The sequence below is a fragment of the Octopus bimaculoides genome, chromosome 2 (assembly GCF_046866305.1).
Source record: "Octopus bimaculoides isolate indiv1 chromosome 2, ASM4686630v1, whole genome shotgun sequence".
Classification (NCBI taxonomy): domain Eukaryota; kingdom Metazoa; phylum Mollusca; class Cephalopoda; order Octopoda; family Octopodidae; genus Octopus; species Octopus bimaculoides.
In genome coordinates this window covers 116,526,258-116,584,657 of record NC_142929.1, presented here as the reverse complement: position 1 = coordinate 116,584,657, position 58,400 = coordinate 116,526,258, and the positions used below count along the sequence as shown (strand labels likewise).

Sequence of the window (58,400 nt, the reverse complement as noted above, 5' to 3'; positions counted from 1 at the left end):
CCACCTAACCACTTTCTCTCAATCTTTTTTCTGTTGAATGACCTACATTCTTCTTTCAGACATTGACTGACAGATGTTAAACCTGAACATCAACTGTACTGACCTCATCAGACTTGGAGGATTTTCAGAGGTCAAGGGCACTTGTTATCTTTGACTAAACCATTGGCAAAAAGGAAGGATTGTAGTAGTAAAGGAAAAATCTAAACAACTGGCAATGACCACCAGGAAACCAACAAGCCTTGTCAGGCTTAAACAGGCTTAGACATGTTCACCAAGGAATTCTCAGACACAATTTGTTCAAAGATCAAAGGTTGTCAACTGGAAATTTACTTGTTTATAGATATGTAGTGAAGCAAATGCACTTGTTTCACTCCAGCAGCTACCATAATCTCACATTCCCTCCCCATTAGTCAGTCAACAAAGCTGACAAAATATTTTGTAACTCAAGAATGCTAAAACATAAATTTAGTTCATTTTATTTTTATAAAATTTTTATTTAATAATTCTTCATTTGTTGATTCAATGTATTTCCTTTCTTTTCTTTTTGCTATTTATTACACTCTTCTGTATCTACCATACTGACTTAAACCTTTATCTTCTTGCTGACTTCAAACACTTGCAGACTCTTGAAATATAAATTTGATTCAAAGTTATGTGTTTTCTTTAGTCAGTGTTTGGTTGTGTTAGTGTTTGGCATAATATTAAGCATGCAATTAAAGTATGCTTTTTTGCATCAGCATTTGTTATGCTCCTTTAAGATATCAATCCTAATGTTATGCCCCATGTTGTATTCCTAGTAATTTTTACAGTTTACAAGCAGTTCACTCTATAAGATTTTGCCTATAGTGATGACATCTTTTTATGTTTCTTTATTTTCAAGGAAGTGAATCCTTCAGCTTCCATTCTGTCACTTATATATCTGAAAACCTTATTTGAATTTCAGGTTATTGGTGTTTTTCTTTGAATATGAGTTGTATACTGGTTTGTCATATTCAATGATGTGTCAACAAATAGTGTTATATTTCAAGGTCTAATTTTTAGTTGTTACTTTTATATTTATATATTTATTTATTGAGAAACCTTAAAAAAAAATCTTTCTCCACATTATTTTTATGTGTAAGCCAAAAGTTATGTTATAAATGTTAGTGACACCAGGATATGTAATCAGCTTAGCTGCACATTATTGAGCTGATATGTGTAGTTATATTTCAGGGGGCTATTTGTTGCTGCTACATGGTTGAAGGATTCACTTCCTTGAAAATAAGGAGACATGAAAAGACGTTATCTTATGAACAAAATATTACACCATGAAAATATTACATTATGAACAATATGTTACTGTTGCAAGCTGTGAAAACTATAGGGAACACAACATGGAGTATAATACCAGGAATAATACCTTAATGAGCACAATAAACACTAATATCAAAAATATACTTTAATTGATGATGATGATGGTGATGACAATGATGATGACGATGCTGCTGCTGCTGCTGATGATGATGATGATGATGGCAGGTTTTCATGTCAAAGATCATGTGGAAGAGTGACACACCTTCAATGGACTATGTAAATTGATCCTTAAACAACAGACTCTGGTGCACTAGGGACAAATGCATAGGTTTTGGTCAGACGGGGGTTGTGACAATGACTCTTTTCATCTTTGGAGCTTCTCATCTGCCTTAGTTGTTCTGGCCCTCTCAAAGTTGCTTGTGGTGGCCTGGATTCAATCTTGCCACCTCCCTCTGTGTTGTGACATCTTCCTACTCTGTAGGGCCTATCTCTTCCTGAATGAGCTGGTGTTTCAGCTGGATTTGAATTCAGGATGTAAAGAGTTGTGACTAAATGCCATAAGACATTTTGTCAGCCATCATTCTCCCACTACAGTTAATACACCACTACAACCACTATTTTGTCAGTCAACCATTCAACAAATTCTCTCAAACCACTACCTCTCAAAGCAATATCACTGATAGAATCAGTAGGCTGACCAGCAGAATGCTCACTCAGTGGATTTGCAAAATTGGGACAAATACTTTGTAGTATTTGTTCCAGCTCTTTACATTCCAAATTCAAATCCCACTGAGGTCAGTTTATCTTTCATTCTCCTAAAGTTGATCAAATAAAGAACCAGTCAAATACTGAGGTGGATTTAATCACCTATATCTCTTCCTTCCCAAATTTGTGGCCTTGTGGTTGTGTTAGAAACAGATTATTATTTTACACACAGCTTGCACTAACAGGACATTCTTTTCCCCAACTGTCGATTGGCGACCCCCACCCTTCCAAAAGTGCTGAGCAACACTGAGGCTAACAGGAAATTTCTAAGTTTTTTGGGTGGGTGGGTGGGGGTTGTCTTCACTATAGCTCGTTTTAAATATCTCTCACTTGTAAATACTACAAAGGGTAGATGCAACCACCCAACGATTATTTTGTCTTTTATTTGTTCTGCACGTTCTTCTTGGTCCATCCTCTTGTCTGTTTAATCGACGAAACTAACGCAAATAGAAAATAGAAGTGCGAGAGATTAATAGATACGAAACTAAGTTGCAAAGTAAGTGACTTGTTATAATGTTTGATGGTCTCCATGACAACATCTGTTGACATGCAACAATGGCGGTGAATAGTGGGATTGTAAACAGTAATTAAATTTGATCAGAGAGAGAGAGAGAGAGGGAGAGAGAGAGAGACAATGTTAAAGATGGACAGTCAAAAAAGGCCAGTAAGCAAGTTTATTCATTTTGTTCTTTTGTTAACTTCCATTTAGATTGTTTATTACAGCCCACCTCAATTTGACAGTTTTCGTCTAGAATATTCTACTAGATATCCGTTTTCTTTCGAACATATATGTGTATATATACTTCAGTTACCTCTTTTTGTTTTTCGTTCTCGTTTTTATTCATTTATATCTTCCTTTTTTTTGTTCTTTCTATTTTTCTCCCCCTTTTTTTTAATCCCTCACTTCTTTGTTTCTTTTCTTTTTTTTTTCTATATTTACGTACTTCATTCTTTTCTCCCTTTCAATTCAATCATTCCGCTTAGCATCTTCTCGTTCATTCACCTTCCTTTTTATATGAAATTAGAATTTTATAGTTTTTCTTTAATCAAGCGTTTTGATATATCTATGGAATTCAGAAATTTAATTAAGAGTATATAAAAATAGAAAATATAAATCCCCAGAAGACAAATCCATGACATGATTAAAAATTAAATCTATTAATGCATTAAAATATTATAATTAGTTAATAAGGAATAATAATAGTAATGGTGATCATTATGATAGTGGTGCTTTGATAAAAAGTAACCAAAAGTAATTATACAATACATATTAAAACTGGGGGTTTGACGCCTAAAGTCGTCCCTGAAACATTATGAATATCTATGTACACAAGCTGGACAAATATCTATGCTGCAAAATGTAATATGCAAGCTTATTGTTTAGCAGTCCTAACTGCAAGCAAACCTGAAAAGCATGCCAACTGTGAGCATTCTGTCTTTTTACTTTGATGGTACTCCACTATATTATCTAATATATTATTCCCTTTTTAAGAAAAGATTTTGAGAAAAGATTTGGCTGCTATTTCTAGCAGGTAGTGTTGTTATTAACCCATAGGAAGACATTCTATGTAGGTCTGCTCAGTTGAATGATAAAGTGAGATCCACAGGTTCAGTGCCCCAGATATACCATGCTTCCTTCTTGAGGATCATATTGCACATTGACATACTGTGATTTGTCATATGAAGTTCAGTCAGAGCATTGTTGTGGTTTCATTGCTGTCCAATCTGTTTCTGTATTCCTGTAAGTTCTGATAATGGCAACAGTGAAAATAGGCAAAACATAAGTATGACAGTTTAATGTCCTGGGTATGGCATTAAACTGCATCCAGTGGTGAAGCTGCAGTTCGGGAGTTGTGGAGAGTGTGGAGTTTCTTCTTAGTTACCGTCATTCCCAGCTCCATACTGATCCAGAATGGTAGTACCTGTGAGGGTACAGTGTATGGGTTTAATAGATTTTTGTAAGAGTAGATCAAACTCCTTAGCTGTGGTGAAAGCAATCAGTCTAAGAGAAGGAAAACTTCAAGATTAGTACCCTCTTCCAACATATCTTAAGCCAGTACGGAAGAGTATGGCTGATGAAACTAACATGAGGTATGTTTAATAACATAGATTCAAACTATGAAGGCAACAATCTCATGTTAGTGCACATTTTGTCACAGGCGGAAATAGTGAGAAATGATGATAGTTGCTAGTAATTTGCATTTACATTGCTATTTATCTCAACACAGTATTTGGGACTAATGAATCTATGAGTGCTGTTGATATTTATATATGGATATATCTTGGAGGAGTTGTGGCATTGTGTCATAGTGGAATTAAAAAGAGAAGATTGGTTTAAGTTCAAAAACAAAATGATTATGATATCACCATTATCATCCTGCCAATGCACTGTCATTGTAAAACTATTGTGCACAACTACTATCATTCTATTTTTATCCAGTTCTTGAGTGTCAGTCCAATGTCTCAGAAATTACTGAAGTTACCAGAGCACAATTACTTTTAGCAATGATTACTAACAAAAGAGTGTTTTTAAAATTCCAATACTTTTTTTTTTTTGCCAATTTTGTAAATACTAAATAGACAATCAAGTTCTATTCAACTTGACATGTTCTGAATGATCTTTGAGTTATATTGAAAAATGGAATGTTGCAAAAGAAATCCAAACATTGATCACATATCTAGAGATATATTGGACATAATTTCTTAATTAGGTTATGGTTATAACAGTAGTATGAAATACATTCAAATACTCACCACACACACACATACACATATATATACATAGCAACAAATGTTTCATGCATATATGTGTGTGCACACATGCATGCATGTGCACACACACAACAGTTTATAGTAACTCAGTTTCTCTCAGACATTTGTAGCTAAAATAATTTGAATTATAAAACGCACTGAAATATTAACCATAATTATAGAGAAATTTTGATAGTTACTAGAGCAGCATACATTGAAATACTGACCATATATTGAGAGAAATATGGTTACACACATAGGTACAAAGCAAAAGTGGGATGTATTAGAGTAAAATGAATTACTATAGTCTCAACCTAGACAAAATTAGGATTATCTCTTGAATATATCATAAATTATGATGTTTTATTATCAGCTTTGTTTATAACAATTATCCCACCCTCCATAATTCTGCACATTTATGAATTTACAAAATAATTGAACCAAATTAAATCCACTGCTTGAGGTGAGTTGGTGTCAAACAACTGGCAAAAATATCACTAGTTCAAATCTTGTCATCATCCCTATACTGTATATCTGGCAAAGATATTTACTGTTCATGTATGCTTCAATGGATGTGCAATGTCAATGTGCATGTATGACAAAGTACAAATGTGCATAGAGAAAGTTTGGGCATAAAAGGCATCAGATGTATTGTGTAAGAGAGAAGATTGCACTGCTATGGTCATGTGATGTGGGTGGATGAGGACAACTGTATAAAGAAGTGTGGATCACTAAACATAGAAAGAACATGTGGAAGAGGCAGCCCTAAGAAGATGTAGGACAAAGTGGTAAAGACTGACCTCAAGATATTGAACCTCTCAGAGGAGATGACAGGAGACTGAAATGAATGGCATTATGCTGTGCTTGAGAAGACCTGTCCATGTCAGAAGAATTGAGGCTCTGTCAAGCCTTCCTATGCACTTCATCTCTTATTTTCTTCACTCCCCACTACACTGGACTGATATCCTCTGCAACCAGATCATTCCCTATCTCTCATCATCTACCACAGTTTTCGTTCGGTGCACTTCTTACTTTGTCTTATTCATGTTGTACCTGGACTTCACATCTCTTTCTTCCTCTCCCTTTCACTTTCCAAGTGAACAAGCCACGTGTTCACTTTTTCGGCAAGACACCTGCTCCTGTCACGCTGCCATAGTTTCTTTCTCCAGTCTATACCCTACTCATTTGAGGGGTCTTATCTTGCAGCTCTTTGATGACTTCACCAGTGCTGGTGTCATGTAAAAAGCACCCAGTACACTCTGATAAGTGGTTGGCATTAGGAAGGACATCCAATTGTAGAAAGCCAACATAGAACCTGGTGGAGCTCTCTTGTCAAACTGTCCAACCCATGCCAGCATGGAAAAAGGGACAGTAAATGATGATGATGATGAAGATGATGACGACGACTCAATGTAGCACCTCAAGAAGAGAAGAGAACTTTAAAATTGATGAGTGTTTTGTTACATGCAATGTTGAGTTCAAATCTGTTCATCATAGAAAACCTGACCTCACTATACAGAAAGAAAGTCCCAGAGGAAGTGGAACGTAGTATATGTGATAGGAGGAAGAAAGATGCATGACCAGTAACATAGAATCGTTTAGGCTATTGTACAAGTGATAAGAAGAGTTTCCTCACAACAGACAGCTACTATACATACATCATACACAACCTTTAACGACTACCATACTGTACTTTATGCAATTTGGTGTGACTTTCACTCTCTTCCCTACATACAATAAGCTGTGAATGCCACACTGTACCTCACGCATAGCCTGACTGCTACACATGTCTTCATTGCCATACAGCATTCCACATAACTTGACCTCACTGTTTCTCTGTACCTCACACGACTCATTTCCACAAATATACAATATCTCACACAATATGACCTGACTACTACATTGTACCCTAGACACTATGGCATGATACCCATTCTATTTCACACAACATGAGCTGACTACTATGGTGTACTCCATATAATATGATGTAACTGTCATTCTATACACCATACAAGACCTGATTGTTGCTCTGTTCCCAACAAGCCACTCACTGAATAGTGAAGTGTGCAAAATGGTTTCAGAGTAGACTGAAGCATAAAATATCCAGATCGATAAACCTGTGATATGCTAAGTGTTCAATTTACTATTGTGTTATCATAAGTCTACCCAAATACAGCTGATTAGAAGTATCCAACAACAACCACTATAAAAATTACAATAATTTTTCCTTTTTGGCTTATGTGTATGTCATATGAACTGTAAAGCATTTATTTAGAAATAATGCTGATAATGTTTTAATTATATTCCAGTTCCATTAAGATCTATCATCAACTTAATTAGGTTGTCTGTTCTAAATTAGTCTCTTTATTCATTAATTCCAGCATACAATCTTTTGACAACAATCTTGTTAAAAAAATAACAAGTGGCCTGTCTTTGCTGTGGTGACCATCAAAATCTACAGGCATACAAAATTAAAATGGATGATGGAGAGGGTGCAACATGTCTAGACTGTCATACTGCACTCTGTACAATTAACTGCTGCATATCAGAATATGTAGTATGGTTCTCAGCTAAGTGAAGGTATGGTTTCTTTGGAATCATAGATCTGTAAGTCACACCCGACTGACATAGCTTTGCTCAATCATGGCTAACCTGGACTACATTGCAAAAAACTACAAGAACTACATGCTGTAAACTTAATACTTTATTATTATTATTTTAATTATTTCAAGACTTTTTGCATGCTAAATAGTTTGAATAGTTGTGTAAGTTTAAACATTTGTTTGACTAATTTAAGTACTTAATTTGGGATGTATATCCACAGATGAGAAATGATCAGAAAACATTTCCAAAATGGACACAGATATTAGAAATAATTTGACAAAAACAGTATAAAAGTTATCTTCAGTTGCAAGCCCAATATAGAAACCATAACACTATAAAGAAATCATTGTCAAGGAATTATTAGTAGTGCAGGTGAACTGGACACTAAATACATAACAACTGTCCAAACAGTGATGATCTATGAAGAGTATTATTATACATTACCAGCCTAACACCAAATAACAATAAACAAGCCAGGTACATTGAATTGATGGAAAACTCAAGAGAAACCATAGCCTTCCATTCACAACTTCCATTATCCATGTTAGGTGTGGAATTTAATAACTTTATGTAAATATATCTAATAACATAAAAGGAATGGCAACTGCAAATTAAAGATCAAATAATTATAGAGTCTGGACAAAAAACATTAATCATTGCCTGGCTCTTAGATATCTCCCTAACAGCCATATGAAACCATCAACAAATGACAATTTTTAGGGCCTACAAAAGTTATGATCACTGACGTTTCTTGTCCAGCTCCTTAGTAAAATCTGATCTCTTAATTTGGATTCAAATAATTTCTATCTGAAGAAACTGCAGCAACCATACTGATTAAAATCTAGTAATCACCCCCAACACACATACATCTGTGAAAAATTGAACACTAGTCAACATCAAGTATAAAAAGATCATGTGACCTGAGAAAGCTCATAAAAAAGAAAGCAGTCCAATCCAAACATTGTCCATACTGCCATAAAACTCAATAATGAAGCTGGTAAATTGAAACATTAGCATAATAAATATATTTACCCCACAACAATGTTTTGAGTTCTCTCTTTAAGATCTTATAACAGTGTTTTATGTTTATTCCTCTATGTGTGTTTGTGTGCATGGGTATGTGTGTATATCATCATCATTTTAATCCACTTCCCATGTTGGCATGCATTGGACCATTTAACTGGACCCAGCAAGCCAGAGGACTATGTTATGCTCCAATTCCCCTCTTTTGGTGTGGTTTCTATTGATGGATGCCCTTCCTGACACCAACCACATTATAAAGTGTACCAGATGCTTCTTTTTTTTTTTTGTAGCACCAGCACTAATGGGATGGCCTTGCAACTTGCAAGACTAAAGAGCCTCAAAGCCTCCCAAGACTTGAAGGAGAATAGAAGAGAGAATATGATGATTCTACATGAGATGATGAGAGAGGGTAAAGTATGAGAGGGACACTTTATAATTGTGAGAGGGTAGACAGAGTTGTAGAGTAGATATTATTGAAGGTAGGAGTTTGAAAGGAACAGGTAGAAATGCTATGTTTTAAAAAGAACCATCTAAAATAGCACTGTTACCACTATTAAGGGAAATTCTTGCTTCTCTCTAAGCACACATCCTGCCATGTTGAACAGGGTTCTCCAATGTCACTTAGCTCTCTTACATTGGAACAGTCATGTTCCATGTAAATTCTTAACAATAAATGTGAGTAATTATGCAGCTCCTCTACAAGAACCTGCTTTGCACCCTCTCTTCTCTCACTCCCTTGCATAAAACCAAACCTTTCCCTTGGGTTTGTAGTCTTGTAAATTGCATGACAACTTCAATAGCCAATGGCATAAAAAGAACACCCAGTATATATTGTAAAGCAGTGGTTCCCAAACTTTTTCAGGCTGCCACCCCATTGACACCCTGACCACATTCCTAGTGCCCCCACTCCAACTAACCCTCACGAACATAGACCTCTTTCTGAAGCAAATTCAAAGCAACTGTATTTCTCAAATAAAACTTAACCTAATGAACCCATTATTTCGTTGTTTTTACATGAATCACAACCCCATTACCACCCCACTTTTCTTCAATGCCACCTTGGAACTTCCACCTCCCCCAAGGGGGCAATACCACTCACTTTGGGAACCACTGGTGGAAAGAAAGAGCATCCAGCCACAGAAATCATGCCAAAGCAGACACTGGAACACAATGTGGTCCTGGGAAATGTAGGATCCTGTCAAACCATTCAGACGTTGCCATCATGAAACATAGACATGGAATGATGATGATAAAAACAAATGATGAATTGAAAACTTTTATGATTCAAACCTCAACAATTTTCAAGGGCTTGCAAAGATTACTGATCTCTTATCCCCAATGGAATAGGTAAAAAAAAATATATATTTTTAGTCCATTGCTTTGATCCTTTCGCTCCTTGGCTCCCATAGCTCATTGACTTATCAGCCAAAAAATAATGACCCTATATTTGTGTGTAAGAACTTAAGATTTTTGAAGTTCCCGTACTTACTTGAGTTCAGTTTAATCTCAAATGTAATGTGACACCTCATATTTTGTCATATATTTTATGACACCTCATTCCATTATCTTTTTTACATTCAAATATAATGCAATCTCCAAATTTAACACCTGTTGTTTTGTATTAAATTTGTCACTTTATGCTTTAACAATTATGGTAATTTGTGTTATACTTTTCTCAATGACCAAACATCATTGACAATATTCAAGGTATCTTAAAACCCTGACTACTTTTAGCTTCAGTAGGGTGTCCTAATATTGCACCAATCAGTGGCACATGTACCATCACACTCATCTACTCTTCATAAATGTTACATAGTGAATACAACTATAATCCAGAAGAATATGCTATATTATGTCGCTCATGTGTGGGCAACACATGATATCTTTCGAGCGAGATCGTTGCCGGTGCCCCTGGACTGACTCTTGTGCGGGTGACACATGAAATGTTTGAGCGGGTTCGTTGCCAGTGCCTCTGGACTGGCTCATGTGCGGGCGACGCCCCTGGGCTGGCTCTTGTGCGGGTGACACATGAGGTTTTTCGAGCAGGATCGTTGCCGGTGCCCCTGGACTGGCTCATGTGCGAGCAACACATGAAATCCTTCGAGCGAGATCGTTGCCAGTGACCCTGGACTGGCTCTTGTGCGGGTGACACATGAAATGTTTTGAGCGGGATCGTTGCCAGTGCCCCTGGACTGGCTCATGTGCAGGCGACACATGAAATCCTTTGAGCGAGATCGTTGCCGGTGCCCCTGGGCCGGCTCTTGTGTGGGTGACACAAGAGGTTTTTCGAGCGAGATCGTTGCCGGTGCCCCTGGGCTAGCTCTTGTGAGGGCGACACATGGAATCTTTCGGGCGGGATCATTGCCGGTGCCCCTGGGCTGGCTCTTGTGCGGGTGACACATGAAATGCCTTGAGCGAGACGGGATCGTTGCCAGTGCCCCTGGACTGGCTCATGTGCGGGCGACACATGAAGTCTTTCGAGCAGGATCGTTGCCAGTGCCCCTGGATTGGCTCATGTGCGGGCGACACATGAAATCTTCCGCGCGGGATCGTTGCCGGTGCCCCTGGGCTGGCTCTTGTGCGGGTGACACATGAGGTTTTTCGAGCAGGATCGTTGCCGGTGCCCCTGGACTGGCTCATGTGCGAGCAACACATGAAATCCTTCGAGCGAGATCGTTGCCAGTGACCCTGGACTGGCTCTTGTGCAGGTGACACATGAAATGTTTTGAGCGGGATCATTGCCAGTGCCCCTGGACTGGCTCATGTGCAGGCGACACATGAAATCTTTTGAGCGAGATCGTTGCCGGTGCCCCTGGGCCGGCTCTTGTGCGGGTGACACAAGAGGTTTTTCGAGCGAGATCGTTGCCGGTGCCCCTGGGCTGGCTCTTGTGAGGGCGACACATGGAATCTTCCGAGCGGGATCGTTGCCGGTGCCCCTGGGCTGGCTCTTGTGCGGGTGACACATGAGGTTTTTCGAGCGAGATCGTTGCCAGTGCCCCTGGACTGGCTCTTGTGCTGGTGACACATGAAATTTCTTCGAGCGAGATCGTTGCCGGTGCCCCTGAACTGGCTCTTGCGTGGGGTTCTGGGATTTTTCGAGCGGGATCGTTGCTGGTGCCCCTGGGCTGGCTCTTGTGCGGGTGACACATGAGGTTTCTCGAGCGAGATGAGCGTGGCCTTTGCCAGTACCGCCTGACTGGCCTTCGTGCGGGTGACACGTAAAAGCACCCACTACACTCTCTGACTGGTTGGCTTTAGGAAGGGCATCCAGCTGTAGAAACACTGCCAAATCAGATTGGAGCCTGGTGTAGCCATCTGGTTTCACCAGTCCTCAGTCAAATCGTCCAACCCATGCTAGCATGGAAAGCGGACGTTAAACGACGACGACAATACGTACAGACATATATATATATATATATATATATATATATATATACCGCCTGACTGACATTTGTAGGGTTTTCAAGCGAGATCGTTGCCAGTGCCCCTGGACTGGCTCTTGTGCGGGTGGCACATAAAAGACACCATTTCGAGCGTGGCCGTTTTCGTGCGGGTGACATGTAAAAGCACCCACTACACTCTCTGAGTGGTTGGCGTTAGGAAGGGCATCCAGCTGTAGAAACTCTGCCAAATTAGATTGGAGCCTGGTGTTGCCATCCGGTTTCACCAGTCCTCAATCAAATCGTCCAACCCATGCTAGCATGGAAGGCGGACGTTAAACGATGATGATGATGATGATGATGATGATGATGATGATCTCCAGTTGTTTTAGTGTAGTATGTCTCTGTTCCACAATTTCTATCCATGGGTCAAAAGACTTATTGACAGAAATAGTGGAATAGGACCCATTTAACTGTATTATTTTCTGTTCTACTGTTTCTGTTGATGAGTCAAGAAGATGTTAGAATAGAGTGAGTTGCTGTTCCACTACTTCCATCAATGAGTCAATAGGATATTTGACTGTTGTGTCTATCTCTGTTCCACTATTTCTATTGATGAATCATTAGGATATTTAACTATTGTGGGTCTCCCTGCTCTACTGTTACTATTGCTAAATCAACAGAACGTTTAACTATAGTGTCTGTCTCTAATCCATTGTCACTATTGATGAGTCAGTAGATGCTGCAGAATCAGTTTTTTCAATCACTGGTAGTATACTTAGTACACCCCTAGGTAAGACACTTAATTCTATCTAGCTATAAGTAGGTACTGCATACTGAAGTCCACACAGCTTCCAGCTAGTTGAAAGTAGGTCCCTCAATTAGAGTCTACCTTGTAAGTTGGTACGGTACTACAGCTGTAATTAAGTACCACAGAATGAAATATTTTGCCACTAGAAGCAACAACAGTGTTCTTTCTTACTCTCTGTACAAGGTTCAATTCCTTCTGTGTTTCAGCCAACTGGTCTTATCTACATATATGCAAGAGTATCAAAGCTAGTTCTTTTGATCTCTTGTCCTTAGAAGTGAACGTGAAAGATGTATATATACATACATGCATACACACATACATACACATATGCAAGAAATTCTCCTTTCCGATGTATCTGATATCACTGAAATGTTGATCTCACTTCTAACATCATGGACCTACCTTGACCAATAGCAGCCCATTTTGCAGTAGCCATCTTGGACTTTCTGTACGTCTCCCTTCAGTAATCTGAGTCTGAATGAACTAGGTTTCTGAAATTAACAGGGCTTGGCTTATTGAAACACATGTACAATGTATAAAGTATAAAATGCTGGTTAAGTTTTCTGTGCATGGACTCTGCACACTAGCCTGTCTGGAGTTATGATGTTTATTGTCAAACCACATTCCACATGAAGTGTAGAACTTATCTACCGTACTTAGACCTTTTGGTAACATGTTGTGCCTTCTGGCACACTTTTTAAAGTGAATATATATATATATATATATATATATATATATATATATATATATATATATATATATATATATATATATATATATATATATATATATATATATATATATATATATATATATATATATATATATATATATATATATATATATATACATATATATATACATATACATATACATATACATATACATATACATATATATATATATATATATATATATATATATATATATATATATATATATATATATATATATATATATATATATATATATATATATATATATATATATATATATACATACATATATATATATATATATATATATATATATATATATATGACCAAATTAGCTGTGATCAAAGTTGCTCTGAAAGTATAGTTGCTAGTATAAGAGCTAGCTGGACAAAGTTCAGAGAGCCATTACCTTTGTAACAAAGGGCCTCTCCCTCACAGTTAAAGACAGATTATATGATGCCTGTGTACAGACAGCTATGCTATATGGCAGTGAAACATGAGCTGTGACTGCAGAAGAAATATGATGGTTTGAAAGAAATGATGTGCACTGTCAGCATGCATGCATGACAAAGTATAAATGTTTTGAGAGAAAAATTGGGTATAAGAGGCATCAGTTGAAGTGTGCAAGAGAGAAGACTGCACTTGTATAGTCATGTAATACATATGGATGAGGACAGCTGCATAAGTGCTTATCTTTAAATATGGAGGGAATTTATGGAAGAGGAAGATGTGGAACAAAGTGGTGAGAAATGATTTTCAGATGTTAAGCCTCACAGAGGAAATGACAAACAACTGTGACAACTGGCAATATGCCGTGCTTGAGAAGACCTGTCATCAAAGTAAAACCCAAATGGAAGGTTGGAGATATTTGAGGGTTAGAAGGAAAAGAAGTAGTGTAAGAAATTGATATGCAGTGGTAGTGGGTTGGTAAATTAACATAAGCTGTCATTCAGATCATCAACACACCACCACTCTCTCTGTTCTCTCTCTCTCCTTTTTGTCACGATGAAAAACAGGTGCACTCACTCTACCAGTTAACTAATATCTAAATTTAAAAAATAACATTGTGTGTGTGTGTGTGTGTGTGTGTGTGTGTGTGTGTATGTGTGTGTGCATGCATGTGTGTGTGCATGCATGTATTTTTGTATGTGAGAATCTGTATAGTTGCCCAACCGGCTGGAAATAACACTCAAATCTCAATGTCATACGCTAACATTATATAAACGGGAGGACACATTAGATAAGACAGAACAAATATACAGACACAAAAGTACCCTAAGCTTAAATTTAGCAGGTGAGGTCCTTTCTAAGCTTATCTAGCATGTAGCCATTTGCTCCTCTTGATATTTACATCTCTATATCAAGGGAGCTCCTTTTTAAGGTACTGGACTTCACTAGGTCCTACACCAAATTTAGTGATAAGGATATATACATTGTCATGCATGTCAAAAAAACCCTATTCCTCAGTAAAGGGTTGGCCTGGGCCAAGCAAACTGACCCATAAGGCTCCTTTGACATGGTAATGGGTGCATTCGATAGCACTGACATGTGTGACCATGTTGGTTTCTTCATCCTAGATTTACTCAAAAAGAAGTTCCCTTACATTAGCTTTTTGCCTCTACAGGAGTGACACGCTGGCAATATCAAGAGAGGCAAATGGCCACATGCTAGATAAGCTTAGGAAGGACCTCAGCACCACCATGAATTCGCTTGGACTGAAGGTCACAATAAAAACCAACCTGAAATGGTGAATTTGCTTGATGTGACTCTGGACTTGGAGTCCAGTGCCTATAGACCCTTTAGGAAGCCAAATGAGAAGCTGTAATATATTAACACAGGTTCCTGCCATTCAGCCATAGTTTTCAAGAACCTGGTAAAGGATGTCAGCAGACAAATCTCCAACCTATCTTCAAGCAAAGAGATTTTTGATGCTGCTGCCCAGTACTATAATGAAGCTCTGGTCACCATTGGTTTGAAGGATAGAATTAGTTACACACCAGACCCTAGCCCCTTCAAGAGAAAGCACCATTAGAAAGTGTTGTGGTTCACACCACCTTTCTCTTTAAGTGTTAAAACCCGAGTAGGTAAGATTTTCCTTAGCACGTCCTCTGTACGAACAGGTTCAGTAAAATATTTAATAGGCACACCCTGAGAATTTTTTTTAGCTTTGCATCCACTGTAAAAAGGATTTTAGTAGGTAGGCCCACACCTGAGACAGAGTCAGGATGTTCAACATATGGGTAACACAACATGTCCACTGTAATATGGAAACTGTCGTATATCAGGCAGATGTAACAGCAGTAGGACCAAATGGGCAACCAAACATGCAAAAGTTTGTGGGAGCAAATGAAGGTCCCTTCAGAACCTGCTATAACAACCACAAGTCCTCCAACATCCTGGAGAGACATAATGCCATAACCTTGACCAAGCACATATGGTCATTGAAAGAAAGCACCACTGAGTACAGCATAAAGTGAAGGTTTCTAGAGATATGTAAAGCATATGTCAATAGCAGCAGGGAGTGCAGATTTATGCCTGGCTGTGGAAAGAGCAATTCTAAAGAGCTCTCAGCATCCAGGCATCTACCTGAACAGCAAAAGTGAAATTTTTAATCCTTGCCCACATGAAAGGAAGTACATTTTATCATACCTGCATGACCCATCATGTCCATAATTACCAGTCCCCCAACTTCAGCCCTCCACCTATACTTGAGAGCCCAGCAAAAAGTTTGACCAGAACATACACAAATGCACCCACAAACACACATGCCCTAGCATGGTGGACATCCACCCAATAGACTTTATTTTTCACCTTCCCCAATATAAACCCCGACATATGTTGTACCCCTACACACACCATATGCATGCATAAATGCCCCAGAATTTAACCTAAACAATAGAAAACACACTAACGAACACAGATGTGTATGTCCCCCACAAAGGCTATACATATAGTAGCACTACACACATTCCATTTCCACAGGAACACCAACCCTGAAGATACACACATTTCTCATAAACTCTTTTCTAGAAAACTCGCAGACTTGCAACAAAACCACTCCCAGAGATGATGTTTTTGATATCAAGGGATATAACTCTTAACTAAACCCCTGCTCATTTCATTTCATCATTTTCTTCACAGCAACCACAAACTGGATGTGCCTAGTCACCTCCAATAATAGAGGGCAGTTGCCATATTTCATTCCCTAATGGCTACCTCTGAAGAATGCAGGCTTACATAATCTGACTGTTACCTAACACTCTGTTGAAAACCTAGTGCAAAACCGATTGGTAAGATTGGCCATAATGGATACATAATACTGTACACTTCAGTTAATATACCCACTCTACTGACAGATATATGAGTGCATTTTTCATCAACTCTTAGATGGTTTACATATACACAGACATGCACATGCCTCCTCCACACACACACATACATATATAAAACGCTTAGGATGCATTTGACATGAATCACTTATGTAGTACAACTATTAAATAATATATACATGTATGTATGTCTGTATATATGTATGCATGCTGTGCTTTTAGGTTCTGGGTTATATATTTCTACTATTTGTACTTTCTCTCTCTCTCACTCTCTCTCACTCTCTCTCTCTCTCTCACTCTCTGTCTGTCTCTCTCACTCTCTGTCTCTGTCTCTGTCTCTCTCTCTCTCTCTCTCTCTCTCTCTCTCTCTCTCTCTCTCTCTCTCACTTTCTCTTAGCCTCTACACACATGTGTTTTGTACATATACATTTACTACCTGAAATACTTGTGGCCAAACTAAAGATATGATGAATCAACAACTGCAGTCTTTGAAACTGTGTACTGAAACTGAAAGATACTAGTAAATTCCTCAACAACAGACTGAAAACACCTGAAGTTTCACATCAAATACTTATACTGAAAAAGAATTGCTCAATTATTCTTTGCAGGAACTTAGGTGTTCCATGTTGGTGTAATAGTACAACTTAGGTTTGTCTGGTGTTTTAATATTGCTTTACAAAGTATTAGATAAATGCCTCATATGACTTCCATATCTTTTTCTGAAAATTTTTTGGTATCTTATAATTTAAACATTAATTTTTGCTCCATTCATTTCAAAGTATGTACCTAGTGGTACTTTTTCATTTTTATTCTCCAAAAGTGTATGCTTTAAACATTGCAAATTGCTAATCGACACAAAAAATATACTTAGTGTCAAGGATTGGCATTAGGATTTATGAGCAGTATTTGTGTCACTTTTAGGGTTTAGGATTTAGAGATAAGCTGAGAGTTATAGTTTTAAGATAAGGCCTTACATTTAGGATTTAAGGTTAGGGTTTTGGTGTAAGCACTTAGAATAAGTGCTTTAGGTCAGAGTTAAGATTATGTTTAATAGAAATTGGGGAACTGAAAATATTTAAATTTGTGTACAATCTTTTGCAGAATATTAGAAATTGTATATGTTTTAAACAGTGAAATCTGAAAAAATACTCCTAGAAAAAGATTCTTTTAAAATTTTCTTAAACTATGATGAGTGATTTTTTTTTTTTTTTTTTTAAAGATTTCCTATAAGTTAAAAAAATTGCTTTGCAATGTTACAATTTATTCCCTGAATCTTCAATTCAGGCAATGCTGAGTATTTCAGCTAGTGTGTATGTGTGTGTGTGTGGTAAGAAGTTTGCTTCCCAGCCACATAGTTCTTGGTTCAGTCCAACTGTGTAGTGCTTTGGGCAAATGTCTTCTACTACAGCCTCAAGCCTTGTGAGTGGATTTGGTAGATGGAAACTGAAAGAAGCTTATCAAATATATATCAATGTGTGTATGTGTATTTGTGTCTGTGTTTGTCCCCTCCACCACTGCTTGACAAGCAGTGTTGGTATGTTTACATCCCTATAACTTAGTAGTTCAGAAAAAGAGAATAATAGAATAAGTATCAGGCTTTAAAAAAATTAAGTACTGGGGTCAGTTCATTCAATTAAAATTCTTCAAAGTGGTGCCCCAGCATGGCTGCAGTCTAAAGACTGAAACAAGTAAATGATAAAAGATATATATATCTTTTATCTTAAATATTTCACAGCAACAGTTAGCGACATAAATCTGAATGGAATAGCTTGATTGACAGTCTGACACGCTGATAAGGTAGTTTCTTTGTTGAGAACCAGGCAAACTGGTCTGGATGTTTATTAATGGATTCATATGCTTAAAAATGAGGACAGTTGTTTATTTATGAGGAAAATCACTTTTACTTCAGTAGTACTGGCAATCTGATAAGGAAGCAAAGATTAAACAGCTAGATGCTTTTCCTGTTGCCAACTGTCACTTGTTTTACACACATGTCTGCTGAATATGACATTGTTCATTTGAGAATCTAAGCAATGTCAGTTTTTTAAAAATAATTAAGTATTACATATGAAAACATAGGGAATTGACATTTAAATAAACATATTCTCTCTCTCTTTCTCTCTCTCTTTCTCTCTCTCTCTCTCTCTCTCTCTTTCTCTCTCTCTCTCTCTCTTTCTCTCTCTTTCTCTCTTTCTCTTACACATACACACATACACATACGAATGACAAGTTCATACAATTTCCTTCTACTTATCCTGTTCACTAATAGTTGGTTAGATTAAGGCTATAGTTGCAGACACTTGCTCAAGATGCTGCACTGGGACCAAACTCCCAAAATACACAGTTGCAAAAGGAACTTCATAACTACACTGCCATATATATATATATATATATATATATATATATATATATGTCTATTATAGTATGATGTCAAGAAACTAATTATACTTTTTGTAGACATCTCAGAAAATGGTTTTGGAGCATGTATATTACAAGATGCTCATCTTATCATGTATGCATCACATGCATTAATCCCACATGCATTGTATGGGATTAGGACAATGACTAAAAGGAAATACAGGAGAAACCACTGACACATTCAACCATCAAAAGAAGCTGATAGTCAATTCAAACATTGACCAGCAGCACAACTGTCTTATGAACAAACTGTGAATAACCAACTATGCCCAGCTTAGTAGAGTACCCTACTCTAAACGAACCATTTCCATAAGCTGGCAAGATTATAACAAAAAGTGATCATGTAGTCAGCAAACTAATAAAGTAGAGAACCTAATGAGTTCTCATTCTGGCCAGAATAACACTACAAGAGCATGAGGGTAGTCTCCCCCTGTGATTGTTTATGTGTAAAATAATTTATATGCCTTATATCTTAAGATAGGAAATATAATATATATAGTCATTTTCCTTTAATTGTTAGATCACTTGTTACTGTTTCATGTAACCAATTCTATTTAACCCTTTATGTGCGGGCGACACATGAAGTCTTTCGAGCGGGATCGTTGCCAGTGCCCCTGGATTGGCTCATGTGCGGGCGACACATGAAATCTTCCGAGCTGGATCGTTGCCGGTGCCCCTGGGCTGGCTCTTGTGCTGGTGACACATGAAATTTCTTCGAGCGAGATCGTTGCCGGTGCCCCTGAACTGGCTCTTGTGTGGGGTTGTTGTGGGATTTTCGAGCGGGATCGTTGCTGGTGCCCCTGGACTGGCTCTTGTGCGGGTGACACATGAGGTTTCTCGAGCGAGATGAGCGTGGCCGTTGCCAGTACCACCTGACTGGCCTTCGTGCGGGTGACACGTAAAAGCACCCACTACACTCTCTGAGTGGTTGGCATTAGGAAGGGCATCCAGCCGTAGAAACACTGCCAAATCAGATTGGAGCCTGGTGTAGCCATCTGGTTTCACCAGTCCTCAGTCAAATCGTCCAACCCATGCTAGCATGGAAAGTGGACGTTAAACGACGACGACGATGATACCAACCTGCCTGAAACAGCCTCTGGCTCTGTAGTACAAATGTCTTGTTTTCATAAGTTTTGAATTAAATATTCCACCAAATCTTAGTCACAATTTATGTTCCTAACACTAGCTTAATGATAACTAAGTTATTTTACTAAATTCTTTGTTATATTTAAAATGAATTGAAAGAAACACAGAGCATCTCAAAATAAATACTTATAAAATCTCCTCATATTTTATCATGTCATCTATATCATTTTAACACAACATAACAGTAAGCCAACATTTCTTGATTAAAATTACAGTTCTTGCAAGAATAGAAGAAAAACATCTTTTAATGATTTATTCTAGCCAAGATAGATAGGGAAGACAATTCAGAAGTTTTAATTATTTAAAAATTGAATGTGGACATGAAGTGGAGAATGAATTTATCTCTGACATGAATGATAACAACTCATGACATGTTTCAGTATTATTTGACTGTCTCAGTGAAAAATTATCTTTCCTTATATATACCAGACCTTAAGATAACTGAGAGTAATTTCACCAAGCTATTTTATATATATATATAAACTTGGCTTATATATTTGTGGCTGCAATCACATTGTCATCAAATAACACAAGCATTATCACCATCATATCAACACTACTTTCCTTCACACCAACACCAGTTTCTCTCACATGACCACTAGGAGGCCTCCACAAAATTGTTAGACCTTGAAATTGCAGCAAAATCTTCCTCACACCACATCTTAAAAAGAGAGGACATGTTGGATAACATAGTTCTAGACATACAGACTGAAATAAAGATGGAATGATCATGGATGGAATGTCTAGGGTTACTAGTTTGTTCATACAGAGCTCACTTGGGACTAAACAACAAGAGAGAACATCTATGTAGGTGTCACAGTGAATTTTTGAAAATATTTAATCTAATTTCTGCTGTGGTTTTTCTTGGAGAGCATCCAAAAAGAAACATTTTGATACCTCATTTGTGAAATTTGGACAAATATCTTAGGAAATATGACAATTTGGATGGTCAGTAAATTGGCCAGAATCTTGCCTAATTGACCACATTTTTGAAACTGAGGTGCCAATCATTTTCAAATTACACAAATTAATAGTTCATGGGATAGTAAGTTGCCTATTTTTTTTCCATATCCTTGAAAATGAAATTATTTTTTGGCAATTTAAAAAATATTTATGGAAAGCATATTTTGTTGCATGTAACAAAGTTGATTTTGTGATATTTTCAGACCAAACTAAATCCAAAAGTACAAGCCATAGGGACTTGCGTTTTGGCACATTTGTAGTAGATATAGAACTAAAGAAATTCTAAGATTTTGGGACATGGTACCATTTCAATAAAATTTTAATGAACTATTATAAATAGCTATAAATGGTGGAGTTTGGGATCAGGACGGCCACATAAGTTGGATTTTCTCCATTTTGATGGGGATTTTTCTAATTTTTTTCCATCACAGCCTTTGAAATAATAGGCAGAAGCTTTTTATGAGAAAACATTTTTGAAAATCTATACTTTTTTTTCTTACCCTATAATTTTTTTTTTTGCACTATGCACTTAAAAATGATGTGAGAAGTCTTTTGGTAAAAAAAAGAAAAAATTTTCAAAATATTTTCATACACAAAGGTGTGTGATTTAAGGGAAATTTTAGCTGTTGTTTCTTGCACATTCCATGACAACCTGGTACTTTTCTCAAAATTGCATGTAAACTAAGATTAAAAAACGAACAAAATGTGAAAACTAAAAAAAACAATTCCTTGTTTTAACATTAAAAACATCTGTAACTTACAACAAATTCATTAGTAGGAGAGAGAAATCCCCACCAAACACTACTTGTGAAAATGTAAACACTACCACAAATTATCTGACTATTCAAAATTGGAGAGGGGGTGGGGACATCACATTGGACTTCAGTAGTCTACTAAATAATATTCATCGCACAATATAATTTTTATTGGCGAAATTTTACCAATATTTCTCAAAGAAAAACGAAATTTACATGTACAAGAATATCTGCTAGGTAAAATTCAGACATCTTTCTCCACACATTGTTAAAACAGCGAGAGGAAAACAGCAGCAAAATTTCCCTCAAAGTATGCCTTATTGTTTAAAAAATGGAAAGTTGCATTGGATAGTGTAGTCTTAAATATACTATATTTAAAAAAACAACAATACAAGCAAATAAAAGAGCCTGTATGTAGTTAGTGGGTTTGCTAGAAAATCACACTCATCTAAAAAAAAGAAGTGGGGCATACATTGGATAATGTAGTCCGAGATACACTGTGTCCAAGTATCAGATGAAATTGTAATGGCTTGGACATTCTTGATCTAAGGTCTGCTAAATCAAGACTGATCTAAAGCTAATTACCAAATGCTTTTAACAAAAATTATGTTCCACAACTTACATTATTGGTAGAATTGATAGAGCAGAGGAGAAAATGCCTGATGATATTGAGTAACAGCTCTTAATGTTCCAAGTTCAAATCCCACTGTGGTAAACTTTATTTTTCATCTGTTTGTGGTAGGGCTGATAAAATAAAGCATCAGTCAAATATCGATGTAATCAACTATACCACTCCACAAAGTTCAAGCTCTTGTGTCTATGTTAGAAATTGTTCTTGTTATATTTCTTCAGACAAAAAAACAAAAAGGAAAAAAGTTAACGTTGTTTAAAATTTATTTCAGATTTCTCATATCCCTAAAGAAAAGAATTATGTATATTCAAATCAACTAAATATTCCAACACATCAGAATGTTCAAGAAGAATCCATGAAGGAAAGAAATTTGTCTCCTGTTTTAGAAAAAGAGAAAAGTGGAGAATTTGGAAATAACGTATCCGAAGGTTTGATGCTAACATTTTCATTTATGTCAATTTAAATTTGTAAAATGTATTTAGGGATTTCAAGAATTAAGTTTCTGTAGTAACGCCGAGCGCACGGCATTACTACATTTCTTTTAGAATGTTATGTACAATTTTATAAGGATGTTGTGCATGTATATATATGTACACATGGTGGAGATGTTGATATTGTTTTAAAGATTTTTATCTGTTTAATTCAATGTAGGTTCCAAAACTTTAGGGCTGCAACCATAAATGTAGGCATAATGGAAGATAGGTCTGTTGAGATTGTGAAAATGCTGGAGTAGAGACAAATGGATGTGTGTTGTGTGATCTTCAACCAAGCAAGAGACAGCAATACAGATTCTTCTGAGTGAGTAATAGTAACAGCAGGAGTGGAGTAGGTATATTATTAGCTAAGAAATGGATAGAAAAAGTAATTGAGGTAGTCAGGGTATGCAATAGGATAATTAAGATAAGAATGTCCCTCAAGCAGGTCTGACAAAAGAACATGAGACTTACTGCAAACTACTTCAGTGACAATCAACAGTGACTTCATCATTATGACTGATGACTTCAATGGACATGTTGGCCTACATGTTGATGGTTTTCATGACCATAGATGAAAACTATGGATATGGTTCAAGAAATGAGTAGGGTGTAAGACTTCTGGAGTTCTGTAATGCAACTGATCTAACAATTTGCAACGCACACTTCAGGAAACCAGCCAACCTTCTCATCACCTATCAATCTGGAAAATACAGAAGTTAGATAGATCACATTCTCACTAGGAAATGGAACACAAAAGCTATTGTAAACTATAAAAATCTTTCCTGGTAAAAAAAAGCACTATGCAACTTAGACCAGTGGCTAATGACTTCAGAGTCAGAGCTAGACAGATACAGAAATGAAAGATGACATGAAAAATGAAACTAAAAAAAATTTGGAAACAGATTTATAAAAATCCTGATTGACTCATATGAGAAAGATTAAAGTGAAAACTGGGAGTTTCATTGAGATAATCAACTTGGGGCTACAGATCAGACATGTGGTAGGAGTAAAGTCTCTACCAAGCCAAAAGTAACATGGTGGTAGAATGATACTGTTGATAGGGTGGTAAAGGTTATGAGAGGCTAAGAAAACATGGAAGGATGGTGGTAGTTAGAATCATTACTAAATAGCTAAGTAGGGAGCTAGACAACAGGTATACTTATCTAAGGGCGAGGCAGAAATGAAGAGATTTGCATATGTCTTGCAACATGAGGATGAGAGGCATGAGATGTTCTGGATTATGAGACAGTGAGAGAGAACCAAGATGTCATTGGCAAGAAGTGAATTCAGAATGATGAAGACATACTGAGAAGCTACTAAATGTAGCAAATACATGGGATAACAAGGGGCCACTTCATGTTAACCCTACAGAGGGACCAGCAATTCAAGTTGATAACAGTATGGAAGATAAAGCAATCAAAGACACGTGAAGGATAGTTGTAGAGATGCTCAAAATATCTGATGAGGTAGGATACATGATCACCATCAAATTACACAAACAGTCATGCCCAATAGCTGGCATAGCAGTATCATCATAAACTATTACAAAGGCAAAGGAAACGCCAGCGAAGAAATTATTGAGGACTCAAACTTCTGGAATCAGTTTATGAAGGTCACAGAAAGACTTAGAGCACAATAGATTTGTGATAGGGTAAATGTAGATGAGATGCAGTTTGATTCAGCTGCAGGAGAAATATTTGTCTAAGAGTAAACCACTATTCCTGACATTTGTTGACTTGGAGAAAGCATTTGATAGGGTACTATGTTCAGTAATCTAATGATCACTTAGAGAACTGGACATAAGTGGATGCTCTGTGAGGGCTGTACAAGCCATGTACAAAGCTGTATCTTCTTGTACTTTGATGGTATGCTCTGACACCTCATCACTACCATTTATCTCCCTTCCTCTATGATGTCAGATAGCCATGTATCTTCCTTGCAACAAAATACCTTGTCCTTCTATCATACTTTAGCCTTTCAACATCTGCCATAAAGCTACTTCCCTCTCTACTACACCTCCACTCAGTTTGGGGGCGTTTTTTTCCTTCTGAGTTAGTTGGCAACCTCGCTAGTGTTAGTACCATCATCATCATCATCATCATCATCGTTTAACGTCCGCTTTCCATGCTAGCATGGGTTGGACGATTTGACTGAGGATTGGTGAACCAGATGGCTGCACCAGGCTGCAATCTGATTTGGCAGAGTTTCTACAGTTGGATGCCCTTCCTAACGCCAACCACTCCGAGAGTGTAGTGGGTGCTTTTATGTGCCACCGGCACGAAGGCCAGTCAGGCAGTACTGGCAACAGCCACGCTCAAAATGGTGTATTTTATGTGCCACCTGCACAGGAGCCAGTCCAGCGGCACTGGCAACGATCTCGCTCGAATGTCTTTACACGTGCCAGGAAGGCGACGTTGGGCATAGGTGCCATCACAATTTCGATTTCGCTTGCCCCAACAGGTCTTCGCAAGCCAAGTTTCATGTTCAATGAAGGAGACAACGTACCATGGTAAAAAATACCTAGTACACTCTGTAAAGTAATTGACATTAGTAAGGGCCTTTAAAACCATGACAAAGCAGACAATGAAACTCACCACAGTTCTCTGGTTCACTGGATCCAAACCAATTAACTCATACCAGCATGGAAGATGGAAGTTAAATGATAATGATGATGATGATGATGATGATGATGATGATGATGATGATGATGGTGATGATGATGATATAATACACACACGCATGTGTGTATGTGTGTTTAACTAGGAGTAGGAGCAGCAGCAGCAGCTGCAGCAGTAGTGGTAGTAGTAGCAGTGGTAATAGTAGTTGCATCTGTCTACAGTTAATTAGTTTCATGTTGAATCATAATTTCTAATGGGTGGTTAGGTTGATATTTGATTATAATAGTTTCTATGAACATAGTTCAAGGTGTCTGTTTTAATTTCTCAAGATTTATTAAAGGAGATTAACAGTTCAGCCTTGATATAAATAAGATTATGGACCATGAGATGTGAAATAAGTTTAGTTGTTATACACATTAGTATTATCTCATTTGACCCCACATTTTGTTTTTATAGAACCTGTGCAAGCTGACAGTGTGGTAGGAAGGGACATTCCTCTAATGTAAGTATACAAGTATTTTTTCCGCTTGGTGGATCCTATATACAGGAAACATCATTTTTATATGACGTGCATATATCTAATCCTTTCGATACCCACCTACTCCTGACAAACCCTGAATACATCATACTAACTTTAACAAAACTGATAAAGTGATCGTATTTAGATCAAAGTTACCATCAAAATGTTCTGCTATTGTTTTGGGAATGCAATATAAAATCAGCTTAATATCCTAATAAATAAGAAAATATCAGAATTACTTTATTAAACCCTTGCAAAATTTCCAAATTTACAGCTCTATGTATACAATGTGTGGTGATACGTTATATTCTATATAATGATACACTGTTATCACTGGGGCAGATTCATTAGACTAAAAATTATTTAAGGTGGTGTCCCAGCATGGCCACAATCTACTAATTGGAACAAGTAGAAGATAAAAGATAAAATGTATACTCTTTAGTACCAAATAATTGTACAAAATATATCAGAAAGCAATAAAACAAACTTTTAAATTGACTAAATATGCATTTCTCATCTAAATCTGTCCGACTATGAGGAAAGCCTCAGGAAATCTTCTGAATAGACAAGTTTTTGGTCTCTGTTGCACACGACAGAATAAACATCAGCACTTCAAGAGAAAAAAAAGTTGGTAACATGTCTGTTGACTTAACACAGCTAAAAGGCAAGCAGTGAAATATCTGCGTTCTCTGTCTTTCTCTTTCTTTGTCACTGCTCTATGACTGAAAGCAAGCAGTAAAAAATTTGCTTTCTGTTGACAACTTAGCACAGCTGAAAGGCAAGCAGCAAAATATCTGCTTTCTGTGTCTTTCTCTTTCTTGACTGTTCATTTTTTGTTTCCTTCCTTGAAAATAATAGAATACAAAGAAAATAACATCACTGCCCTCGCTATGTCTGGCAGTAAGCAGTAAAAAATTTACTTTCCCTTCCCTTTGTTTCTGTTGACAGCTTTGCACCACTGAAAGTCAAGCAGTAAAATATCAATTATCAATTATATATTACACAAAAATTATTTATCAAGGAAAAATAGTAAGGCATGCAGTGCATGTGTTGCATACATAGACCCTTCACTCCTGCTTTATACATAGTTCTGTATCCCATTATATGACAACACTGTGTACATAGTTCTATAATGCATGATACCACAACATGCTGTATACTTCTGATTCTGTAGAACATTATGTCACTACATATTCTATACATGGTTCTGTAATACATTATACCATTGTGTACATAAATCAATAGCTTTATGTTGCATGTTAATACTACATTTAACCAGTAGCAGGCCATTTAATTCATTAGCAACAAATCACTTATTAATAAATCTTGACCACTAGCTCACAGAAGAATGATTTTCTCTTTGCCTCTTCTATTGCTATGACAATTACTTCTGCTTCCCTAAACTAGCTGACTGAATAGTTTCTCTTCCCCAAGACCCTCTCTTATTATCACTTTTGTTGTGACATATCAGTTAGGCCTAGCACAAAACATCTTCCTTGCCCTTCTTTTCTAGACTGCAGTTCTTGCCCACATTTTACTTAGGAAAGATTGACTAAGATAGATATTCAAGTTAAAGATCAATTTCATTGATCTTACCAGTCTGGGAGGACCTCTTTTCCTGTCTTACCTTTGAAAATATAGTTCTGTGCCACTGACAATATTACACATTACATATAATAGTTATGTATATGTTAACATCACATGCAGCAATAACTCTGTACTCTTCATTAAATATATGGTTCTGTACTCCATGTTAATGCCATTTTCTACATATATGGTTTTATACTACATGTCAACAAAACATACAGTTCCCTGCTACATATTAAAACTTCACAATACTACATGTTAACTCAATAACAACATTACTATCATCCTATCATCTTTATCTTGGTTTAACTTTTTAATCATTGTTTCCCAATTACAGTAATGAGAACAATAATGAAAATGCCAAATCACTGACTCAAGATCTGAGAGACTCAACTCAAGTAAGTTTTATTAATTCAAAAATCTCCAATAAAAACTCGAAACTATCTTCCCTGGTACCTTAACATACACCAATATGCTCCCTAGACATTCAGCTTCACTATTCTCTTACATTCATCATCATCATTTAACATCTGTTGTCCATGCTGGCATAGGTTGGAAATGGTGTGACCAGAGATGGCAAGCTGGGGAGCTGCACCAAACTCCAGTCTGATTTGGCATGGTTTCTACAGCTGGATGCCCTTCCTAACATCAACCACTTTACTGAGTGTGCTGGGTGCTTTTACGTAGCACTGCATGGGAACTTTTACCAGACACCACACAGGAGCTTTTACATGAAACATACAGACGTTTTTACATGATACTGCACAGGCGCTTTTATGTGTCACCACATGGGTGAACTTATGTGGCACTGCATGAGCACTTTTATGAGGCACCGCCATGAGTGCTGTAAACCACCTGGAGGATTGTTCCAAACACTTCTGCTGCAGAGTACAGGTTTTCTTGAGTACCACAAGGCGCCAGGTATCTCAGTCCTTTGTCATCTCACCTAAAAGGTTCAGCTTCCTGAGGTTGTTCTTCAGTACTTCATCCTATGTCTTCTTGGTCTCCCACTTCCACGTGTTCCATCTACTTTAATAGATTAGCACTTATTCATGGAGCTGTCAGCATCTATCCACATCACATGACCAAACTAGCACTGTCTTCTTTCTTGCACACAGCAACCAATTCCTTTTATGCCTAATTTCTCCCTCAGAACACTGGCACTCTGTTAAACATGTACTCTTACATTACACATCCAGTGGAGTATGCTAGCTTCATTCCTTTCTAACCTTCACATGTCCTCTGCATTCGGGTCCCACATCTCTCTACCATGTAAAATTGTTGTCCGTATACATGCATCATACAATCTTCTTTTCACTCGAAGAGAGAAACCTTTCATGGCCAACAGATGTACCAGCTCTCTGAATTTCCTCCACCCTATTCTTATAGAACTTTAATGAAGTTCTATAGTTCATAATGTAAGAAAATCTGTTTTGACATTGAATCTGTTTCAACACTGAACCTGTTTTGACCCCTAAATATCATTGTTTTCTCTTGGACCAATTTCTACTCTTAAATAATCTCTTTTGCTAGTATTCTTCTGCCAACAAAGTAATCCTGGTTTCCTCGTTGCAACTTTACACTGGACAAAAGTTTTCCAGCTAAGCATGCTAGATATTTGAAGTTACTCTAAACCTGTTAGATGTACAGACAGCGAGTTAGACAGTGAATTGGTGAAGTCATTAAAACATTAAAAAAAATAACTTGCATTATTTGTGCCAGCTCTCTGCACACTCAGTTCAAATTCTGCAATAGACATCTCTGCCTTTCATCCTTTCAGAGTTGGTTAAATAAAGCACCAGTCCAGAATTGATGGAATTATTAGAGCATCAGAAAAGATGCTTTATGAGTTTGTTCTAGTTCTTTGTGTTCTAAATTCTTGGGTAGTAGATTTAATCTGTCTCTTGGTTTAATACTCCCATCTGCTCCTTGGGTTCCTATAGTGGAGTTCACTCCCTGGCAAATATTTGGTTCAAGTCTCCAATTTGAAGATAACTTCTTTTCTACCTCCTGCCAGTCATGGAGTCCTTGAAAAAAAAAAATTAAAGAATTACAGATGCTGCTCTTCTCTTCCTGATTAAAGCAGTAAGAACAAAGTAACGATGAAAAAGACACACACATTGACTAATAACAAATATACCACACAACTTTGCAATGATATGTACATAAATCCAGTCATATCCATAAGAGAAGCCCTCTGGAGCAATATCTGTATATATATAAGGGACATGCCACTATATATGGATAATCATGATTTTACTTAGCTGACATGACTTCTTAAGCAAAGCAAATCACCAGAAGTCTCAGTTCCTTGTCATTTCTTCTGTGAGGCTCAACATCTGAAGATCATTTCTCACTACTTCGTCCCATGTCATCTTGGGTCTAGGCCTTCCACAGGTCCCCTTCACAATTAGAGATCAGCACTTCTTTATGTAGCTGTTCTCATCCATATACATCACATAACCATACCAGTGCAGTCTTCTCTCTTGCAATCAACATCTGATGTTTCTTATACCTATTTTCCTCTTGAATCATTTACACTGTCATACATGCACACTGACATAACCTATCCAGCTTCTTTTCTTTCAAGCCTTCATCATCCTAGGTTAATATTGATTTTACCATTGCTTGTATGATGTATTACACAAATTTATAAAAGATTTCTTTATTTTATCAGCCCTGGAAGAATGAAAGGCCAAGTTGACTTTGGTGGGATTTGAACCCAGAATGTAAAGTGTTAGAATGCACATAGTATTTTCCAATGATCTAATGATTCTATCAACCTGCTACTTTAACTCCCTACTTAACAACTTTTTGAAATTTTTGCACAGGGCTGGCATTTCTGAGGAGAGAAGAGTCACCTATATTGATCCCAGTGCTTAACACATATTTATTTTATTGATCCTGATAGGATAAATAGTGAAGTTAACCTTGGTAGCATCTGAATGCAGAATGTTAAATCAGAAGAAATGTTGCTAAGCATTTTGTCTGGCATGCTAGCTATTCTGCCAGTTCACCAGTTTAACTCCCTACTTAATAATGGTTTCAATTTTGGCATAAGGCCAGCAGTTTTGAGGGAGGGGTAAGTCGCTTAACTGGTACTTAATTTATACACCCCTAAAGGATAAAAAGCAAAGTCAACCTCCCTACTTAATAATGACGAAACAGATGGCAACCTTCAGCAGCATCAGATTGTACCCAACAGCTAAAAAGTCCGTCAATGCTAATTTCATTTGGTATTGTTTCACCATTTTCAATTTTACAGGATCATACCTATCTTTCTCCTGATGAAGAAATACACGAAGAAATTGGAGGGAATTCACCACAAACACCAAAAAGATACATCAACAAAGAATTTAAACCCAAAACTCCAGTCCCTTCAATTTCAGTTGTTCCTCCTTCAGATGAAAAATCCCTTGCTAAACAGGAAAAGGAAATTGTTGACATGAAAGAGACAGAAGTAATGTTAGGCAATGCAGACCAAGAGATAAAAAAAGCAGAGACTAATGCCAGAAATATATCCCAGAGTGCTGAAGTATGTAGTGATGTGGAGGAATATGATTCTGTTATTGAAGAAACTGTCAGCCCAGGTATGACATCTTTACTATTTTATCTACCTTTAACAGAAAGCAAAAAGGGATATATAATCAAAGTATTCTAGGTGTGAGAAGTAAATGTTATAAAAGTCATAATTAAATAAATTTATTTATTGTACTTATTATTTACTGATATAAATTATGTTATGTCTAAGGAGGGTCATCATCATCATCATTTAACATCTGTTTTCCATGTTGGCATGGGTTGGACAGCTTGCTATGAACTGACAAGGCTAGGGTCATGCTAGGTTTCATAGTCTGTTTTGGCTTGATTTCTACAGCTGGATGCCCCTCCTAACACCAACCAGTTTACAGAATGTACTGGATGATTTTTATGTGACACCATCATCAGTGCTTTTTACATGGCACCAGTACTTTCTACATGGCACCAGCAATTAAAATAAACACATGCACTGGCTCAATAACACTTCTTTATTTTACCAATTAATTATCCAATGGTTTGTTTATTGTGTTGATTGAACAATCAATCGATTGTTAGTTTCCTCTGTCAGAGCCCTTTCATAGTTATTCTCAACATCATCAATGACATGCTCTCACACTTCACGGTCTGCTTTAAGTCTGTCTGAGAATTGGTCTAATGCCTCTGTGTGTGTGTGTGTGTGTGTGTGTACATATGTGTGCATTTAGATGTGTGAGTGTTTACTTATATATGTGCATTCTGTTGTGTGTGTGTGTGTGTGCATGCACATATGTATATGTGTGTGGTGTAGCCTGTTGTTTTTTTAATAGGTATGTGTATGTTTGTGTATGTGTGCATTTTTGTGTGTGTGTGTGTGTTTTTTGTACGCGTGCACATGTGCGTGTGTGCTTGTACATGTCAGTGTGTGTGTGTAAGGATGTGTATGTGGTTGTGTGTTCTTGTGTGTGTGTGTGTTTTCATGTGTGTATGTGTATGCATGTGTGTGTATAGTTGTTTACTGGAATTCTTCATAATTGCATGTATTTATCTTTATGGATTTCTGTGTATCCTGCTGTCATAATACTGCCCTATGTATGCCTACCTATACCTACACATACCCTCCTATCTACATGGACGTACACGTACCCACATTGTGTATGTGTTGCATGAAAATTGGCAGTAGTGTTGTGGTTTACAATGTATATTTTCTATTTAGTGTTGGTGTTGTCTCATTTATGAGAACAGACTCACATACTTGTCTTAACGATGAGTCTCTTGGATTTAGACAAGATTTCGTTAATAATTTGATTCAGTATGTCACTCTGTTGATCTCTGTTTCCTGTCCTGATACTTTAGCCAGTGTTTCTTTAGTCTCTTAGCTCAACTCCTAGAAGTCTCCTTACTGTATGTCATATTTCAGTTCCTAGAATTGCCACTTCCAATGCATTTTATTTGGAAGGCTACGTTCCTGGTCTTACTGTTAATACTAGGGTTAAAAGTACATGCAATGCAGTTCCTATCAGCACATATGGCCTTCTCAAAGGAATGTGTCTTACATAACTGTGATTTGATGGAGCTCCCTGGTTTTTCTGCAACCTTAATGTTTAGTTTAGATTCCTGCATAGCCATCCTAAACCTGTGGGCTCACTCCCCATGCAGCATAGTCTCTACAAGCATTACCCCTTGAAATATCTTTATGTTGTACCACATGTTTATTCTGTTTTTTTTATCACGAATTCTCTGTATTATGTTCAAATGTTTGCCTTGGTATCTAAGGTGGATTCCACTGTCTTCCTTACTTGTACACTTTGACTGTACACTTTGACTCTATCTTTCTGGTTGTGGACAGAGAACTGTATGCAGTGCTTAAAGTCCTGTGCATGTCTCTTTATTTACAGGGTTTGCATAGGGTGGGGCACATATGTTGTTCATTATACTAACTAAATTCACTATAAGTATGTTTATTGGGTGATAAAGTTGAGTTCTTATGAATAATATATTTGGAAACTATAGTTTGTATATATATTTACTTGCATATTTATAGTGAACACCAGCTCTTCCAACAACACCATAAAAGATGACCCACAAGTACGTTATGCAGAACTTGTTCCACACAACCATATTCAGCCCAAAAATGTGGTTTTCCCAGAGAATTTAGAGCCATGCAAGGATAATACATTTGATAGTAATGGTTTGTGTTTTCTTTTCTTATCTCATTACATTTTATTGATTATAGGTGCAGAATTAAAGTTTAATTTCTTTAGAAGAGTTCATTCTAATGCAATCATCTACACCATACCCCTAGTTCCTTTCTCACTTTTGTTTTGACTCCTACTAACAATAACCTATAAATGTTCAAGTTCAGTATCAGTTTGGATGGTAGAATTTATGGACACCTTCCTTCTTCTCTTAACTAACTTTATTAAACTTCATTAATTTTATTTAAAAGAAAAAAACCTAGCTGAATCAACTGGCTGTCAGACTACAAACCTTGCCAGATCAGATTGGAGCCTGGCTTGCCAGTCCTCAGTCAAACCATCCAACCCATGCTAGCATGGAAAGCAGACGTTAAACGAGGATCCTGATGATGATGTCTAGAAATTGGCCAGCCTACGAACTTTTCAGCTGTATAATGAAATTTATGACGATCTCGGTGCTGAAATGTAGCACAAGAGGGCTACACTGCTGTATAGAATCCATCCGGTTCTCCTGAATACTACAACTGAGTACACAACTAATAATTACAAGTAGCACCTATAAGTTGTGAATAAACTTTGTCTAGGCTCTCAAGGCAGCGATATTCTTTAGCACACCACCATAACAACACAGATGATGTAATCATAATTGGGATGAGTGTTCCCCATTTTCATATTTACTTATTGTTAAGTCAAATATTTCTATTAGCTGGATACTTTTATTGTTGGCAACAGTGGCAGTATCAGTATCCTTGTTATTACTAGTATTATTATTTTTTTAAGTGGATAACAGAAACTCTAGAATGACAAACAAAATGCTGTGCAGTATTTGATTGTCTCTTTTCTAAAGATCAATAATATTGAGTAGCTGTCAGACAAAGCTATGTAGCTAAGTGATATACTTTGCAGTTATGGGGCTGCAAGTTCAGTCCCACAATGTAACACCTTGAGCAAGTATCTTCTATCATAACCTCAAGTTGCCCAATGACTTTTGAATGCAATCTGGTAATCAGAACATATGCAGAATCCTATCTTTCTCTCTCTCTCTCTCACTTTCTCCCTCCCTCCCTTCCTTCCTCTCTCTCTCTCTCTTTCATACACACCCACACGCACATTATATATATTATATATATATACATACATACATACATACATACATACATACATACATACATACATATTATTATTATATATATATATATATATATATATATATAAAACCATCATCATCGTCATCATTGTCATCATTAACCTCATCAGTCATCATCAACCTCATCAGTCATCATCATTATTTATCATCATTTAACATCTGATTTCTATACTGGCATGATTTCCATACTGGCAAGTTGGAGGGCTCTATAGTCTGTTTTAGCATAGTTTTTATGGCTTGATGCTCTTCCTAATGCCAACCACTTTACAGTCTATTGCATGCTTTTTTCATGGCACCAGCATTGGCGGGGCCACTAATACCTTACATGTCCCCACAACTGGTGGAGGGGGAGTAGTATTGAGGGAGGGGCCTTTGTGCCTGTGGTAACAAGGAGGAGGAGGAGGGTGATAACAATGATGACAAAACATGTTGGTGCGAAAACACATAAAGCACTTTATAAATTAAGTCTATTGCGATATTTGTTCTGTCCTGAATTACATATATACTCCCTTATCATTCTTGCCACCACAAATGCAGTGAGTCAGTGATTGGCATGTTGGAAATCTGTAACCAATGACAATGTTGTTCAATGATTGTCATATAAAGCAATTAAATTAATTTATAAATAAATACTGGCACCAATATATAAACTATCCGACCTTATGTTATCATCATCATTTCACATCCACTTTTCCACGCTTGCATGGATTAAGTGGAATTTGTTGAGTTAGATTTTCTACAGCTGGATGCCTTTCTTGTTAACCATCCTCACCTGTTTCCCTGTAAGTTAATACATCCCCATAGCAAGAGATATTTTTCATAGAAGACTAGAAGACTCACAATGAAAATATCTCACACATAACAACATCACTTCTATGATGGTGTAGCAGAAGTGATTTATACTGTCATTATGTGTGAGATATTTTCATTGTGAGTCATTTAGGCTTAAATGCCAAGATATCGGCTCCACAGGCCTTTTCATTCCAGCAGATCACATGACCATGTGATTAGCCAAACTTGTTGTTTGTATTGGTCGGTTTCCAGCCATCCAATTGTGTTCGTTTTTCCTTATGCAGGAAATTAATCACCAGCTCTGGGAGCCTCCTGCTCTCTATAAGAACAGCAGTTCTTGACTGCACTAGGTCTTTGCCACATGCCACTGACCACATGCAACTCGTCTCTGACAATGATATATCTGACACCAGCCAGTCTCTGCTTTCATCTCCACCAGATGCCTGCCTACATTGTTGCCGTATGGACACCACACAGCCAACAGACCAACGGCTGTCTCTACACACACCCAAACAGTTTGTCAACTTTGTCTACAAGATCAACAGTCCAGCCTGAACACAAAGTCTCTCACACATCTTGGTTGTAACTTGTTACATTAATTTCTTTCATGTATGGCAATCATTGTATTTTATAATGGTAATACTCATTTACTACCATCATGTGATGTCAAGACATGGTTACACACAAACTCTCTCTCTCATACATGCATATATACAATAGGCTTCTTCCTGTTTCTATCCTACCAAATTCACTCACAATGCTTTGGTTGGCCTGGGACTTTATTAGAAGAAACTTGCCTAAGATGTCACACAATGGGATTAAACCTAAGATTACACAGTTGGAAAGCAAGCTATCTCAATCATACCTAATATGTCTATATTAAAAATGTATTATAGTTTTTTGTCTTATTATTTAGATCTTAAGAAACCTACAAAAGGGGATTCCAAGGACAAACAAGAGGAAAGGTTGGAAAATGACTATGATATGGTCATTGAACGAGATGGCCATTTTGATCTGGTTACTCCAGATGATATGAACGCATTGGTAAATAGAATGAAAAAACTGCCAGCCAATGGTCCAAGAAAACAGAAATCTACTAAAGACCAAAGACAACAACTAGAACCAAAAAGTCACCGCCCTCTAACAGCTAACTTGAACATTCAACTCCAGCGGAATAACCTTGATAACCGTCCATTTTCAACTTGTAGTTCCTACAATTCCCCATATGCTTTAACTGCTGAGCAAAAGGAAGCTGTTCAGAAGCAGTTACGTATAACCAAAGAAAAAATGAGAAAGGCTATGATAGAAGAGAAGGCAAAGGAAAAGGAAAAGAAGATAATAAATAAGATGGCTTTTGAATGTTGGCTGAATCAAACCAAAGAGAAAGAAATGGCAGTTAAGAAACAGTGGAAACTTCAGGAAGAAATGGAAAGGAATAAGAGGGAAGAGGTAAACTGTTGTGTTCATGTGATTATATATATATATATATTCATAAGTAAACATTGAAGTGTCAAGTGAGTTGAAATACTTTTTGAAATGAAGAAAATCTCAAATCCAGGAGAATAGGTGTGAAAACAGCTTTAGAAAATTGAGTAAAATACCCTTATAGATGGAAAAAGTTTAATTATCTGTAGAGGCTGCTGGTTACCTTTTTTCCATCTATTGGGGTATTTTACCTGATTTTCTACAGCTGTTTTCACAGCTATTCCTTCTGTGCTCAAGATTTGATTCATTTGTGTGTGTGTGTGTGTGTGTGTGTGTGTGTGTGTGTGTGCATGTTTAAGGTCAGGTTACTGTATTGTTTTTAGGGAGAGGATACTATATTTTCCTTTGATATATGTAGTATATGTGCCTTTGTGCTGTTGAAGGAAGCAGAATTGACATGACATCACTAGAATATGTTTCTGAAGTTCATGAAGTCAGTGCAGATTTTGAATGAGATGACTAGTTGCATTTGGATGATGTTGGGTTGACATCACAGCCCTTTCCTTCCAGCTCATCTCATCCCCACAGAAGTTTAGGAAAGAGTGAAGTGGTATCATCTGCATAAGAATAGACATTGCTGGAAGAGACACCAAGTAGGTCTTTGATATACAAGAAGTGTGGTGAACAAACCAAACTCTGTGGTAGACCTGTACACGCTACAGTAGTGGAGCCACCTAGCAAATTGATGTGTATATGTGTGTGTGTGTGTTTATGATGTGTCTGTAAAAGTAGGCTAGACAGAACAGTTAGAACTTTTATTTCCTAATACTGAGGGCTGATCCCACATCTTGGTGTCTTCTATGCTGGCCATAGGTTGAACCTAACCTTATGATTGAAATTTTGTAAATGGAAATTGTGTGAAAACCCATCAAACCTATTAAAAAAGGCAACCTTGTCATACTGATTCTGCCTGAGGTTTACATTAAAAGTATGAGTCTGTAGAATACTCTACCACCTAGACTTTAATATCATTTGCAAGCTCTTTATATTTCTAAAACCAGAAGTATTCATTATCAAAATTATCTTAAATAAGGAATATACTTACTATGTTAGATATGGAATATAGAAGAATATTTAATGCAGTCTATATGTACTTTTAAAAAGACAGGGTGGTCACAGCTAGAATGCTATTGATCAAAGGCTGGATAACTCAGGACTGATATGGTGCTGAAGATCAACAATCACAACAACCAGTTAGAAAACCAATACATGTTGCTTGATCTCCTAGAAATAGCAGTCAAATAGTAGTTCTGGTTTGAGAAAAAGTATCTCTTTACATCCTTTTATGTTCTCTGATCACAGCTCAGAGAAGTGAGTACCAATAAAATATGTACCAGTTGCTATTTTGGCCTAGGTCAGCCCTGATAAAGCAGACTTATGATTGAAAACTTTCCAGTTGTGACTACATTAGCCAATGTCCCCTTTTTTAAAATGATAGATTTGGGTTTGAGGAAAATTTGGTTGCTATCTTTACTAGGTTAAGTGATCATGTAGAATAGTTGTTGGCTTAATATATACCCCTTCATTACAAATTTGTGATCTTTACAATTTTAAATCATTTGCGTCAACACTAGAAAGCAATAAAATTATAATTTTAACCTTATTATTAGAGGTGATTAAAATATTGGCTTCAAATTTTGGCACAAGGCCAGCAATTTGGAGGGTGGTTAAGTCAATTAGATCGACCCAGTTTTCAACTGCTTCTTATTTTATTGACCCTGAAAGGATGAAAGGCAAAGTTGATCCTATGGAATTTAAACTCAGATCGTAAATACAAATAAAATGCTGCTAAGCATTTTCCCCAGCATGCTAACAATTCTACCAGCTTGCTGCCAAGGTAATTAAAATATTGAAAAGTCATTCATTTCTAAAGATGAGTTAACAGTTTGAAGAAATTATAACCCTTGAATAACTCAGTTCAGACTTTTAGACATTTAATCAACTACTGGTACATACTGGAAAACAAGGTTTCAAATTTCTACATGTGAAGCCATTGCAAGTTGTGTGTTGGTTACAGACAAAATACAGTCCTGGTGATTAGAAATTAAATACTGACCTCTTGATTGGATATCTGGTGATTTTGCTGACACAGTTACCAGTCTGGCTTGACAGTTCAACTCCCTAATGAACAAATACTTCTGAAAAGAAGATAATTTTCACAAGTTATAGTCCAAAAAGTGAGGGGGAGGGGGGGAGAAAGAGAGAAGAAAACAAACTGAAATTATAAAATAACAAAATCAGAGACACTAGATCCATATTCATGAAATATTTTCATGTCATAGATATGAATCACAGAAGATAAAATAGCAAGCCTCTTAAGTAAATCTCACTGAGATTACATTTAAGAGCAGAATAAAACATGTCACCTCCTTCAAATATAAATGTTGTTTACTTTGTATGCCTTAATTACCATTACCATAAAAACAGTATTGTAGATTGTGCACAGTGCTGTAAGCAGAACTGACATTATATTGTTGTAATAAAATTGTTTTAATCTTTTGTCATTGGTATGTTTGATATCAATCCTCGAAGAATAAGTGTGTTATTTTTGCATTTTGAATTGCAGGAAGAGAGAATTAGAAAAGAAACTGATATTCACCGGATTTGGGTGCAGAAAAAACATAAACAACTTAAGCAAGAACGATTACTTCGGAAACGGCAACAACAAGAGATGGACAGTGTCAAGAAATATCGAAGTCCAGAAGAAATTGAAAATGCTTATCAAAGGTAAGACGCATTATAAATGTGGAAAATTTGTTTGGTGCTGATAACTGGCATTTGCAAAATTTCCATTCCTTTGCATGTTTATATATTTATGACAATGCATTAAGGTTGTGGAACAGTATTATTAAGATACAATAGTACTATATTACATCAATAACTACAGATCATGACTTTTAATAGGGTGACTGACAACTGAAAGGACAGCAGTTCGTATTTTTTCACTGACACTATATAATATTGAAAGCAAAACATATAATTCTCAATATACCAATCTAGTAAGTTATAACTAAGTACCACAGTGTGCAGTAGCTATCCAGTAGCTGTTCTGTGTACCTGACAATATAGCACTAGGAACTGGATAAAATAGTATCATATGACCAAATAACTGTACACCCTACTAATATAGTACTGTGTCCTGATGAGACAGTACTGTGTACACCAATAATAGAATACTATGTAACCTGATGATGCAGTATCATGTACCCTGATAATACAGTATTATAAACCTTGATAATACCCTAATTTTGTAGTACTATGAAAATTAATAATATAGTACAATGTACCCTGATTATGCAGTACAATGTATCAGATAATACAATGCAGTGTACCCTGATTATATACTACTACTACATTTTGAACCATAGGCATCTCACTAGAATAAGACAAATTCATCAACAGAGGAGGTGTCAAATGGCCATGTTGTTGGCAACATACAGTGCAACAGAAATAATCACCTGCAAACATAACAAAACGAATGTTGAAAATGGTGGTAGTGATGGAGACTGAGTGGAGGCGCAATGACCCAGTGGTTAAGGCAGCGGACTCAAGGTCATAGGATTGTGGTTTCGATTCCCAAACCGGGCGTTGTGATTGTTTATTGAGTGAAAACTCCTAAAAGCTCCACGAGGCTCCGGCAGGGGATGGTGGCAAACCCTGCTGTACTCTTTCACCACAACTTTCTCTCACTCTTACTTCCTGTTTCTGTTGTGCCTGTAATTCAAAGGGTCAGCCTTGTCTGTGGCGTGCTCAGCCACTTGCACGTTAATTTCACGAGCAGGCTGTTCCATTGATCGGATCAACTGGAACCCTTGACGTCATAAGCGATGGAGTGCCAACAACGATGGAGACCAAATGGTATAATGTGTGTGTATATGTATGCAAAGGTGTATATGCATTTGAGTCTCTCATCTGATATATCCTTGTCCAGTTTGTGTTTGTCACTTCCCTGTCATCAATACACTTTTGTCTCTTACTCATTTTCCTATCATCTATCTCTTCATCACTCATCTCTCAATCACTCTTCTACCCAATATTCATCTCTTTATTCACTCTCTCATTATTTATTGTATTACACTGCCAGTGTAATTTCTAAAGCCAGAACCTGCTACTTCTTATCATTACCCTTTTTGTATTGCTAGTCATCATCCTCTCTCCCCTGAGCCACGTGTAATTGACACCCATAACTTACCCTATCATCAATTACCTCCACTCCTATTTACCTTCAACCATCTTTGTCCCTTTTACTTTCCACCAATCTCCCCACCACACTCTTGCAACCTTCACCAACCCTCTCTGATTCTTCTCTCACCACTCTCTTTTCTGTTCACTTTCTTTGACACATTACCTTAAAGTTGTGGGCAGTCTCTAGCCTTATACGATGCAAGGCAACCTCACTAGTGCTGGTGTCACAATAAAATGAACCCAGTACACTATATAAAATGGTTGGGAAATGAACCAAGACAATGTTAGGTCAAGATGTGATGGAATCTATTTTCTGTACATTTTTAGTCCATTTATTAATTGTACCTGTGCACCTTTCACACACAAAAACTATTTTCCCTGTTAATCTTCCTCTGATATTGTTGCACCTCTTATGTGTCTATAGCTTTCACCAGGTACATCTTATGGAGTTTTTACCTATACCTGTTCTACAGATCAAGTAGGGACAACTACTTGAAGGGATTTGTGATTTGTTTGCCTTCCTACTTACTAAGACTTTGGTTTTTGCTTGGTTAACTCTAACACCCTTCAATTCTAGACCTTGCTTCCACACCTGGAACTTCTCTAGTTCTAGTAGTGATTCAGCTACAAAAACAAGGTCATCAGCATAGAGGAGCTCCCAAGGGCAGCCAGTCTTAAATTCTTCTGTTATTGCCTGGATTATGATGAAGAAGAGGAGCTGAGGATTGACCATTGGTGAATCCCTACTTGTACTCTGAATTCTTTGCTATACTCGTTGCCAGCACTCACCTTACTGACAGCATACATGGCTTGTACAGCTCTTGCCAACCACTCATCTATCCCTAGTTTCCACAAATATATATATATATATATATATATATATATATATATATATATAATTTTATTTAAAAGAGTTCCAACTCTGTCTGTTTTTTATGTTTTTTATTTATATTCTTGTAAAATTTATGTGGGATATAGAATATGGAATATATAATATATAATATAAAAAAAGATGGATGGTACAATGAAATGAAGTATTGAATGTCTTATTGAATATATGGAATATGTCTTATTGAATATATGAAATATTGAGTGTTCAATATAAAGGATTAAATATATAAATATATAAAGGCGAATACGTATTTTCTATACCTTGTGGTATTTCATCATGGCTGGTATGACAGACTGTAACACAGTCTATATTTCATATATTCAATAAGACATTCAATACTTCATTTCATTGTACCATCCATCTTTTTTTATATTATATATTATATATTCCATATTCTATATCCCACATAAATTTTACAAGAATATAAATAAAAAACATAAAAAACAGAGTTGGAACTCTTTTAAATAAAATAATATATTCCTCTATACACGATCATACAAAACCCTTTTTTTTTGTATTTATTTTTACTCACATATATATATATATATATATATATATATATATATACATTTATATATACATCAGATAACATACAAGATGTAGTTTGATTTATTGAAAAATATTTGAAATTATTTCCACCTCTAGAGAAAGTAGGTCAACTGCTTGGTGTCATTTGGTACCAGTACTAAATGACAAGGGGGATAACTTCAAGAATCAAAGATTCTCTAAAATTGACGTTATTAAGGAAAAGACAATCTTCTCTTTGTTGTTTTGTCTAAAGACAAGAGAACAACTGTGGACATATATTTCTGCCTCAATAAGCATATTCAGCACAGCAATTGCCCTGCCTTATGTTCAGCAGAAGAGACACTTAGACATATACAGAAAAGAGTAGAATATATTTAAAGCTTAAACAATTTGCATAAATTATATGAAAATAAGCTAAGCCACATAATTCAGTGTGGCTAGTGGCATGTGCTAGAAAAACAAAGAAGAATATATTAAATAATATACAAGATAAATTCTTTATTGAAATTATCTTTGCTTCCAGAGAGAGTAGATCAATCATTTGATGGCAGTTGTTGCTAACTCTAAATGAGAAGGGGAGATAATCTCATGAATCAAGAATTCTCCAAAACTGACAGTCTGGTTGCTTAAAGACTAGAAGGCAGCTGCAGACAGCTCTCTGCTTTTACAGGCAGCAGTAGTACATGTGTACGCGCACGCACACACAATGGGCTTCTTTCAGTTTCTGTCTACCAAATCCACTCACAAGGCTTTGGTCAGCCCAAGGTTATAGTACAAGATACTTGCCCAAAGTGCCACACAGTGGGACTGAAGCTGGAATCATGTGGTTGGGAAGCAAGCTTCTTACCACACAGCCATGACAGACTTCCACACAGCCGTGACAGACTTCCACACAGCCATAACAGACTTCCACACTGTTTCTGTCAACCAGTTCGCAAAGTCATTGGTTGGATTAGGGTTATATCAGAAGATCTTTGCCCAGAGTGTCTTACAGTGGGGCTGAACCCAAAACCAAGTAGTTGCAAAGCAAGCTTCTTAACCACACAGCCATACCTGTAGAATTACTTAACACCTACCTCCTACTCTATTATTCCATTGTCTTTCTTCTTTACCATGAGATGTCTTTATAATTATTCAGGTGGCTGGAAAGCAAATATCTTGAGAAAAAGAAACAGAAATACTTAAAAAAACAGAAAAATTGGTTTCATCAGCGTTTGTTACATCGTTCCAGATTGATTAAGAACATGACATGGAATCTCTGCTTAAATAATTCTTTTCGGTATAAAGAGCCAAGAAATGCAGCTTTAAAACTGAAATGAGCTGAACTGAGTTGAATGGAGTGGAGTTGAACTGAGTTGAATTGAATTGAGTCATCTAAAAATCTAGAACATTCTTTATATTCAATTTTTCATTATTTTCAAGGCAGTATTAGAAATAGATTTTTATTTCCATATACATTTTAAAAATTAAATAAACCCAATTATTTGAATACATTTGATTGTGCAGTGGTTTTTTTTTTTTGGTTTTTTGGGGGTTTTTTTTTTTCAAATTATTTATTATTTTTCTGCATTTTACCATGGGTAACTTTAGCAGAATTCACACTATTGCAAGCATCCAGACCACCAGACCAGACTCCCAGCAGAGTGGTATCAAAATCTTCCAACACTCTCTTCACTTTTGTAAGTCACTACCGAAAGTAATACTAAATTCACTAATTCTCTTTTTCCTTTTTAAATATCCATAAACTCTGGTATAGTGCGTTAACTCTTTCAGTTTTATTTAATTTTTTTTATATGACTTAGAGGGAGAAAGGTGGACACAAACACACACACAAACACATATGCATGTCTATATATTACCATCATTATCATCATCGTTGTCATCTTCATCATCATTTAACTTCCACATTCCATGCTAGCATGGGTTGGAGAGTTTGACAAGGATCCAATGAGTCCAAGGACTACATTGTGCTCCATTGTCTGCTTTAGCATTGTTTCTGTGGTTGGATGCCCTTCCTAATACCCAACCACATTACAGTGTATACTGGGTGCCTTTTATTTTTATGCAACCAACACTATTGAAGCCATCATGTGGCTTGCAAGCCTACAAAGCCTGAAAAGATGGGATGTTGTGTCCTTTTGGTAGATGAGGGTTAAGTTATGAGGGAAGAGGTTGAGGTAGGGTTGGTTCTCATAGGGGAGCTACATGGTTGATAATATTTAAGAGAGAGAGGGAGAGAGAGTAAGTGAGAATGAATAGATGGTACCTCCAAAAAGATAGATAGTGGTGATGAAGTGTTCGGGTGGCATCTCAGGTAGGAGGAGGAGTAGGAGGTGTAAGAGTGTGTGGGTGAAAAGATAGCGGAAGTGATAAAGAGGGAAGTAGGTAGGCAACATCTGTAAAGATTGAAAAGGGGTGAGGGGAGGGATGTGCATGAATTGGGGGGCTCTTAGAGGTATGCTAGCAGCAGGTTAGTAATGGTGATACTGTTGACAGAGGGAGAAAAGAGATGATGTGTTTGGATAGGCTGCATGAGTGGAGTAGAGAGATAGACAGGCAGAGTGCTTGAAGTGAAATAATTTAGTGGTCCAGAGAGGGTGCGGATGTGATGGCCACTGTAACACATGGGTGTGGAGAACAATATTAATAGATGAAGAAGGGCTAACAAATGAGATGGTTCTAGATAGCTAGAGAGAAAAGAGATATTGGAAGCAGAGAAAGAGCTGTGGTGGAGAAGATGTGGAAGGGGTGGTTGATGCAGAATTGGGAGGCATTGTTAGGATTAAGAGTGACTACAAAAAGGCCTCCTCACTTTCAGAACAAAAGTAAGGAGGACCTTGCAAACTCCTTAAATCAATAAATAGCCTTCATGAATCAATCCAGTTTATTTTGGAAATAAATGAAAGGGAACTTCCTTTCCTAGACATTTTGATAATTAAAGAAAAGGAGTCAGTTACAACTGATCTCTACTGCAAAGATACAGACACACACCAATATTTAAAGTTTAGATCTTGTCACTCTTCCCACACAAAAGGGAACATACCATTCAATAGGGCAAGATGTATATGCTCAATAGTTACAAAACAAACAGATATGTGAAATAACTGGTAAAACTGAACATTTTCCTTCAAAAATACAAATACCTGAAAAACCCAATAAATCATGCTATAACCAAAGCAAAAGAAATCTCAATATCAGCCTTATGAAGAAACATTCCAACTGAGGGTGAAATCAAATATACAAATATAAATATCCCATTTGTAATCACTCATAATCCTAGGAACCACAACATCCTATATTTGGCCAAACAATACCTCCCAATTCTACATTGTATTTATCGAATCTGCAACAAATAATTGAAGAGTCATAAATCATCAATGGTTGAAGACAACTACCAAATTTCAAAAGACTCCTAACAAAGGCAACATTCTACTCAGGGAAAGAAATAATGCAGATAATGAACTGTAGAGACTTTGTAGTAGAACATGTGGAATAATTGAACAAGGAGTAACCGAAATATTCTAGAATGAGAAATTATTTAAAGTGAATGCAAACATGAATTGCAAAATAAAAAAATCTCATTTATTGCCTCACATGCCCACAATGAAATGAGAATTACATTGGAGAAATAGGAACAAAACTAACCAACAATGTGAGTGTGCACAAACAGCAAATTAAAGATTCATCTCTAAAAAATGTTCCATGTAGTAAACATCTAGACATTTATGAAAATGAAAAATTCAAAATATTCCCTATTTACAAAATAAGAAATGAAACTGATCAAGAATGAAAGGCAAAAGAAGAACACTTTATAAGCATTCTAAACTCAATCCAAATCTAAACTCAAAATAGTCAACACCATTACTTAAAACAACTTCTATATGCATTAGCCCAGAACATGTGTGTTGGAAAAGTTGAAGAATGAAAGTGCTTACCCACAAAATACACATCTCTACAAAAACTTCTTCCCAATGGTTTATGACATTCTATTTTTTGAAATAAATTTTTTAAGTAGTTAATCATAAAATCTTTAAATATCGTAACTGCATCAGCTATTTTTAGTAAAACATTTAAATTACATACATACATATGTACATACATACATACACACATACATACACACACATACATACATACATATGTGTGTGTGTGTGTGTGTGTGTGTGTGTGTGTGTGTGTATATATATATATATATATATATATATATATATATATATATATATATATATATATATAAATATAATATTTCTAAATCTCTCAGAGAGATTTAAGCAGTAGTGGAGCGACAAAGTTGTAGTATATTGTCAACTTAACGTGACAATCCCAATAAGGGAATACACTACTGCTGTTTAGCCCTAGGAAGCTGGACCGCTTCCTGTCGGCCTTGACACAATTACTGTGTCCTTAAGTTTGTGAAGGGGAGACAAGCTCCCCCACCCAGCCTAGCCAGCATTCAGGGACATGTTTCTGAGTCTTTGCTCGTCATCAGCCTGAAGTAGCTTGCCAGCTGGATAGAGAGGCCTGTCTCTCCTTCACAAACTTATGTAAATCATAGTGAAGTTCATTCACTGATCAGCAAAATTAGAAATATAATATTTCTAAATCTCTCAGAGAGATTTAAGCAGTAGTGGAGCGACAAATATATATATTGTTGTATTTGGGGATGGTCATATTGCCAGTTTAGCCAATAAAAACACACGCACTGTATATTTGGTGTTAATTTGCTTCAGCTTTATATTACATTACATTACATATATAAACGGAATATATATATATATATATATATTTATATATATATATATATATATATATATATATATATATATATATATATATACACCAAAGTAAGCACATAGAAATGTGAAACAAGGTGGGAAAATACAATATTTGAATACTGGGGGTAGAATAATATGCTTTATTATTAAAGCTGCAAAAACATCAAAAAAATATCACAAAAAACTGCTACTCAGAGTTTCACATTCCCGCTCATCGGAGTTTAGATTGAGAATGTAAACTGTCCGACAAACAGGAACGTAAAACTCTGAGTGTGATATTTTGTGATATTTTTGCATCTTTAATAATAATAAAGCATATATTGTCATTAAGAAGTTTGCCTTTCTGCTATGTGGTTTCTAGTTCAGTCACATTATGTGGCATGTTAGAGAAGTGTCTTCTACTATGGCCCCAAATTAACCAAAGCTTTGTGAGTAGATTTGGTAGACAGAAGTTAAAAGAAGTCCATAGACTCAGTGATAAAAGATGATATAGAAAAGAAAAACATGGAAACTAAGAAAAACCTGCAGTTAGGCATAAGTCTAGAGAAGCCCTAATTGATGCATATAAGTGCAGGGTAGACAAATTAGAGACTTATACCATAAATAACAACTGGGAGTTCGATAACTTGTTCAGGGTTTAAATTGTTAAATCCCCTAAAAATGTTTTTTCTCTCTGACTCCCCACAAAATTCTTTCTAATATTTCTAATATTTGAAAAGATGGATACATTGAAACTGGTTATATTTTATTAAACATTCTCTAAAATATACTTCTGTGCCTTTTCCAACTTTATTTACTTTTTTAACTATAATTTTTGATTTGTATGGACTCCTAACCACTTTTCATCCATATATATATGTAAGGGACGACCAACGTCGGGGTCACCAATTGTAAGAGACGACCGACGTCGGGGTCACCAATTGTAAGGGACGACTGTGCGAACTCAAAAAGGAGAAATGGTGACGAATGGAAAAACAGGATTCCTTTTATTTAAACGTGTCACACGGTCGAACATACAAATATATATATCAAAGATGATGTATATGATATGTTATGCGACGATAACATAGATGACCAGTAATGAAAGACCACAACCGTATTAGGTGAATAACAGAGATATTTATTGTAGCGTTAAAGATGTATGTCTGTGTGAGAGTGTGAATGTGACATATAAGAACATAATCAAAGACAGGCCGTCATACAAAGAAAAGTGTGTATGTGAGTGATACATGTGTGAGTTATTACAGCAGATGGAAAGAGAGTCAATATATAACACGTGAACAATTATACCAGTTCTTGGGTACACAATAATATGAATCTGTATGTGAAAGTGAGGAGAGGCTGAGTGTGGCAGTGCTGATCACTAGTTGTGATGTCGTGGCATCGATGCCGGGCCGTGTTTCTTGTTATACAGATGTTCGTCGCTGGCTGAGAATTTCTTGTCTGTTTAAGAACTCTTGTCTGTTTATTTACCGTGGTGAAGCTGAGTCACCTAACAGAATCGAAGAGAGAGATGTGCCGCGGAGTTTGGTGTGGTGTACATAGTAAATCGTGTTGACGCTGGTAGCGTAGAAGCTACTTGGTAGGTGCTGGTTAGTAGTCGTAGACTCTTGTTGCTGATATGGCAACGGCGGAGGTCATCGTGGCTGGACGAAGCTGCTGAAGTGGTCGCTGACTGCTGCTGCTGTCGTGTGGTACACGGAACAGTTCTCAAAGAGAAACTGGACCGAGACAAATTTGGCTGCCGAGTTAAAGCTATTTATAACAAATTATTGGCTCACCAGATGGTAGAAATATACTCTATCACGTGACCTTATTAGGGGCCGTGATTGGTCAGTTTGCGTTCTGGCGGGAACGGTTCGAAGAAGTTGCCGATTCGAATAATGATCAGTCACGTGATGGACAAGGAATAGGTTCTCTACTACGCTCGCATTTATTTATATTTAAATGAGAAGATTGTATGTAATGGCGATAGTAGTTTGTATCTAATGGCGGGAGGTAGTTTCACTACATATATATACATTCAAACACTGAGATTTGAAGTTAGATGTCATTACTGTTCATATCATCTGTGGATAAATTCTAAATTTGATGATATCACCAGTAGTGACACCCACATATATATAAAGAGAAGAAAGATGCATAGAAGTGCCACTATGAAAGGTTACTAAATGTGGAAAACGAATGGGAGAAGGAGAGTCTACTAAATATCGAACCAATTGAGGGACCAGCCATCAGAGTTGATAGCAGTATAATAGATAAGACAATTAAGGATTTGAAGACAAGGAAAGCTCCTGGGCAATCAAATATCACTGCTGAGATGATTAAAATATCCAGCAGTGTGGGATACAGCCTAGTCACTGGTTAATTAGGTTATTCAGGAAGGTGTTATCCCCAGTGACTGGTGTAGCAGTATTATAGTTAGCTTCTACAAGGGTAAAGGTGATACATTAGATAGAAACAACTACAGAGATTTCAAGCTGTTGGTCCAGGTCATGAAAGTTACAGAGATAGTTATAGCTCAATTGATTAGAAATAAACTAGATGAGATGCAGTGTGGTTTTGTACCTGGGAAGAGTACCACAGATGCCATTTTCCTAGTAAGACAGCTGCAGGAAAAGTATTTGGCCAAAAGTAAGCCATTGTACAAATGCTTTTAAGACCACTTTACTAGTGTTCATATTTAAATCAAACTCAAAATTATTATATTGTTAATGGAACTTTAAGTACAAATTATGTGATAAATAGCAAGTTAATATCACCAATAAATAAAAAAAATATTAGTTATTTTACATAAAAATAATAATGTAGCCTAATTATATCAAGAGATTGTTAAAATAAACACGACTGAAATGAGCAATGGAGTAAATATCAACTAAAACTCTTGAAGATAGTACCCGAGCATGGTCAGTGTCCAATGGCTGATTCCAGTAAAACAATAAAAGGAAACTGGTGTTTTAGTATCAATTGTTCATGTCTAAGCATTACATTGGGCCTCACGGAGGCAATGATGAATGACCGAAACCTTTGGCATTATACCATGCTTGAGAAGATCCATCAAGCCAAATAAATCAGAGTCATGGCAGATACTGGTGTCATGCAAATGACACCCATGCCAGTGGCATGTAAAACCACCCATTACACTCTCAGTGTAGCTGGTGTTAGGAAGGGCATCCAAATCAGACTGGAGCCTGGTGCAGCCTTCTAGCTTGCCAGCCTTGGTCCAACCCATACTAATCTGGACAACGGACATTAAATGATGATGATGAGGAATAATATACACACACACACAGAGGACAATAGCAGAGGAAACAGTTGTGGAGACAGAAGAGAAAAGAGAGGAAGAAAAGACAGACAGAGGGAAGGAGGAAGAATGGAGAGTAACAGAGAGTAGAAGGGAGAAGAGAAAAAAAGAAAGAACACTGAGTATGATGTGGTACCCCCAGTCCAACTCCATCCCACCCGAGACCACCCTCTCCATACAGACACCAAACCCACCCACCTCATTTCCCCACAGGAAAAAAAGGGAAAAAACAGAGCAGACACCTCAAAATTTAGAAAACCCCTCCCCCTGTGAAAAAGGTTACGAGAGAGTGCAGTCAAGGAGCGATAGCGGAACTGAACAGAGACTAAAAGGAAATTAGGACTCAGAGGTAGCAAGTGGTGTTGCTCAGTGTGGGGTGAGTAGCACACTCTTCATATTTTCATTTTCAACTATCACACATCTTATCATAATTTTAATTTGTTTTTGATGTTCATTTTCATGACATTCATAATATCATATTTTGTTTTATATATTTTTAATTGTTATATGTCCCCACATGTGTTGTAGGTGTCCCCTCTATGTAATGCCTTTATGGCAAAAATATTGAAATAAAGAAGCTTGCTTCCCAACCACATGGTTCTGGGTTCAGTCCCACTGCATGACACCTTGGGCAAGTGTCTTCTACTATAGCCTTGGTTGACTAAAGCCTTTTGAGTGGATTTGGTAGACAGAAACTGAAAGAAGCTCATCATATATATATATATATATATATATATATTTATATCATCATCATCATCATCATCATCGTTTAACGTCCGCTTTCCATGCTAGCATGGGTTGGACGATTTGACTGAGGACTGGTGAAACCGGATGGCAACACCAGGCTCCAGTCTGATTTGGCAGAGTTTCTACAGCTGGATGCCCTTCCTAACGCCAACCACTCAGAGAGTGTAGTGGGTGCTTTTACGTGTCACCCGCACGAAAACGGCCACGCTCGAAATGGTGTCTTTTATGTGCCACCCGCACAAGCCAGTCCAGGGGCACTGGCAACGATCTCGCTCGAAAATCCTACAGGAGCCAGTCAGGCGGTACTGGCAACGGCCACGCTCAAAATGGTGCATCTCATGTGCCACCCGCACAAGAACCAGTCCAGGGGCACTGGCAACGATCTTACTTGGCTTGCCGGGTCTTCTCACGCACAGCACATTTCCAAAGGTCTCGGTCAGTAGTCATCGCCTCGGTGAGGCCCAATGTACGAAGGTCTTGCCTCACCACCTCAGCCCAGGTCTTCCTGGGCCTACCTCTTCCACGGGTTCCCTCAACTGTTAGGGTGTGGCACTTTTTCACGCAGCTATCCTCCTCCATTCTCACCACATGTCCATACCAGCGCAATCGTCTCTCTTGCACGCCACAACTGATGCTTCTAATGTTCAGCTTTTCTCTCAAGATACTTACACTCTGACGGGTATTCACATTGACATTACACATCCAACGGAGAATACTGGCTTCATTCCTTGCGAGCTTACGTATGTCCTCAGCAGTTACAGCCCATGTTTCACTGCCATGTAGCATGGTTGTTCGTACGCATGCGTCATACAGTCTGCCTTTTACTCTGAGTGAGAGTCCCTTTGTCGCCAGCAGGGGTAAGAGCTCTCTAAACTTTGCCCAGGCTATTCTTATTCTAGCAGCTACACTTTCAGCGCACCCACCCCCACTACTAACTTGGTCGCCCAGATAGCGGAAGCTATCGACTACCTCTAGTTTTTCACCCTGGAATGAGATAGAAGTTGTTTCCTGTTTGTTTACAGTCTTTATTGCACCTGAACATCTGCCACAAACAAAAACTAACTTGCTAGTTAACCTGCCTTTGATGTTGCTGCACCTCTTATGTGTCCATAGCTTGCACCGGGTACATCTTATAGAGTTACAACCTACTCCTTTTCTACATACTGAGCAGGACCATCTACCTGAAGGGGTTTGTGTTTTATCTACCTTCCTACTTATTAGGATTTTGGTTTTAGCTAGGTTGACTCTAAGGCCCTTCAATTCTAGACCTTGCTTCCACACCTGAAACTTCTCCTCTAGTTCTGATAGTGACTCCGCAATTAGGGCAAGGTCATCAGCATAGAGGAGCTCCCAGGGGCAACCTGTCTTGAACTCCTCTGTGATTGCCTGGAGGACTATGATAAATAAGAGGGGGATGAGGACGGAACCTTGGTGGACCCCTACCTCTACCCGGAATTCATTGCTGTACTCATTTCCAACCCTCACCTTACTGGCAGCATCTCTGTACATGGCTCGCACAGCTCACACTAACCATTCTTCTGTCCCAAGTTTCCTCATTGACCACCAGATAAGGGATCGGGGGACCCTGTCAAAGGCTTTCTCCATGTCAACGAAAGCCAGGTACAGAGGTTTATCCTTAGCTAGGTATTTCTCCTGCAACTGTCTCACTAGAAATAAGGCATCAGTAGTGCTTTTACCTGGCACGAACCCAAACTGCATCTCATCTAAATTGATTCGCTCCCTAATTAGTTGGGCTATGACCCTCTCTGTAACTTTCATAACCTGATCTAACAGCTTGATGCCTCTGTAATTATTTGTATCTAAAGCGTCACCTTTACCTTTGTAGCAGTTGACTATGATGCTGCTACACCAGTCATTGGGTATGACTCCTTCGTGTATCACCTGGTTCGTAATACGGGTGACTAGGCTATAGCCAACACTGCCAGATATTTTGAGCATCTCTGCCGTGATTCCTGATGGGCCGGGGGCTTTCCCGGTCTTCATACTCTTAATTGCTTTATCTACCCTGGTACTATCAACTCGGATAGCTGGTCCCTCTATTGGGTCGACATACGGCAGGCTCGCTTTCTCCCATTCATTCTCTTTATTAAGCAATCTATCGTAGTGGCATCTCCAGACCTCTTTCTTTGCATCCTCATTTAATGCAAGCGTACCATCATCCATGCGAACACATTTCTCTCCTACAACATCACTATTCTCTCTCCTACACTGTCTTGCAACACGAAATACCTCGAGTCTTTGGTCCTCACGGCGCAGAACATTGGCAAATCTTTCCTTATCTGCTTCCCCTCTGGCTAAATAAACCTGTCGCCTAGCCTCCCTTCTGGCACATTGGTACAATTCCCTGCTACCACCGTTCTTCCAGTCCTTCCAAGCCTGTTTCTTTTGTCTAATAGCCCTGACTACCTCCTTGTTCCACCACCACGTTACTCTGGGTCGGGAGGGGACCTTACACCACCCACAAATCTGGTCGGTGGCTTTCAACAGGTTGTCCCGCAGAAATCTCCAATTGTCTTCCACGTTGTATGATGCTATATATACATATACATATATATATATATATATATATATATATATACACATATACATATATATATGTATGTATATATCTATATGTGTGTCTTTACATCTGTGTCCCACTCCAACGCTTGACAACTGGTGTTGGTGTGTTTATGTTCCCATAACCTAGTGGTTTGGCAAAAGACACAATAAAATTAGTACTAAGCTTAAAGAAAGTCCTGGGGTCAATTTGATTAAAACTCTTCAATGTGGTACCTCAGTATGGCCACAGTCAAATGACTGAAACAAGTAAAAGATAAAAGACAGACAGATCAATTGATTGAAAGATTTATCACCATCACCATTTTAACATCCACATTTCCATATACTTGTTTGTGTTTGTGTGTGTGTGTGTGTATACATGCATGTCAAAATACCATTCCACAAAAATGCAAGAGTAAACTCACGAAACTATTGGAAATTCATATGACTATTGGGAAAATAAAATAATAGGAAATTGACGTTTCGAGAGTGACATTTCGTCTAAAAATGAATTTTTTTTTTTTAATATTTGGAACTGTTAACATAACATAATAAGTATCGTGTATTAGAGAAAATGGATTTTGTAACAACAAAACACCCTGCATTACTACTTTCATTCGGTACTTTGGCCGCTTTCATATGTGGTGTTGAATTGTGTTGAGGTCACACTAACACAATCAGATAATTTCATAAGGTTAAGTGAGTGTGAAATGGATGACGCGAAGACTTTTGTCCACTATCAATTGAATCGGTAACGAAGTATAGGCGCAAGCTGTGAAAAATACTTGTACGTTTTGCTCTCAGCTAGAGGAATGATGATGCACAAAAACCAAACACCGAGTTGTCAATGTAATGAGAATATTTTAACACGTCACATAAAGTGCATTGTTTGTTGTTAGCCTTAGGTCAGCCATGATTGAAGAGGACTATGAGAAAGATATCTCGATTATGAAAAATCTCGTCCTTTTTTTCGAGACATAGCGTGCCTTCGATTACGTTATTTAGTGTAGTTCCTTTTTTAAAGACGATATGGCGTGATACGAGGGTATTTTGATTGCTGTTTCTTGTAGATCGAATGACTACGTAGAAGTTCCCTTGTATTTGCTGTTTCTCTTAGTAACAAGTGTTTACATCTGAGAAATGTGCATTGTTCGAACTAAACTTATTGGAAGAAAACACACATTCAATTATGGGCAAGAGAAATTTTCAATTTTTATATAGTGTGTGTACGTGTTGTGCTGAATGCGCTAGTTGTATTTTAAACTTTTATCAAGGGATAAGTATTCATCTATTCTTCGCGTGGCTCTATTTGTTGGATTGTGGACATGTTGGGGCAACGTCTTTAGGTTTTTTAATTAATTGTATCGATTTCCAGTCTACGTCTAGTATTATTAATCGATTACTTTTAATCGAAAGTCCAGATAAGCGCTTGACGTTAAGGGACGTAATTCCTTATCTATACGACGAAATATTTGTTTGATGCACCAATTTTACAGCGATACACACACATACGTATAAGTTTCTGTCGTCCACAAAGCAGTGGTCAAGTTATACGGCAGCAGGATGGAACATAGAAACACATAATTGAACCATTCTCTTAATCACACTGGCATACATGTATATTACACACACACATATATATATATATATATATATATATATATATATATATATATATATGAACATAAATATGTATACGCTTGTATATATATATATATTGTATATTTAAGGGTAACGTCCCTTGAAGCGGGAACGCCATTACATATTCGAAAATGTTATTAGTTTATTAAATGTTTATTTATGAAAAATAAAATTGCATAAAAATGTAAAGTAAATAATTTGGTAAACTCCTGAAATAATTACTGACATATTAAACCGGTAATCAATAATAAAATAGCAGACACAACTTAAACTTGGATTTCTACTCAGTAAGCTTTGACCGGAAGTTGATAAATCTGACTTGGAAGAATAAAATAATGGCCATATTTTTACGGAATCCCATAATCGACATAAAAGTTTTTGTTAGGGAAGGATCGTTAAGTGAAAAATTCGAAATTTTCGTAACAAACAGCAATGACTTATTAAAGCTTACTCTTCAAAATTTGACGTGACGGCATTAATTCAAGATGTATATTTGTAATAATTATTTAGCTGTTCTTTAGTATTTCTTCTGCGATTCGATTATTTCTCTTACGATCTACCATAAAGGTGTAATTCATAAAATTTTATAATCGGTCGCTACGCCATTTTTTTCCATCTTAATGTTATCAGTAGCTTACATTGCAATGATAATATGTCATGCTAGACAGATGTTATTCAATACATAAATAAGCCACTGGCTTACAGCCATGTCTCTTATACAAGGTATTTATATTTCAAATTCCTCTCTCTCTTTCCTTTGTTAGATTTTCTTGGAGTACTTTGTGATGATGTTTTTTTTTGCTCTCTCGCCCGGAAGCCGACAACCTGGATGAAATGTATTTAGATTGATTTCAGAAATGAGGGATCGATTCATAATACAACAGACTATTTAGACTGTACCCTTAATTTGTGCCCACTCTTCACCGTTCCATTTGTCCAGATAAATATGTATAGCTTTCATTAGAAGATTTCCTATTTCTTTTCTGTTTCTTCAGAATACTTATCTTACTACATTTTTGTTGGAATTTTATTAAAACCTGTTTGCTGTAAATCTCTTTTTGCTTTTTCTCCACACATAGTTATTGTTTGGTTTTCGCTTTTCTAATAAAGTGAACGAGCCATTTTTAATTGTTGTCAAAAGCTGACCCTAAGTTTTATTTATTTTTTCCTATCTAAACATGATCGCAGTTAGTCAGGGAAACCATTGTATACATCTAAAGGCATATATCTAAACAACTATCCAGGTTATTTTCGAAATTTTTTCTCACCACTCATTCCTCCCATTCAGCTGATGGCTTTAGGTACAAAAGGAAACTACTTCTCACACCAATATATTTATAGTTTATTAGTTTAGCTAAAAAATATTAAATATATTATAGCAGTTGCATATTTATTATCAATCAGAAGACGTACATCAAAGTCTGCTGGTGGGCCATCTTAACATCTTTAAATTGTACTAGGTTGTAACAACCTATAGCAATTAGTCTTTAGTTTGCACGTATTTGTACGTATGTATAAATTATAAATTATATGTATTATTTATACATATATACACACAGACACGTGTGTATATAGTTCTATTATTTTTTAAGGTAGGTTTCCTACCTGGAATGGCAGTCTGCTTTTTGTTGCCAGCATGGCCAGGAACTATTTTCGCATAGTGTTACCCACCTACATTTTAGTATCATTGTTCTAATGTTAGAATGGTTATTGTAACCATCTGAACTCTGTTTCTTTCTGTCTCCTTCACACGTACACTTGTAGGTATGTAGACATGTATAAACTATTTTAATGTTCGTTTTTATTCGTAAATATATGTAACTGGTATATTAACCAAAGGAAATAAAGGCAAGAAAAATTTACATATATATGCCATAATGCATTTGTAAATATGTGTGTGTGTGTGTGTGTATATATATATATATATATATTAATATATATAAATATATATAAATGTATATATATATTTTTATATATTTATATATATATATATTTTTATATATATATTTATATATGTATGTATATTTCTATATATTTCTACATATATATTTCTATATATTTCTATATATATATTTTTATATATATATATATATATATATATATATATATATATATATATATATATATATATATATATATATTATATATATATTTTTTTTTTACTTGTTTCAGTCTTTTGACTGTGGCCATGCTGGAGCACCGCCTTTAGTCGAGCAAATCGACCCCAGGACTTATTCTTTAGAAGCCTAGTACTTATTCTATCGGCCTCTATTGCCGAACCGCTAAGTTACGGGGACATAAACATACCAGCATCGGTTGTCAAGCAATGTTGGGGGACAGACACACAAACACATACACACATACATACATATATATATATATATATATATATATGTATATATATATATATATGTATACGACGGGCTTCTTTCAGTTTCCGTCTACCAAATCCACTCACAAGTCTTTGGTCGGCCCGAGGCTATAGTAGAAGACACTTGCCCAAGATGCCACGCAGTGGGACCGAACCCGGGACCATGTGGTTGGTAAGCAAGCTACTTACCACACAGCCACTCCTTCGTCTATTGCATCTATATATGTATATATATATATTATATATATATTTTTTATTTATGTGTTTTAGCCAAGTGGCTGCGGTCATGCTGGTGCACCACCGTGATATATATATTTTTTATATTTTATATATATATATATCTATATTTTATATATTTATATATATTTTATATATATATATATATATATATATATATATATAATATATATTTATATATATATATATATATATTTATATATATTTTATATATATATTTATATATATATATAT

The 58,400-nt window shown here is 36.8% G+C and overlaps 2 protein-coding genes across 16 annotated transcripts in view; both read left to right on the top strand.

Annotated features, from left to right (window-relative positions):
- The first annotated feature begins 2,386 nt into the window (after nucleotides 1-2,386).
- LOC106879357 (uncharacterized) lies at nucleotides 2,387-44,022 on the top strand. 6 transcript variants are annotated; one of them, XM_089347540.1, is made up of 10 exons: nucleotides 2,589-2,722; nucleotides 8,727-8,845; nucleotides 22,857-23,013; nucleotides 26,136-26,181; nucleotides 28,124-28,184; nucleotides 31,052-31,376; nucleotides 33,347-33,493; nucleotides 36,356-36,888; nucleotides 39,491-39,651; nucleotides 43,668-44,022. In XM_089347540.1, exons 3-10 carry the CDS (start codon nucleotides 22,941-22,943, stop codon nucleotides 43,846-43,848), a joined length of 1,527 nt encoding a protein of 508 aa, XP_089203666.1. In that variant the 5' UTR covers nucleotides 2,589-2,722; nucleotides 8,727-8,845; nucleotides 22,857-22,940; the 3' UTR covers nucleotides 43,849-44,022. The 6 variants fall into 6 exon arrangements, with proteins under 6 accessions (XP_014784362.1, XP_014784360.1, XP_014784361.1 ...); XM_014928876.3 differs by lacking the exon at nucleotides 8,727-8,845 and having other exon boundaries at nucleotides 2,387-2,718; XM_014928874.3 differs by lacking the exon at nucleotides 8,727-8,845 and having other exon boundaries at nucleotides 2,565-2,722.
- A 10,966-nt stretch (nucleotides 44,023-54,988) lies between these two features.
- The window catches only part of LOC106881128 (uncharacterized), a 60,363-nt gene continuing 56,951 nt past the window's right edge, over nucleotides 54,989-58,400 (top strand). For 4 of the 10 annotated variants that reach the window (XM_089347535.1, XM_089347534.1, XM_089347529.1 and 1 more), the window contains exon 1: nucleotides 56,134-56,281. In XM_089347535.1, the coding sequence (XP_089203661.1) occupies nucleotides 56,266-56,281 (16 nt within the window). In that variant the 5' untranslated portion in view covers nucleotides 56,134-56,265. Of the gene's footprint in view, nucleotides 55,111-56,127; nucleotides 56,282-58,400 lie in introns of those variants that run through there. The other 6 variants (XM_089347533.1, XM_052978629.2, XM_089347530.1 and 3 more) reach the window with 5 other exon arrangements.

What these genes read in the sequence shown, in the direction of transcription:
- LOC106879357 (XM_014928874.3), top strand. Translation starts at nt 2,693, where the DNA reads ATGTTAAAGATGGACAGTCAAAAAAGGCCA. An exon ending in TGGAAATAACGTATCCGAAG is followed by an intron (nt 23,014 to 26,135) that starts GTTTGATGCTAA and finishes TTGTTTTTATAG; the next exon opens with AACCTGTGCAAGCTGACAGT. An exon ending in GGAAGGGACATTCCTCTAAT is followed by an intron (nt 26,182 to 28,123) that starts GTAAGTATACAA and finishes TCCCAATTACAG; the next exon opens with TAATGAGAACAATAATGAAA.